This window comes from Solanum verrucosum, unplaced genomic scaffold, assembly GCF_900185275.1.
Source record: "Solanum verrucosum unplaced genomic scaffold, falcon-dt-bn FXZP01000287.1, whole genome shotgun sequence".
NCBI classification, from domain to species: Eukaryota; Viridiplantae; Streptophyta; class Magnoliopsida; order Solanales; family Solanaceae; genus Solanum; species Solanum verrucosum.
The window spans coordinates 411,213-481,078 of NW_026020292.1; the positions used below are offsets into that span (position 1 = coordinate 411,213).

Consider the following 69,866-nt stretch of genomic DNA (forward strand, 5'->3'; position numbering starts at 1 on the left):
CAAACAAAACTAGAGCACCCCATGAAGAGATACTCTATCAAATGAAAACCTTATCCAACAAATCTTTCAATTGTTCCTTTAATTCCTTAAGTTCCATCGGAGCCATTATATAAGGAAGAATAGAAATAGGATATGTATCTGGGAGAAGGTTAATACCGAAGTCTATTTCCCTTTCTGTAGGAATACCAGGTAGATTATCTAGGAACACTTCCGAATACTCACTAACAACGCCACAACAGAGACTAACTCAAGAGTAGGGGTTTCAGAATCCATATCCCTAACCCTAACTAAATGGTACATGCAACCCTTAGAAATCATCCTCCTAGCTTTAAGACAACATATAAATTGACTCTTAGGCATAAAATTACCCCCTTCCACTCTAGGATAGGCTCATTCGGAAATTGAAATCTGACTACACTATTCTATAATCAATAGAAGCATAACAAGAGTGCAACTAATCCATACCAAAGATAATATCAAAATCTAGAATATCAAACTCTACCAAATCAACAAGAGTAACTCTATGTGATAAGGAAATGGGACACTTTCTGTAGACCATCTTCGCCATATTAGAAGCACCACCAGGAGTAGAGAGAGCAAAAAGATCTAACAACACATCAGGAAGCACATCAAATCTCATAGCCACATATGGCGTCACAAAAGACAAGGTAGCATCGGGATCAAGTATAGCATAAACATTAAGTTGAAATACTTTCAACATACCGGTAAGCACATCGGGAGAACTCTCTTGTTCACCACGAGTCTGAAGTGTATAGAACCTATTTTGCTTGGGAGCACTAGTACTTGAACCACTTAGACCGAATGAAAGATAAGGTTGAGCCCTACGATGACTATCTCTCTCATTCTTAGCAACTGAAGGATAATTCCTTATCTTGTGGTCCATCTTACCACAACCAAAACAAGCATTGGAACTCGCTGGACATTTACCTTCATAATTTTTCCCACACTTAGCATAATTTGGCAATGAAGACCCACTACCACCTCCTTGAGGTTTAGGGTTAGACACCCTCTCTTTGTTGATCTTAGGAGCATTAGAGGAACCTTGCCCATAAAACCTTTATTGATACCTAGGACGACCATGTTCACTGGACCTAGCATGAGAGAAATTACCATCACCGATTCTAGACCTATTAGTCTCCCTAGACCTTTCCTTAAGTTTCTCTTCTTCAATCTGTTGGACATGAATCATAAGACGAGAAATATCCATGTCATGGACAAGCATAGCCGTACAACACTCTTTCACTAACGGTTCGGAGACACCTGAAATGAACTTGCTCATCCTTGCCCTAGAGTCGACAACTATTAAAGGAGCATATTTCGACAATTGGGTGAACCTCAAATCATATTCTTTCACACTCATGTTTCCTTGTCGAAGATTAATAAACTCAAGCACTTTTCCCTCACTTATCCAAAGAGGAAAGATCCTATCAAGAAAAAAGGACTTAAACCTTTCCCATTCTAGGGGACCCGCATCTACCGGTCTTGCTTCCTTCCATTGGTTAAGAAAATTTGAGCAACACCTTTAAGTTGATAATCGACCAATTTTGCCTTTTCCACCGGAGTCACTCCCATAATAGTCAAGACCTTGTAAACCTCATCAATGAACTCTTGAGAATCTTCCTCAACCTTAGAACCATAGAATTCTAGAGGATTCATCCTAGTGAAGTCCCTTACACTAGATGCCGTCGTACCCACATTTGGGTTCACGGGGACCACAACCTCCCTATTGGCTTGGGTCATCACAGCTTGAGACAACACTTGAAAAGCAGTCCTAAACTCCATATTAGTCACTTGATCGGCCAAAGGGTCAACCGGAGCTTGAGGATGAGCTTCTTGAACAATCTCTTCTCCCTCATTCCTTTTAGAAAAAGCTCTTCGAGTAGTCATAGCCTGTAGACCATCGAGTAAGGATTAACAGAGAGCCTTATAGAGTTAAACTCTATCGCATGACTTAGAGTAATGAAGAAGTGAAGTTTCCTAAACATCTTGTAGCCTCTCATTCGTAAATGTGGCACGCTTCACACTCATGAACAAAACACTACTAGATGTGGTTTTGAGACATCATATAACCTTTCTAAACCTTGTGCTCTGATTACCAGGTTTTTCATAACCCAGGGGTACACCCTAGATGTAACATGGCATAAAAGACCCTGAGAGGCCTCATATAAGCCACTTAGTTTTCATAGTCAAGATAATAGAAAATCGGTAAAATTTAAAACATTTTCAACAGCATCAAAGTTTTATAAAATGAAGCGGAAGTCTAATACACTTGTCTCAAAAATCATCTAATATAATAGAATCTTGGGACACAGCCCATACAACAATGTTCAAAACTTAAAATGAAAAGAACATAAAGAAATGGTGGCCAAATCCTCGACTCAACAATCTTCAATCTTGCCTCTACAATGGATCCTTGCCCCGAAGATAAGAGTCAGGAACGCTGGACCAAACATTTAGATAAAAAATGTAGGCAAGAGTATGTGTTAGTACAAGAATGTACTAAATATGATAGCTTGCATAAACATCAATATATATATATATATATATATATGTGTTAGACAATATAAGTCATTAGCATAATCAATGCACATAATAGATCATTTCAACCTATAAGGAATACTTCTTTAAGTAACCTCAATTCATACTTAGCCAAGACATGGGTAATCCTCCACTAGTCTTACTCATCATAGAACGCAAACTCAAGCAACCATCTAAGCTCATCCCCGATCATAACATATATAGCTTATGTTTTATAGACATGGGGAATCACCTCTTGCCTTCCTATAAAGGCTTATGGGTAGTCACTTCTTTCCTTAGATAATTGATCATGGGTAATCGCCTCTATGTCATCATCATATAACACATGTACTCGCCTCCATGTCATTTTATAAGGAATCATGGGTACTCACCTCCATGTCTTTCAATAAGGGATCACGGGTACTCGCCTCCATGTACAACATCATTATAGGAACGTGGGTAGTCACCTCTTGTTCAACTCTAGGGAATAAGGGTAGTCACCTCTTATTCTACTCTAAGGAATATGGGGAATCACCTCATATCCTTCTCATTTAGAGGTCATGGGTAATCTCCCCTAGTCTCATCAATTTCTTAGTCTTTTAGCTTAGATTCATTTTAGGTGAGCAATCATTTCAACCTAGAATCATTCAATGTTAGAAAGCCTTTCACATTCATACTTAAGCAATTCAAGTGGGAACTATCCCTTCCACAATAATTACATCAATAATCAACAATTCATAACATATGCTTCACTCTCAAAGCAATACTTATCATAATCATCATATATGTTTCACTCTCAAAACAATTCATCTCATAATCCTCACATATGCTTTTATCTCAAAGCAATTCATAATGTACCTTATTCATCCTATAAGAATACATCTAAATCTATAATTTCCCCTTTCATGGATCAAAACCCATTTACATCAATTTCACCTTAGAAACATATGTTAAGCATGGATACATTTAAATTCATCCTAAAAACATGTAATCCTATCAATTCATGCATAAACAATCATAATCCACTCAATTGGATCAATATTTACAAAGACCCACAACTTAGAAGAAAACCGTAACTCAAATTAGGGAATTTCTACTTTTCAATTGGGGGATCTTAGGGGTTCCATAAATTCAAGGATTCCATGGATGAAAAGCCATCATACCTTGATATCAAAGCCCACAATTGCTTGAGGAATGGAGACTTGACCTTGACCCTAGCTTCAACTCTTTCTTCTTCTTCAAGTTTTAGAGAGAGAAATATTTGAAAGGAAGAACTTTGGATTTCTTTTGGGTTTTAAGAATAATGACTTGAATGAGTGAGTTTTGGGTTTAAAATAACTTATATAGGGGTTCTAGGCTTGGGTAAAATGACATAGCTTTGATTTAATTAAAACTGAAAAAGACCCATAAGCCCTTCAACTTAAGAACTGACGCAGGCCTTCATGAGTAGTCAAGGGCCACACGACCTGTAGTGGTGCCCGTGGTCCTTGACCAGTAACCTAGCTTGCCACCCCTTAACCCTCTCTCACTTCACAACCCTCTTCACAACCCGTAGTGGACTTCACGAGCCGTCAAGTGGCTTGTGGGAGGGTCTTACTTTGGGCAGACTTTTTGGAGCTTACTGCCTAGCCATCACGGCCATCACCACGACCTGTGGTCCCCACCACGAGCCGTATTGGTGGTCGTGGGAGGTGACCTCCTTTTGGTATCTCATTGTGAGCTACCACGGGCAGCACCACGCCTCGTGGTGCCCTTCACGGCCCATATGGGTCCTCGTAAAGGTTGCCCAAGCCAATTTCTTTGGCTCATGACCTCTCATTTGGTCCCTTACTTAGACTACTAGTGTCCGAGGTGTTAAAGCTTTAAAGTGTCAACTCCAAATCTAAGCGGTGGATGATAAGATGAGAAACCAAGTCAAGTGTTAAGGATGGGATAATGTTGTTTTCCGAATGATTTTTAGAGGTACATCAATCCATTCATAATCTTGTGTATTCATCAAGTTCAACTATTACATCTTCTTGTTGATGGTTCTAATATCAGAATTGTGTCTATGACCTATGCTCATACACTTCAGAAAGATTCACATCTATGCTCAGTTTCCAGAATGAGGGGAAAAGACTTTAGTCCATTGACCACAATCTTACTCCATAAAGTTATGTATATTGGCCTCATGATATGAACCTATTCATAGAAGCATTCATGTATTATTGTATGTTCAGTCTCACAAATTCATGATTACTCTCAATGACTAGCAATATAATGTCATTCCATGCGTATTCTTATATCAGATATCTCGAATGAATTGTGCTTATGATCTTTCGCCCTAAAGTCCTTTTAGTAATCATTTTTAGTTTTGGAGAGTGGTATTGTTGATAGTAGTTGTGTGATGATGGAGCAGAGGATCGCTATTTCTTATTGTGATAGTGATGATTTTTTTATTCCATCTAAGGTTATGAATGTGGAGGAAGAAGGAGATAAAGTTTTACAATGAGTACTAATTCAGCTTCCTGGTGGTAATGAATGAAAGTTTAGTTGGTAGAGATGATGAGAGGATGAGAAGTTCTTAGAAAGTGGGTTAGTAGGAGTCTATGGAGTGGTTAAGGTTCTAAGCTTGAATTTGGTGTTGTTAACACGTGGACAATGTGTGATACATTGGGTGTTCCGTGATATGAGCTCAAGGTTAGTTGAATGTAGCAGTCTGGAGTAGTGTTCTTGGGATGAAATTTACTACAGAGGCATAAAACCCAAATCTTGTGATTTAGATCAAAATGATCACCCAATGTTAAGTACTTTGTGATTCTGAGTTAAACTTGAATATAGTAAGAGTAACCCCTTTCCATTCTCAGACCAGCCATCATTCGAGGATGAATGATCTCAAAGGGGAGATATTGTAACACCCCAAAAATTTCTAAGTTAAGAGCCGAACTATTATTCATTTACATGTAGGGTCATATCGGGTGATTCTTAAATTTCCCATATATGTAAAGGTGAATTCCTTAGTATGACAATGATTTTGGATATCAATTAAGGTCACTAACAACTCCTAGCACAAAGTTGAGTTGAAAGTTTCCTTACGGATTAAGTTTTGATGTAAGAGTTCACTTGGGTCAACTTCAAACGACCATATCTCCTAGAATATAAAGAGTTATGTGGACAATAACCTATCAAATTAAAGGTATTTAGATATTTTTTCAAACGCCACCAATTTTGCAACAATCCAATGTTTGATTAAAAAGTTATGACCATTTTAGTAACATCTATATTGCAGTGACGAATTAGCCGACGGGAAAACATTATAAAAGGTCATTTTTGTCTTTTTACCTCTAAGAAAACCCTAAAGAAATTTCTTGACTAATTAAAGACCCAAAAAATCAGATTTTCATCTCTTAATCCATCATTCTCTTCTCTCTCAAACCCTAAGACAAAATCCTAAGGAAAAGTCAAAGTAGAAGACTCAATTCAAGATTCTTTTTATCTTTTTCAAGATTCCTTCAATATTTTTCAAGATTCTTCTTCAATGTAAGTCCTTCTCCAAGAATTTCATTCTTTCCAACTTAAATTCCTCCATACAATTATGAATCACTAATGAAAATCATAATTCTTGGCCATAGAAATTTCAAGAATGTAATTCTAAGAACCTCAAGAAAAGTTTTCTTGATTTTTCTCCTTCAAGCTAGGGTTTCAAGGCTTCTAATAAAGTTCTTCTTCAAGATTATTCAAGAACCTTCTTCTTTAATGTATGTAAGGCTATCATAGTGTTGGACTAGTTCGTCCTCACATCCTACATGTTCTTTCAAATTAGTAAAGGAGTAATCTAGGATCCTATCCCTAGATTTGAGTATTCTTGAAATAAGTTGATTTTGAGTTCTCGAGTTCTTGTTCTTTTTGAAATTCTATTCCTAATTATTGAATTGTTATATGTTATGCATTAAGATTCTTGAGTTTATTCGTTCATGTATATATTTCAGCATGAACCCTATGAATTGAGTATTCTTGAGATGAGTAGTATCGTTGAGTTCTGAGTACCAAGTTTCCGTATTGCTATTAAGATCCTTGAGTTGAGTAGTTCATGTCTATATTTCAGCATGAACCCTATTTTGAGTTATAAATTTTGATAATCTTTTAAAGCAAACAATTGTGTTTTAAAATGAGTTTTTGAGAAAGTAAAGATGAGTTTTGAGAAAGAGTTTTTAAAACATGATTAGTATGACGATCGAGTTTAAGCAGTATGGTATCTGGATATACCATCAATGTTTATGCAGTATGACTTCCCGAGTGATCATGATTATATTACAATATGATTTTGATATGTTTTTTAGAAATATTTTTCAAGTATGAGGTGAGTAAGAGCATCAGGGGACTAAGTATTCCCAAAGGTATCCGTTTTTACGTTGATAAAAGAAAAATTTTGATTTCTAAATAAGTTATGAGTTCAAAAGATATTTCAAGAGCAGTTGCCGCTTTTAAGAGGGTAGTTTGAGCAATTATCTCAAACCATAGGAAGAGTTATGTTTTTAAACATATGAGCATGAGTATATATTATTGGGAGTAGTATATTGAGCACCGATATAGGGACGAGTTCAGACAACTCAAAGTCCTTATAAACCATGTATGCCAACATGGGTAAATGGTCATACTTTTTAGATGATTCCTTATTGCTTTTAACCATAGTTTAGTGGATCCACTTAGTTTGGGTGTCCTATATCCCGGCAAGGTATAGGACAGTTTTGGCAGCGTGGGCGAAACACTATATCATCATGTAGCTCATACTGATGGTTGTCGGTTAGAGAATCTCCCAATAGAGTTAAAGTGTATTTTTATATATCACTTATTATGTTGAGTTCAGAGATGAGAGTATTTTATAAAGTTTTAAATGATTTAACTCCTTTATTTCTTTACATTCAGTTGAGTATATATCTATATCTATAGTAGTCCTTTCATTAGTGTTTTTGTTATTCAGCTATATTACATATCGTACATTCAATGTACTGATGTCATTCGACCTGCATCTTTTAATGATGCAAATACAGGTTTTTAGAATCCTCAACAAGAGTTCGTTGAGATCTTTTTATCCGCTTTTGAGTAAGACCTCCTTGATTCTGGAGGACTCCCATTTTTATGAGTTGTTACTAGTAGTTCTCTTGAGGAGTCGTGGGTCTTGTCGTGACAGTCATCTTTGTATAGTAGAGGCTTCATAGATAGACAATTTTTGAGAGTCTTTCAGTTTTAAATATTTATTTAAAACTTATGTTTCATACTCAGTATATCCAGTTCAGTTTTGAGATTTAGTAAATTATTTTTAAACACTTCTTCCAATTTGATGCTTGTGTATGATTGAGTTAGTCTTCCACTTGTAGTTAATCAGGATGAGGGTTCGTTTGAGGGCCAACATTGATTCTTGAGTGCTGGTCACGTCCAAGGTGTAGGCTCGGGTCGTGACATAAATAGAGAGGCTTCACTCAAATGGGCACAACTTTTTACTCTGAGCTCAAAATTGGGCAAACTTGGTGGCATTGGAAGGAGGACTCAAATACCTTCGATTTGATAGCTCACGGGCCACCTAATTCTTTATGTGCTAAAAGATCTGGTCGTTTGAAGTTGACCCAGAACTAAAAATTGATGGGTGACTTGCATGACTTCTATTTAGTTGTTTTGAAGTTCGAGGTATTACAATACCAAAGTTGCAATAAAATATTTCAGACCCAAAAATTGGATCAAAATATGACCGTGGGGCTTGCACACGAAATTCAAAAATTGATTTCGTCACAAGATCTCAACTAGCTCAAGAAACATGTGCCCTAAAAAGGGGCACATTTCAAGCATCGATTGATCCCAAAATAGTCCCATCTATTTTAAGCTCAATAATGATCAAAATGGATTTTAAAAGAAGAAATCAATGGAGTGTACATAGTGTATGGAAGAATAATAACCCACAATATGTTCCCACACTATCCATAGTCAAAATCCAGCAACTCCCAGTTGATTTCTCCTTCAATTTTCTCTCCAATCTCCATAATAATGGAAATGCACTTTGGGAATATGCATGTTAAAACGTGAGGAACTGATATAATTGTAACAAAGTTCTTCATCGTAATTTATTAAATTTGAGTGGGTCCACTGACCTCACATTGCGATTACGATGGTCAATGGCCCGCAACCATGTTGATCAAGAAAGGTAGTCTTCACATTTGTGTGTCCTAGCTCACAGTCGTGCTGAGCAAAATTTGGGTGCTGGTCAACACCAGCTATATCAATTCATTTTGTAGTTGAGAAAAATGATTGAACAGGAGCTCGTGAATCGTTTGGAACCCCATGAATGCAAATGTACTATGCTACCCCACCAGATATGACATTTCATACTCAATGGAGTCGATGAAACAACCAACTAGGTTGTCTCAATAGAATGTTGACCCAAATCAACACTTACAAAAGCAATCAAATAAGCATAACACCAAACAACATAAAAACATCCCGATCACCTTAAAGTCTAAACCAAAGGTCATTCTAGCTCAAACTCGGCATTTAGAGCTAACCATGATGATGGAATTTTCATCTGAGCATATTTACCTAGAATGTTGACCAAAGTCAATCATTTTCCAAACTTTTAGAAACATCTCGCCTAGCAGTTCAAACTCATGCCGAAGGCCTCATGACCTGAACCAACCATGCCATTAGTCCTTAATTTATAGATTCTTGAAATTTAGCTTAGATTTACAAAGTTACATGGTCAAACCGTTCATTAAATTTAATGATCTTTTCAAAACTTTGACCGTAGCATATCAGCGAGCATTTAACATCCGATACCCATTTTACCCCTTTGTGATTTGTTAATTACAAGGATGTACATCTATATGTGATAAAATAATAAAGGTTGTAAAGGGTAAATTATTTTAAATTGTTTCCTTTACTTCAACTATATAATCCTTCTTTCTTCCTCCGAAACTGCACAAGAAGTCTATATTTTTCTTAGTTTCTTCCGCCTGGGTGCTTCTTTATTTTCACATTCGAGCAATTCTAATTAGTAAGTATTTTTCAGTTTCATCTTTAAAGTATAATTTACTTTGATGTGTAAGTATGATGTTCAATTATTTTCCTCTTGTAACTACGGATTCAGACATACGCGAGTTTCGTTGGTATAGTAATTTCATGGCTTAAATTCTTCAATCAATAAAATTACAATGTATTTATATATATAATTATTTCCTAGTTGATATGGTGCATATATATGACTTCTATTTTTTGTTTGACTAAGATTAAACTTACAGATTTTATGTATTTGCATCTTATATATTTTTTTCTATCTTGCAGTGATCTATGGCTGAACCAAAGGGTAAACTTTCTACCTATACAAGTGCTCAACAAGAAATGGATCTAAATCTCTCACCTGGTGGATCTTATAATTGTGAAAAGACTAATGAAATTTCAATGCCTCAACCGTTTTCACAAATTAGGGCATCAGCTGCCAACAATCCTGCCTTTAAGCGGGCTATAGAGATTATAAGATCCGATCTGCATAACAAATTAGAAGATACGTCTAAAATTTATGGTATGTTGTATATCCCCTTTTCTCCATTTGATGATGTTAAGTGATTTAGTTTGTCACATTGCTTTCATCTTGTTTACGCCTACTTATATTCTTTCCATTTTTTTTTAACTTTCCCTATATTTACTCTTCTTTTCTTAATCCCTTTAAACTTATTTTTTCAATGCTTTTATCTTGAACTTAGTTAATGTAATTTATTTTGTTAGAGGAAACGTGAAAAACAAAGAACAAGGAAGAATAACAATATTTAATGAGATTTAGATCAGAATGATCCTATTTCCACCGGAGAACAACTGCTTGTATATTAACAAAGAAAGGGAAGAGATCCCAAATACATCTAAGATAATTTCTCTTTTAATTTTCTACTCTTCTAATGTATTTCTCTATGGGTTTTTGGATGGACTTCTACAACGGAGAATGACCATCCTTTTATAGGTGGCCAAGCTTGAGCCCTAAGCAATAAAATAAAACAAATACAAATTTTGGCTTGCTCTCCAAGTTCAATTCCTAGTCAAGTAAATTGGAACATGAAATTTTATTCTACTGGGTTTGGCCCCACAAAGACCAAACAAACTCTTTTAATCTCCACCTTGGTTTGCGTTCTGAGCTTGCGTATGAACAACTCCGGCCAAAACTTCTAAGCTTACTGGGGAATCCCGTTGTAAGAAACAAGAAGAATCTAACCTTTGTTGAACACATTAGCTCCACCTAACAGTTGTTCTCCCAGAGTTACATCTATTGATGTATACTCCCGCCAAGTCCTTGCAGTGTGCAAACTTGGTAAGCTGGACTATCTTGGTCAACATGTGTGCAGCGTTATCATCTATGATAACCTTCTCGACCATGATAGTTCCCTCTTCAACGACATATCGAATGAAATGGAATTTGACGTCAATGTGTTTGGTGCGTTAATGAAATCTTTGATTTTTAAACAAATCAATAGAACTTTGAGTACTGTCACATCATAGAGATGATTCCAGTTGAACCAAACTCAATTCTTCCACCAAACCTTTTAACCAAATAGCTTCTTTCATTGCCTTCGTTGTAGACAAAGCGACAATCGATTGTAAATTTGATTTCCAACTAATGACAATGTCAACGAGAGTAAAGATATATCAAGTAGTGTACCTTCTTCGATCCCCTGCATAGTCAGAATCTACATAACCGAGAATTAAAATACCTTCACTTTTCCAAAAGGTTAGGTCAAGATCAGAAGCTCCTTTGAGATATCTCAATATCCACTTGGCAACTTCCCAATGCCTTTTCCTTGGATTTGCCATGTATCTTTTTACCACACTTACAGATTGAGCAATAATTGGATGTGTGCATACCATAGCATACATAATGCTATCAACTGCGCTAGCATAAGGAACCTTTGACATATGCTCCACCCCATCCATAGACTAAGGAATTTGTAACTCTAAAAGATTGAAATTAGAAACTAACAGTGTACTTACAGGCTTGCTCAAATGCATATTGAATCTCTCAAGAACCTATTCGATGTACCTCTTCTAAGAAAAATGTACAACACTGTCTTCTCTTGAAATATCTATTCCAACAAAAAATCTTTGCAGCTCCAAAATCCTTCATGTCAAATTCCTTGCTCAATAGCTTCTTCAAAATATTCATCTCTATCATGTTGTTAGCAGCAATAAGCATATCATCAACATACAACAATAATAAATCATAGAGTTACCAAACATCTTCTTGTGATGCATGCAACTATCAAATGCACACTTCAAGAACCATGTGTAGTCATGAATACATCAAACCTCTAGTACCACTATCTAGGGGATCGCTCAAACCATACAAGGAATTCTTCAGTTGGCATATATGATCTTCATTTCCCTCAGCTAGGAAACCTTCAGGATAGTCCATACAGATTGGCTCTTCTAGATCACCATGTAAAAAAGAAGTTTTGACATCAATGTTTTCAACATCCAAATCAAATTGTGCAACCAATTCTAGTAGCACGTGAATTGGACTATGTTTCACGAATGGAGAGAAGATCTCATTATAGTCAATTTCCTCCTTCTGAGCGAAACCTTTTGCAACAAATCTCGTCTTGAACCTATCATCTTCCACTTCTGAAATACCTTTTTTTTCTTTCTGTAGATCTATTTGCGTCAAACTGTCCTATTCCCCTTTGGCCTTTCAACTAAGACCCATGTCTCATTTTTGTGAAAAGACTCCATCTCTTCCATCATGTCTAGTCGTCATTGTGCAGCATCATTGCAAGAAGTTGCTTCAACATACGAAGAGGGATCGAGATCCTTAATCTCTTCTTCTACAACTTCGAATGCATATACAATCAAATTTGGTTGCTCTATAAGACGTTCCAATTTCCATATCGGTCTTTTTCTCTTCCAACGCAATTGTGTTTGGTTCATTGACAACAAGTCCTTCAAGATCTACATCTTTTGATTCATCAACTTCAATCTCTTGATCCATTTCCTTTGTAATAGCATGACCCAATTCCTCGAATCATGATAGCACCTACTATTACCCACCAGTAGATAAGTCAACCCATAACCCAGAACAACAAGTAATAAGTATAAGGGTAGAAACAAACATAATCAATACTTTAAGCAACATAACTAGATATAGGCGGAAGCAAACCAAAACTATATACATAAAAGATCCCTCCCAGAACCTTAAAGTTACAAGTTTAGAGTTGCTCTAACAAGAAAATACAAGTCCCAAAAGTTGACCAAAAGCAAATCTTGTCTCAAAATACAAAACACTAGCTATACAATATATAGAAGGAGACATTCAATTTAGAACACCAAGTACTGACTCTTGCCTCCGATCTACAAAGCTGCAAGCTCAAACAATCACCGATGATAGCTAGTACAAGGTTCTGCATCACAAAACAGATGTAAAGTATAACATGAGTACCAAAACAATGGGTACTCAGTAGGCATCATAGGCAGACCAAGGAAGAAAGCTTAAGATAATATGAAAAGATAGAATCTAGACACGAACAAAGGTCAAAGCGGAATTTAAAGAAAGCACATGACCGTACCAGAAGTAAAAATTAAGTACAACTAAACTAAACCTAACTGACCCCATAAGCCCAGAAGGTACTCTCATTCATTACATTAAGTAAAATCCGAACAGACCCCTATAAGCCTGACAGTTACACAAAATAGCTAAAGTACAAGAGTGAAGTAAGTGAATCAAGATACCAAAAGCATAACCCAAGTCTCGAACTCCAAGAAACAACCTCAAACCATAAGCACTAAATAAAGGGCAGTAGACTCCCACAATCACAACCCCAGCTAGCAAGAGTAAACTCGAGGGCCACCCAACTAGATAGTAACTCCTAGGGGAACTAGCCCAACTAGCAAAATTAACCCGGAGGCATCAATATGACTACCCGCCAAGCCAGACAGTAAGCTCTAAGGGGTACTAACCCAACTAGCAAGAGTAAACTAGGGGGCCTCAACAAGAACATCAAAGAATCGTGTATTGTCTACCATTAATATTGTTGTGGAATGACGCCCACTCACGATAAATCAATATAAGGCTACTAGCCTGAACCACTTCAATCTCAAGTCATCTAGTGAAACACAAAACCCTCCAATATCACAATGGGGCCGTAGAAATAGGGAGAGTAAATAGAACCTCGACAAAGATGAAACAATGCCTAAACTTAGGCTCATTCTATCAAGCTCAAGTCTTCTACACCAGTCTACGGGAAACTAGTTTGTTTGAAATGACGTCAGAGAAGAAATAAGGCCTAAAGGCAACAAGTATCGCAAGTCTAAGGCAAACACTAGTCTAATCCTAGACTAAGGTCAAATATGCTAATTACACAACAATAAACAAAATAAAGTCTCAACAAGACATAAAGATGATCACACAACCCCAACTAGCGTGGTTCAAATCTCGGAAATATTGAAACAAGCCTAATTAATTCAAATCACGATGAATTTACATATTCAAGATCAATCTATGCGTAGGAAAGTCGTAGCCTATATTTAGGCCGACTACGTGTACTCCAAAAAACTTTTCTAGAGGGTTTCCTTTCCAAACGGCCTCAGAACGCTACCATTTTATACATATAAAAATAGGATCACAATGTTAATAAGGTCATTTCAACACCAAAAATACATAACTGGAGACGAACCAATTTTGGAGTCAAAATGGGAATCATGGGACCCACACAAGAATTTACAAAGTCAATTCCGTAAAAAGGTCTAGCACAGTACCCATAACTTGTGTTCCAAAATAGAACATAATTCAGGGCTCAAAATAGCAAGAAAAGCCACATAGAAAAAAACTTCACATTTAAAGAACAACAAGGGACTACAACAGTCCATAAAACAATGATAATACATTCAACAAGCTTTCCCCGATGCTCCCCGATCACATGCAAACATAGCCCCAAGCTTTTTGATCAACCCGTACTTTAATTTGAATCACTCTATTTGAAGCTAAAATAAGCGAGGAATCACCATAAGAACTTTGAACAAAGAGCTTAAATTTGTCTAAGTCTTTAAAAGATTGGATGAGGGTCGTTTATGCAATTACTTACATCACTTAAGCAGCTAGCCAATAAGAGGCAGGCCTCTCTTCCATGCTACCTTGGTCGCTAAAGAGAGGCTTGCTTAAGCAGCACTAGGGTCGCGAAAGCGACGAGGCTTGGGCTGGCTAAGCTCGCTTATGGGAGCCCCTGTCGCTTAAGCGGAGCCATGACCGCTAAAGCAATTGCCGCCTAGATTGACTAGCTCGCTAAAGAAAATCCCTGGTCGCTTAAGTGGAGGTCTATTAAGTGAGACCAGGATTGCTAAAGTGACAACACCAACATCAGACTCCAGAAATTTTCAGCTAAGTCCCCTAGGCTCTGCCTCGGGGCTCAGGATTAGTTTGGAACCCCGTGCATGATAACAAGATATGCAACTCAATCAAATTTGACATTCTGAACTCAATGGACCAGTCTAAACTTCCATACGAGGTCATCTTGACTAAAAGTGGGCTCCACACCAAACTTTATTTTAAACCAAAATCCATAAGGGGCTTGGAATTAGCCCGAGAGCCTTGGGATCTACATGAAGGGTCATTTTAGACCAAAATAAACCACGCTAACATAATTCTAATCTGTGTATGTTTACCAAGGTCAAACTTAGGCCATAACTTGAAAGTTAAATTATCTAATTGCACAAACTCGTACCGAAAGCTTCGATAACCATGCCAACCATGTGACTAGCCTAAATGTCCCTTTAGGAGATGATGGAATCATTATAATTAGATTCTTCGGTCATCTTCCTGAATCTTTGATCCAAAACGACCGTTTAAGATTCAAAAGATCTAAAACATAAAAATTCACATAAAAACCAAACAAACGACTAGGTGAACTAACTATCATTCCTAGTATGTCATAAATTACTTGGGGTAGCTATAGGAACACTTCAAAAGTTGAACAGAAGTCATTAACACATAAATGACCTGGAGGGTCATTACAGGTAAGCTCCAGTTGTAGCTTCATCTACTCGTTGTTCTCGTTTCCTGATAACTCCACATAAAATTTATGAGGATTAAGTTTAGAGGATTCATTAAAGGTAAAATCTCTACTGAAAACAAATTTAAGTTAAGATAAACATCAAAGCTTGTACCCTTTTACTCCATCTGTATACCTTACGAATATGGCCTTCTTAGCCTTAGTTCAAGATTTCCTTCATTAACATGATAATAAGTTGGACACCCAAATATTCACAAGAATGAATAGTTAGAGGGTTCACCTGGACATACCTCATTAGGAGTCTTAAAGTCAATCATGAGGCTGGAGATTGGTTGACAATATAAGAAGCAATGTGAACTACTTTAGCCCAAAACACTTTGGATATTTTGTCTTGTAAAAGCATATAATGAGCCTTCTTAAGAAGAGCTCTATTCATCCTCTCGACAACTTCATTCTGTTGTGGTGTGTGCCTTAATGTCTTATGTCTTGCTATCCAGAACCTTGCAGAAACCATTGAACTCTTCACTATAAAACCCCAAGCCATTATTTGTGTAGCTCCAAGCTAATAATTTCTCTCATGTGCCATAATATTGACTTGTCATCATCAGATAATTGTACTATATATGCATTTACATAGCCAACAATTGTACTTCCTGCTAATGTGTAGAGGCCATCCTTCAGCTTGGCCTTCAGCATGACTAAAGACCATGTAGTCACTTTCAGAGTTCCTCCTTCACTCATGTACTTGTAGCCATGTTAATCCAGAATACCCATGGAGATTAAATTCTTCATCAGATTAGGAACATAATGGACTTTTGTAATAGTCCTCATGATTCCATCATCGCAGCGAACCCGAACTGAACAAATGCCAACTATTCTACAAGTTGCATTATTGACCATTACTACGGTTCCTCCACTAGTCTCATAGCTGATGAACCAATCTCTTCAGAATGTCATACGTAGAGTACAACCAGAATCTAACAACCATTTGTTTTCATAGACTCCACTATTGCATGATGATGTTAGCATATATTCATCATCAAAATCATGTACATGCCTTTTCTTTGGACTTTAACATAGGGCAATCTTGTTAAAAGTGCCATTCTTGTGACAACCCCAACACTCTGCATTCTTCTTGTTCACACAAGAATTTGATATGTACTTTGATTTTCTCGTTCTCTGTTGGCTAGTATGGCCTCACACAAAGAGTCCACTAGCTTCGTCACGTTTATCTCCTTCAAAATGCATCTGCACATCACAAGAGTTAAGTAATTGCCGCACTTGCTCAAGATTAATAGGATCTTTGCTATACATAATTGAATTTTCAATATCATGATATTTTAAAGTCAATGAAAATAGCAAAGCACATACAAGCGTCTCCTCATTCTTTTTAAATTTTGGCAGTCTGTAAGTCCATCACAAGTTTATTGAACACATCTATATGGTCTTGTAACAAAGTACATGAATCCATCTTAAGTGTGTGATGACGCCATTGTAATAACATCCTTGTTGTCACCGACCGGTCTTGGTAAATCCCTTCCAGCTTTTCCTAAAACTGTTTGGATGTCTCCTTGATACTTGTACTCACTTCACAAAGAATGTTAGGTGCAAGGGACAGTTGGATTACACTCAATGCATCTCCTTCAATATTCTCATTGTAGAAATTTGATGTGTCATTGGAATACTTTCAGTAAATAGTATGGATTAAACCTTCCCTCCACAGTAACACCATAATCCATGTATGGAAGTTGTTGGGCCCACTAAATCCATCAATTTAAAATTTCATGGAACTCATCCTTACTTTTCTTCCTCTTGTACCACAAAGTATTTGGAAATATAGAAAATCAAAGTACTTCTTTTATGATGTGGGAGTTGAGATTGTGTTGCAACCATAGAGCATAAACAGACAGAACCTTGGCTCTGATACTAATTGTTAACAGAAACGTGAAAAATAAAAAATAAAGGAAGAACAACAATGTTTAACGTGGTTCGGATCAGTATAATCTTACGTCCACCAAAGAACAATTGCTTGTATATTATTAAAGAAAGGGGAGAGATCCCAAATACATCTAAGAGAATTGCTCTCTTAATTCTCTACTCTTCTAATGTAATTTAATATTAGTTTCTGGATGAATTTTTACAATGGACAATGACCATCTTTTTATAGGTGGCCAAACTCTGGCTCCAAGCATAAAAAAAATGCAAAAATTGTTCTCCGCGTATTTCAGCTTGTTCTCCAAGTTCAATTCTAAGCCAAGTAAATTGTTACATGAAATTTTCTTCCATTTGATTTGATCCCACAAAGATCAGACAAATAGTACTTTTTTTTTCTAAAAAAATAGTACCTTTTCAATGTTTGATCTTTCTTTTAATCTTTTTCACTAAAAGACACGAGAGAAAAATTTAAGACTGAGGTAAGAAAGAAATTTGTCGAGCCATTAAAGATGAACAATCAACCTAGAATCATTTTTCATGTATTTATGACATCTTATAATAATGATAATTAATTTCAAATAGCTACTAACTTTATTTAATTTCTTTTTCAATTTTCTTGTTGTATGGGAGTCTACACCATACACTACTGCAAAAGGTAACTCAACAGTTGTTCCTTCAAAAACTATAGAGGAAAAAAAAACCAACTACTCTATCTTTTGTTCCTATCCCCTCAACCATGACTAAAAGTAAGGTAATTGTGCTTACATGCCCTTAAAATGTTATTTCAATTAACAAATCTCTCGTTCATTCTACATTATCAGAAAATGAGAAATCAGCTATCAAATTCAATACGGGAAAAGGCAAGTCAATTGTATTTCCAGAAAGTAATGGCGAAAAACCATTAAAGAAAGTTAAGAATTCTAATGTTGTCACATCAATGGATACGAGTGACCTGCTAAGGATTATGCCTTCTGTGACAACTTCTGGTGGAATCATTAATGGAAAAGTGACAGAAGGATTCCTTTTCAACTATGGAAAAGGAAAGCAAACTTCAATAGTTTGCATTTGCCATGGAAGGTTCTTCTCACCAGCTGAATTTGTGAAGCATGGCGGTGGAAAAGAGGTTGATAATCCGATGGAATTTATTAACATAGTTGATGATGCATCAATAGGCAATGCTTAATTTCTTATATGTTACAAATATTGTCAAATTGTTTAAATGCAACTTTGAACTTTAGTTTGTTGTTTTTCGTGTCATATGGTGGATAATTCTTCAGTTTTTCAAACTGAACTTGCAAATGTGGTTTGACATTGCAAGGTCTTATTATATATATATAAGCATCATTGATGCACAAGAATCTTTCTAATCTCTTATGCTTTTAGCAAATGTTGATACATAAAATAGGAAAATATAGAACCTTACTTCAATATATACATTAATTAGTTTAGCTTTGCATCCCTAACTTTCGGTAATGTATTTAAAGTATAATAACTTAGAAATGACGACCTCCTGAGTTTGATATTGTTTAAAAACAAAACATATTTAGTTATACTAAGCTCAAGAGGTCGATTTTTTTCAACGCAGTCAATTATTTCTTAAAAAGTTGGTAGGAGATCGGTTTTCTTTAATATAACAAATCTAGAAACAATTTTCCATTTCATTCTTGACTCCTATCTCTCTTCAAGTGATGGATTTACTTAGAGCATATGGTGAACGTGCCCTCATCCTATTAGACTTTAACAGTGAATCTTATATATAAAATTTTGGGAAGTTGGTTTTATATTGTGGTGTACACTCAAAGTGAAAAATTGATTCCTAATGCATTATATTCCCTCTGCTAATTTTTTTTCTCTCTCATTTTCTTTTTTTTTGTCTCCGATTTTATTTTTCATTTATCTTAGTTAGTCTCTCTCTCTCTCTCTCTCTCTCTCTTTTGGTTACATGGAGCTTTGAGTACTACCTTGGTGTTGCCCTCCTCTCCCCAACCTCAAGCTGTGGGAGAGATGTCTTCTAAGATCATCTCCTTCATGCTAATTCATCTTCTAAATTCCAAACCAAAACAATTTCAAATCCAGTTGAGTTGCTCCATGGCGAACCTAATATCAAATTTACTCTGGATGAGATTTCTAAATTCACAAGGGAGGAAGGATTACACCAGGAGATAGTTATCATATTCACCTATGGTCATCCTAATTTGAATGATATTCACACCTTAATACCCAAGCAACTTGGCATCAAAGGCAACTTTTTAGTTTGTTGGCTTTCCCATAGACACTTTTGAATCAGATTTGATCAATTTGATGACTCTGTAATAACACTTTCTACTCATGTACGTTATTTGTAATTTAGAAGTGAAGAAATTTTATATAGGGCGTTTCTATGACAATGGTTTAACCCTAAGGAAGAAACCTCTATAGCTTTGACATGGATTTCTTTCCCAGGCCTTCCACCTAATATGTTTGCAGGAAAAGTTTTATTATCCATTGCTTCAGCCGTTAGAAAACCTTTAGCAATTGATAAAGCGATACAGATTAGATCAAGACCTAGTACGACAAGAATGAAAGTTTTGGTTGATCTTCTAGATAAGCATTCAAAAATATTAAATTATTTTATTTGGATGAAAAAAAGTGGGGGAAAGTATTGGAACAATATTCAGAAGTCGTGTAAATATGATGCTCTTCCCTGTACTGTACGATTTGCAAATATCAAGGACATGAGGTGAGTTCTCATTGTCATAAACTTAAATTTGATGTTCAAGAAGGTCTTGTACAACCTTCTCTTGAGGCCAACAATGTTGAGCAACTGAAAGGGGATGCAATAGCTTTTTTGAATGCAAAGAGGGATGGAAACCAAATGGCTGAAGTATCATCCACAAAGGAATTAGCTTCAACTAATTTGAATGTCTTCAAGGTTATGGAAAATGCTACAGCTGAAGTTAATAATAATGCCACTAATTTGATCAATGAGTCGATTGTCGAATTGGGACAACAACTATCTCAAAACAGAGGTGTTACAAGTGAGAAATCCAACTTAGCTACTATTGTAACGTTAAAATAAGCGGCTGGTACATTCCTAGAGGTGAAAGAGACATCAATAGCTGATTCTGGCAGAAACTAATTAGTACAGGTGATGGTGAAGTGGCTGAAAGATTTGAGTTCTGTAAGGCCAATTTTTTGGGACGGGAAAATGTTGAACAGGTGGCAAACAACTAATAAATATAATGATTTGCACGCAGGAAATTGGACTCTGGTTGCATATAAAAATTCAGCTGGTCGTCATATACGTTCCTCTGCTAGTCAAAGTAATTCTCCAGAACGTGAAAACGGTGATATTGGAAACTTTCAGTTGCGTGTTGATCCTAAATTTACCAACTCAGAATGCTTCTGAACCATTGTTGATAACTAATAAAAGACAATTGGACCAATGTATGATGATGATTATGTCACGCCCCGAGCCTACACCCTGGACGTGGCCGACACTTGAGAACCATTGTTGATCCCCAAGAGAACTCTTAGCCTGGCTGACTACTTAGCGGAAGACTAACTCAAGAAAATTTAAGCTTTAAAACGGAATTTTAACTTTAAAAGTCTCAAAACTTCTAAAAACTCAAAATATCTCAAAATAGTCTACTTTAAACTGTCTGAGAATACTCTGAAAACAATAATAGTTTGTCAAATAGTTCAAAGGAAATACTGAAAGAAACTCAACACTAACTACCTATGAAGCCTGCATAGTTCAACATGGAGTCGGGACAAGACCCACGACACCTTAAAACTACTAAACTAAAAGACAAAAGTTAAGTCCTTTGGAATGCAAGGAAGGCTCACCAAAGCTAGCAAGAAGTGCAAAGTGATCTCAACAGAGCATTTGTTGATGATCCTGAACACTTGTATCTGCATCATGAAAAATTCCAGGTTGAATGAAATCAGTACATAGAATGTACGAGTATGTAATATAGTTGAGGAATATAAATAACTAAACGGAAGAAGTTGAAGCAAGATACTCAGCTAAATGTAAAGCATAAGTAGAGAAAAAGTCATTTAAAAGCTTTACAAATAAATATGCTACCTCAATTAATTGTACATATATAAATATGATAATGAAATACTCTCTACTTTATCTGGGAGATTCTCTAACCGACAACCATCGCTATAAGCATCGTGATGATATAGTGACTCGCGCGCGTTGCCAGAACTGTCCTATACCTTGCCGGGGTATAGAACATACTTATCTCATGGATCCATATAGTAGGTCTTCTCATATGCAGTGTGGAATCACCCGAATGTTGGTATGATCCTATCTCATGTTGGCTACGTGGTTTATGAGGAATGTGGGTTGTCTGAAGTCTTCCCCATATCGGTGCTCAATATTACTCCCAAATATATATATTGAGCATTCAATTATATATATATTACTTTATATTTGAGAGAAGTTCTCAAAAAGAACCTCTTTAATAGGTAATTGCTTTGTACTCAATATTTCTGAAAACTCGTAACTTTTCTAAAAATAATACTCCTCTATGTAAAATTGATACAATTAGGGAATCATATAGTTCCCTTCAAATCTTCTCAAAATTAGGCTTAAACTTTACTCTTGAACTTACTTTTAGCTTCTCAAATTTTATTTATGACAAAAGATGCTTCTTCAAAAGACTCTCAATCAAAACTCAGAAATTAGGGTTCATGTGGAACATAAACATGAACAACAACTTAAGGATATCAATATATGTCACGACCCAGGGGTACCCCATAGATGTAACATGGCGTATAGAACCCCGAAGGACTCCATACAAGCCACTTAGCTTTTATAACATAAGAAATAGAACAATAAGAGTAAAACAGTTCAAGTCCAAAACATTTTATAAAATGAAAAGCGGAAGTCTAGACACTTTCTCTCATCATAGCCATCTAATACAATAGAATGAAATTGGGCCTAGCCTATACATCATGTTCAAAAAGGAATTACACGAAAGAAACTAAAACAATAACTCCGTCCTCAAAGAGTGAGGACTCACCAAAGCTCGGGAAATCACGAACTCAACTACTAGCCATGAGACTCAAAAACCTATCTGTCGGACCCTACATTTGGGGAAAATGTAGGCAAGAATATGCGTTAGTACAAAACAATGTACCAAGTATGATAGTCATGCATAAAACATTTAAATCATGCAAAAAAGGACATTTCATCTCATGACATGCAATTGACCAAGTTAAACATCATATGAAAGAGTTATAAAACATATGTCATAAATCATGGTCAATGAAAGCTAACATCATCTTTAAAGCCTTTGAACACATATGAGATACTCTTTGAGTAACCTTAGTTCGTTATTAATGTGGGAAATTTGCCTTAACCGATGTAGAGACCATGTGAGCTATAATAACATGATCTCCCGGTGTCTCCTACACTGAAAAGGGTTGTTCAACTTGCCTAAGGTAGAACCATGAACTTCTAGCTTAGGTGGATCCACTAGCTAATCAACTTATGGGTTACATAGTTAAGGGATAAGGAGATTGCTACTATAAACCCGACCTCTACTAACGGGAGAGCTTCCATCTCATGAGACTTCTTCTAGGAACCCGGCCTCTAATAACAGGAGAGCTTCCATCTCATTGTCAATATCCACTCGGTGCTAAGCATAAATCCCACGGAATAGTATGTTCTTACTCATTTCCATTATCCATGGAAAGGCATATCATCTTGCTAATCCAAGCTAGTTCATTAGGATAGCTCTTATTGTTTGATTCAATTAAGTGAGAAAGCCTTTCAACCTAAGAATCTTTTCTATGTGAGAAAACCTTTCACATCATGCTAGTGTGTGTTTAAGAGAATGTCCTTTCACAACACAACATCATCATTGGTACTTTATTCTCAAAGCACCCTTAAAACATTTACATAATTCCATAATCATCTTTCAAGGTCAAAAACCCTCTTTCAATCATCAACATTTAGAAACAAGGGTTAGATATGGATTTTCCTCATAAATTCATTTAATTCTCTCATTACATGCTTAATTTCATAATAATCTTCCTTTAAGATCAAAATCCCACAACATATAGTTATAACTTGAAAACATAGGGATTACATGGGTTCATAGGGAAAAACATCATAAAACCATAGAAATTCATCATTCATGGTTAGAAGATCATAATCCAATCAATTAAATCAATAATGAAAAGAACCCATGCAAATTGAAGAAAACTCTAACTCAATTGGGGAATTCTACCTTTTGAAATAGAGGAATTTAGGAACTCCGTGGATGAAAGGAACCCATGGATGAAAACTATCATACCTTGAGTCCAAATTCTAGCCTTCAATGGAGAAACTAGAACCTTAGCTTGAAACCCTAGGTGAATCCTTCTTCTTCTTCAAGTGTCTAGAGAGAGAATATTTGGAAATGAGTTACTTTTCTTTTGGGAATTTGGAAGAATGAATTAAACGGGGTGAATTTGGGGATTAAAAGACTTATATAGGGGGTCCTAAACATAGACAAAATGACATAGTATAGGAACTAATTAATTAGGAAAAGACCCAACTTCCCCTTAACTTTACTGTCAGCTGTCACCCACGAAACCTCCACCGACGGACCGTGGATGGACATACGGTCCATCCTGCAAACTCGTGGTCCATGGTTAGAGACTTTTGCCTGGACCCACGGCTCCTGGACCATGGGGTGTGGACCCACTACAGTCCGTAGGTCCCACTGGGTCCATGGCCTGGACAAATTTTGGGTGGCCCTCTCCACTGAACCACCTACGGCTCGTTGCTCGACCCATGGCCTGTGGTTGGGTCCTTGTGGATGGAACCTGTAAGTTCCCAAAAATCTGGTTCACTTCCCTTTTCGGATACGGGATGTTATAATATATAATATATAACAACTCAAGATCAAGGATTCAGAACTCAGACTCAACAACAAAACTCATATCAAGAATCCTTGAAACTAAGGGTATAACTGTAGATTAACTTATATGGACTGAATTGAGATGTAGAGCATGAAGATAAACTAGTCCAACAATATTATTAGTCTTACATAACTAGAAGAATAAAGTTTTTGTCAAAACTAGAAGAACGCTTGAAAACCACAGTTTTCTCCTCTTGGATCCTTGCTCTAAAACTTGGAAGCGTTAATGAGAGTAATAGGGTCGATTAATACTATTTATAACCTTATTAAGGTGTAAAAATGTTGGGGTTTAGGCTTAGAAGGGGGTGGGAAAAAACTGAACTACCCCTCTGAAAAAGATTTTGGAAACCTTCCATGGGGAGATCTATGGTTCGTGGTTTAATCTACGGACCGTAGATACCATCCGTGAAATTCATATTTAATTTTAAGGCTCAGAATTTCGTTCTACATGTCCAAACGATAACCCGTAGAAGTTTCTATGGACCGTATATCCAATCTGTAGAATTCATATTGAATTTTAAGGCTCAAAAGTTCATTCTACGAGTCCAAACTATGGTTGTAGAAGTTTCTATGACCAGTAGGAATTGGACCCCAAAATTTAACTATTTGAAGTTTTTTCACGAGTTGACATTACAGGTAGTAGTTCAATCTAAGACCCATAGAAGGGATTCATTTTGCATGACTCACAAAACTCTATTGTGGTAGTGTCTAGATAGTAAAATGGTGATAATCTATTACTCTAAACTCGAAATGAAGCAAACTTGGTGTCGTTAGAAAGAGGACACATAGACCTTCAATTTGATAGGTTATGGGACACCTAATTCCATGTGTGCTGAGAGATATGGCCATTTCAATTTGACTTAAGTAGAATCTTTTATGAAAATCTAATCGGTAAGGAAGCTTTCAACTTAACTTTGTGCTAGGGGATTCTTGTGACCTTAATTAATATCGAAATCCATTCCCACACTAAATAATTGACCTTAACACCTTATAACAATTTAATGAATCGTCTGATATTATCTTGCACGCAAATGAAGAATAGTTTGGGCCTTAGCTTAGAAATTTTCAGGGTGTTACAGTATCTCCCCCTTGGAATCATTTGTCCTCGAATAAAGGCTGAACTGATCATGGAAGAGGTAGGAAAATTTTTAACAATCCAATTTATTGAAAAATACACATATAAACTCATGAACTCAAAACACTTGAGGAGGGACTGGATTGAATGAGTACTTTGGGAAGAGTTAATACGTAGACTGGAACTGAATTATAGGAAAAGAAAAGAGGGTATCTTGTTTTCATATCCTCTTCGGCTTCCCATGTAGTCTCTTCATTTGGTGTTTTTTGGTTATATTAATAAAGATTTATTTATAAGTGTTGTATTATATTACTCATTACATGCTCTTTACATATATGTTTCCATAGCATTTTAGTCATTCAAACATATTGTAACATCCGGCAATGTGAAATAATTGAAGAGGCTTAGAATTGGAAATTTTCATTTTTGGAAAGAATTTAAAGTTTTGGAAATTTTGGCTAAGTATGGAAAAGGTGAGTTTTTGGCCAACTTTGATCAGTTGTAACTTCTAGCTCATGATGAGTTAGAAGTATTTCCAGTTATGGTTGCATAGCACTCGGAACGATCTTTCCAACGCCACCGAGTTTGCTCAATTCCGAGTCCGTATGAGCGAGTTATGACCTTTGAAAGTTGGGCAGTTGACAAGGAAATCCGTCCGGGAATCATTAAGGGCATTTTGGTCTTTTCCCTAGCCTTTTATTTTGGTTTTATAAATGTGTTAGGCTGATCATTTTGATCAGTTTTACCATTTTAAAAGAAGTGAGAGGAGGGTTTTGAGAGAAGAAGAAGAGAAGAAGAAGAGAAGAAGAGAAGAAGAGGAGATCAAGCAAGGAGATCATCGTGGATTTTCGTCGGGGGTGATCCCTACCAAGGTATGTGAGCTTTTAGTGTTGGGTGATCCTTTCCCCCACATGCCAAACTCGTTTTATTTTCGAGAAAAGATGGATTGTGTTTGTTGAAGTTGTGAGTTGTTGTGGTTGAAGTTGTTAGAGTTGTTAAAGTTGTTAGTTGTTGAAATTATTGTTGGTATTGTTGTTGGTTGTGATGTTGAGATTCTTGATGATTTGGGACTTGTTTCCGGTTGGGGTTTTGAGTTGAAATCTATTGAATGTTGAGGGATTCCATGTTTCTAAGTGATTGGGGTTGGAACCCTTGAAGTTAGAGAGTTTAGAGTTGGAAGAATGAAGGAGAAAAGTCGGGCTTCTTACATGAAACAAGTCCGTGTCGCGGACTTGTTCCCTCTGTGAACAAAATCTGCTCCGCGTCGCGGACAGGACGCGGACTCCACTGTTTTCAGACTTTATTCTCAAAAATTTTCTTAAGTTTGGTTGTTCCAAATCATTCCTAAATCATTCCTAAACACCATGGGGTCCTTCCAAACACCAATCAAGTCCTTGAATCCATAATTCAACTCAAGTGAAGTTAGTTTCTGATTCAAGTGAAGTCAAGCTTAGAAATTAAGTAAGTCCAAGCAAGTCTTTAAAGCTTTTCAAGAGTCTTCATTGAACGTTTTAACTTCATTCTAAGGCTCAAGTTCCAAGTTAAGTATAGAGTTTCAAGTCAAGCAAAGAGTATAGAGTTTCAAGCTAAGTAAAGAGTTTCAAGTTTCAAGTTGAGTTAAGAGTTTCAAGTCAAGTCAAAGTAAAGAGTTCAAGTAAAGTAAGGAGTAAGGAGTCGAGTCCATTTCTCCAAAGTTATTAGGGAACTATGTACTTCCCAAAGAAGTTCTAAATGTTTTTACATTTAAGTAAGAAAGGAGCCATGTTCTCCAAAGAGCCTTCGGGCTAGTTTTTGAGTAATTATCTCATATCAGCAGGAATAAATATGTTTTAAAAACATAAGAGCCAGTACATTTTTGGGAGTAGTATCGAGCACCGAGTTGGGGGAGCGTTCAAAGAACCCACAGCCCCCATAGAACCATGTTAGCCACCATGGGTAGAAAAGGATCATACTTTTTAGATGAATCCTTTTCAGATTAGACTAGTGGATCCATTAGGCAGTTCAGGTCTTATACTTTTGGCCGGGTATAAGATGCTCTGGCAGCGTGAGGTCGATCGCTGTATCATCACTATAGCTCTTATGTAATGGTTTTCGGTTAGAGAAACTCCCACAGCAGTTATTGTATTTTCATACTCAGAGATTATTGTATTTTTATATACATCAGTTCATTGTATTTCTATATACATTTCAGGCTTATTGTATCTTTGTATACACACAGAGTTTATAACATGTTTTAAACAGTCTTTCTTTATATCGCACTTGTTTTAAATTGCCTTATATAGAAAGAATGTCAGTCAGGTTGAGTTGAGTTGAGCCAGGTAAGCTATTCAGTTTCTCCCAGGTTTCCTTCTAGCCGTTGTTGCTTAGCTTTCCAGCTTGCATACTCGTACATTCCATGTACTGATGCCAGTTGGCCTGCATCGTTTCATGATGCAGATCCAGGTATCCCAGATCAGCAGCCTGTGCGTCGTTGATCCAGCTGAGCACTCCAGAGTCAGTGGTGAGCCTCCTTGCTTTCCGGAGGACTCTATTACTTCGTGTTCTTAGTGTTGTCTTATTAGGATGTTGCGGGGTCTGTCCCAACATCCATCTCAGTAATTTAGAGGCTTCATAGATAGACAGATAGACAGTCAGTCAGCTAGTTTTGAGTCTCTTATCTATGTATATATGTAAATATTCTATTTTGAGATTCGAGTTGCCTTATGGCCATATTTTATAAGTTAAGTTGTGTTGTAATATTGCATCGCTTGAGTTAGGTTTCCGCTGAGTTAAGAAAGCCAGGCCAAGGGTTCGCTTGGGGCCAGAAATGGTTTCCGGGTGCCGGTCCCGCCCAGGGTGTAGGCTCGGGGCGTGACACATATCTATAAAAAATTCACACGGAACACACATGCAAAGCATGTGTCCATAAATTAGTATGCATATACATTCATGCATCTTGAATAACCAAACTATGAGATTGAAGAACTACTCGTACAATATACATATATAATGACTGATTATTCACTCCATGAACTTTTATAGATCTAACTCAGATGGAGAGTGTACTGTTAGTTTAAGTCAAGTGAAAACCAAAACCCTAGTAACATTGATGCAATCATATATTACTCTGTTTAGAAGCATTAATACAGATTATCAAACTAGTGATTAAATACGTAATAACTTGTATTAAATTCATCCTATAAGGAGAAAGGTCTAAGCAAACACATAAACTTAATATTTTATTACGATTAAATCTTAGTTATCATGGGACATAAAAATAATTTTCCTTTGTACCATTTTGTTTCAAATTTATACTAAAATTAGAAGAAAAAAATGCAACAAGAGTTCCATTTCATTCAATATATAATATCAAACACATACAATTATACATACCAGAAAATCACACATATAATAAAGGCAATCTTGCAATTAACCCTTAAACAATATATTTTACAGAAACTCTCGCCCATATAATGCAAAAACTCTTAGAACTAATCCCGGTCCAAGATGGTTTCAAGGATCAAGAACTGTGGCAGCTATCATTTTTTATAGCAAAAGATTCCAATAATTACTAGGAGAATTGCTCACTATTGCAGTTAGAGTTGTCAATAATTTTAAACATTTTTGAATTATCAGTTATAGTTACTTATAGTACTTTTTACGTAGTTTACCAATATATAAATTTCATTTCAAAAAAATTGAAGATTTCATGCGCAAATTCCCGACCAGACTTAAATTGTTTGATGCTCGAAAAATGAAAAGTGCCACATATATTGGGACAGGGGGAGTAACTAAATTTAAGAACTAGATATAACATTTAAATGTACACAAAAAAATATTACCAGTTTGAGAAAAACAATGCAACCAATTGCGAGTAGCAACAAGTGTTCGAATATTTTCGTGATAGATGCAACTTGTATACTTGGCGAGAACACATCCACCAATGTTGAATGATGATTTTGATGATACAATAGTAATAGGAATACTAAGTATGTCATGTTTGATAATACTAAATTTTAAAATTTTAAATTTTAAAGATTTTGTGTTTTGACTTTTGTTATTTTAATTAATACTATTTTATTTTTATTTTTAAATTTTTTTTATTGAAGCCCAAGGACCAACGGGCTTATCTGGACAGAGCTAAAAAACTCTTTTCTTCAATGGGCTCCAAAAATATTAGCCCCACTCTATTAAATCATCGGTTAGGTCAGGCCGGCTCAACAGGCCTAGCCCATATTGATGTATAGTATTCCACAACTCCTTTCTTTGATTTTTTTTTTACCAAAACCATTCATATATCAAATATAGAATCACTGAGCCAGAATGAATTGACGTGACACCCGCGATAGCGGCTTGCATGACACAAAAACTCAGAAATCTCACCAAAAATCCTCATTAGGCAAAACACCTTCATGCCTTGATATTTCAAACCAGCCCCTTAATGCCAAGTTCAATATCAAGAGTTCTACTCACCCAAATTCGATTTCGAATATATAGCCCTACGGACTCGTTAATGTCTTAGCTAATAGGAAAATCAACCCTTTCACCCAATCCAAGCTTGGATTTTCCTAGACCTTACCTTGCTTCTAGTCTGAAAATTTTAACTCACAACTCCAAAAGTTTCCTCGCGCAATTTTTTCAAGATTAATTCACTTGTAATGGCGGAATGGGCCCTTACAATAATGATAATGATAGTGATAATGATAATAATAATAAAAGAAATTTTTAAAAAATACCAAATAACTACTAACATTATTAAATTTAATTTTCAATTTTCTTCTAGTACTGGAGTCTACATTGTACGCCATTGAAGAAGGTAAATCAATAGTTGTTCCTCCAAATATTATTGGGAAGAGAAAGCAACTACTTCAATTTTTGTTCCTACCCCTTCAACCATGACTAAAATTAAGGAAATTGTGCTTATATAACCTTACAATGCTATTTCAATTAACAAATCTCTCGTTCATTCTAAATTATCACAAAATGGATAATCTGCCATCAAATCCAATCCGGAAAAGGGCAAGTCAATGTAATTCCATAAAGCAATGGAGAAAAGCTATTGAAAAAGTTAAGAATCCTCAAAATGTTGTCACATTGATGGATACTAGTGACCTACTAAGGACTAAGCCTTGTGTGACAACTTCTGGTATAATCATAAATGAAAAATTGACAGAAGGAATCCTTTATAGTTTTGGACAATAAACAAAAGTTTCAATAGTTTGCATTTGACATGGGAGGTTCTTTACGAGTTAATTTGTGAAGCATGGTAGTGGGAAATAAGTTGATAGCTCCTGTGAAATTTATTTAAAAAATTGATGTTGCGTATAAATAGGCAATGTTTAATTTCTTATCTTACAAATGTTGTCAAGTTGTTTGGGTGAAACTTTGTTTTTTTAAAAAAAAATTCCATGTCTATTTCCATTAAAGAGCATTCAAAAGGAGGGGGGCATGGACCTTACCTCACTGTAACAAAAGGAAGATTGTTAACAAGATGGCAATCTTCAAGGAAGAGTTTAGCCTATACAAAGTCTCTTCCTTAGTATCAGAAATAATTTAACTTACAAAAAAGTTAGCCCTTATCAAACGTCCTTCTAATACTAGGAAGTTGACATTTATCTAGTTGAAAGGGTCTCTTTAATTCTTTCGAAAGTTGTTGAAAAGAAGTAAAAGCTACCCATTCCACTTGAGGATGCCATTTTTGCCAGCAAATCAGCCATTTGGTTGGCTTCTCTGAAACAATGGCGTACTTGTGTTTCATCTATGTCCATGTTGAGCCTTATTTCCCTGATGATCTCTTTGAATTTTAGGTTGGAATTATTATCGTCTTTTATCATGTTAGCAATAACCATAGAGTCCATCTCCAAGTCCAGCCTGTTGATATTGTTTTGATTGCACCATTGAACGCCATATCTAACAGCTTCAGCTTCTGCTTGATTGTTACTTTCACAAAAAAATTGGAATTGAATAGGCCATTACAAGATCTCCAACTACATCTCTAATGATACCCCGAATTCCAGCTCTGTTATTGTTGTTTAAAAAACTACCATCACTATTGAGTTTGAATCTTCTCTCTGTAGGCTTTTTCCAGACAACGACCTTACAACTCACCACTGGTTTCATTCTTTCCACAGTTTGACAAATATGTAGCCATGTGTAGATATCATCAAACAGTTTGCATTTAGGGAAAGCTATACCAATAGTAGCTTTAATATTCCACAAAATTTGAGTCTCCATTCTTCTAGTATTGAACTTCTTCTTGTCTCCAAATTTACATGATGTCCAACTTTTCCAAATCTCCCAAAATATGCAAATAGGAACAATTTGGAGTAGAAGCTTGTGAACATTGTTGTGATGGTTTCTATTTCTCCATTTTTCCATGATTATATCTTCGGAGGGCTATGTTCATGTATGACTCCCAAAGGGCCTCCAAACAATCTCCATATGAAGTCAGCTGCACTCCCTTCAATGAAGACATGTTGCATGGTTTCATCCACTGGTGGATTGGAGAAGCAGTAGCATGTTGAGGTTATTTGTCCTCGTTGTCTTCGAAAATTTCTCACCACTTCATTGAATGGAAGCTTCTTGAAAAGAATTCTCCAAGTCAGAAATGATATTTTGAAAGGGATGCATTGGTGCCATACCTGATTGACTTCCATATTTTTTATTTTGATTTGTCTGACCAGGTTCCAAGTCGTGTAGTTGTCAAAGTTTCCATCCTATGTGAGTTTCCAGAAAGCATAATCATTTTCATCAGGTTGCCCAATATCTATGCTACTGATGTGTTGCACCATATTTTCAAGTAACATATTCCTGAGTCTTTGTAGATCCCACATGCCATCCACAATATAGTCTTTGACCTTAGTTCTTGGATTTATGATGTCATCTGGAAACATAGAAGCCAATGTAACACCCCAGAAATTTTTGAGCTAACACTCGAACCGTTCTTCGTAGTGAGTGAGATTTCACCAAGGAATTTAAAATTTTCCTAAGTGTTAAGGTCACTAGATGTAGCACCTTGAGTTCCAAGAAGAACTAAAGAGAGTTCATTCAAGTCATTCCTAAGCTCTTTTAAGTTTTGGGTCAACTTCAAACAACAATAACTCTCAGTACAGGATGAGTTAGGTGAGCCATAAGATATCAAATGGAAGGTCTTTGAATTATCTTTCCAACGCCACCGAGTTTGCTAAGTTTTGAGTTCAGATGAGTGAGATATACCCTTTAGAAGTCAGGCTGTCCAAATAAGGAAAGATGCCAGAAATTGGTAAGGGGTATTTTGGTCTTTTCCTTACCCAATCAGATTTAATTCATTTTAGTAAGGTTTTAGGGGTCTAATCTGATTAGGTTCAGTTTTATAATCCTAATATACGCCTAGGGTTTTATTTGAGAGTTCAAGAAGAGAAAAGAGGAGAAAAGAGGAAAGGATCAAGGCGTTCGTCGAGGTTCCTGAGTTTCGTTACGGATTTTCGTCATGGATTTGATCCCTAAGAGGTATGAAAGCTTCCATAGCGTTGGGTTTGTTCACCCACACGCCAATCATGTTAATTTCAGCGTTAAATTGGTTCTAGAAAGTTGAAGGTGTGATGTTCTAGAATTGGGTTCTTGAAATTGGCTTTCGTTCTTGAGTTTAGATGAGATTAATGAGTTCTTGAGGAAATCGTGTCGATTTTAGAGTTGTGTTTGATTAGATTCTTGTGTACATGTATTGGTATCTGAATCTAAAGAGAAATCGAGAAAAAGAATCGAATTTAGGCGATTTGGGGTTAGAAAACGAAGAAGGAAAAAGTCGAGCAAATTCTGGCACGCAAGTCCGCGTCGCGGACTTGCTCCCCCAGTGAAAAATTTTTCCCTTCACGTCGCGGAAAGGACGCGGACTTCACTGTTTCAAAAATTATTTCGTGACCAAAAATAAAAATGCATCTCCGCATCACGGACTTGCTTCCAAACAAGGATTTCTTGGTCGTTTCTCATGTTTAACCATCTATAAACACTCCTAAACATCACGATATCTTTCCTATAAAAAATCTTAACCTTGAATCCATAAATCAACTTCAATGTAAAGCTAAGAGTTAAGTTTTAAGAGTTCTTTCGAACATTTTGAGAAAGTACCTTAGAGACTTTTTGAGGAGTCTGCTACAATTTCTAATAAGTGAGTATGAGAATGAGGAGAATGTATTCATGAGTCTACTTTATCATCAGTAGATCATTCATATCATGAACCATAACTCTTGAATTCATAATTCACATTCAAGGGAGAATTAAGAGTAGAGTTCAAGAAAGCCTTTGAGTTCTATTGTGAATCCTTTGAGATCCATCATCGATTTGAGTTAAGTTATAAGGAAGTAAGTATGAGAATGAGAAGAGTCGTATACACGAGTTCCATATTGTCATGTAGACCTTCAAGTCAAATCGTTCGTGCCCATAAATTCCACATGAACTTCATAAATTGAGCATTTTTGAGAGGTGTAGTATCTTCAAGCTCGAAGTCTTGAGTATTGAGTTCCTAACCCATTTGAGATTATATTCCTAATCAAGGGACTATTACATGTTACCCATGAAGTCCTTGAGTTGAGTTGTTCATCCCCATAATTCCATATGAACCTTATAAGTCGAGCAGTCTTGAAATTAGAAGTATCTTTGAATCCTTAAGTTGAGTAGTTCATGTTCATAGTTCCCGCATGAACCCTCTGAGTTGAGCATTCTTTAAATGAGTAATATCATCGAAATACTTCAGTTCCAAGTGTTGAGTTCTATCTATGGTTATTGAAAACCTTGGATTGAGTCGTTCATGTCCATAATTCGGCATGAACCATATTTTAAGAAGTCTTTTACAAATGCTTTAAACTTGTTTTAAGACTTGAGCATTGAGTTGAGTAAGAGTAAAAGTGAAGTTTATTTTCTTCAAAAGATTATAAGGGAACTAAGTATTCCTAAAGAGTAAATGTTTTCACAAATAAACAAGAGAGGAAACGTCAATTTCCAACAGAGCCTTTGAACTAGTTTTTGAATACTAATCTCAAACCACAGAAAGAGTTATGTTTTTAAACATATGTGTTGAGTATATTTTGGAAGTAGTATTGAGTATCGATATGGGGACGAGTTCATAACAACTCAAGTCTCCATAAACCATGTACCCAACGTGGGTAAAAAGGGTGATACTTTTTAGATGATTTCTTAATTAATGTTATTTAGCATATATAGACTAGTTAATCCACTTAGTTGAGAGGTCTTATATCCTAGCAAAGTATAGGACAGTTCTGGTAGCGTGGGCGAGACGTTATATTATAACATAGTTCATAGTGATGTTTGTTGGTTAGAGAAACTCTCACTGAGTTATATTATGTTTTATTATATACAAATTGAGTTGTTATTTTATTCTTCAATACATTGAGTTGCTATCTACTGTTTTAAAAGCTTTCCATATAATGCATCTTTTATTATTGCTTTATTCTTGAGTATCTTGAGTTGAACCGTGTTTCATTAAGTCGAGTACCTATTTGTTGAGTTGAGCCCCATTTAACTGAATTGAGTACCTTATCCTTGAATACTTCTGAGTTGAGTAAGTTTGAGTAGTTTTGAGTATCTTATCCTTGAGTAGTGTTGAGTATCCTTGAGTATTTCTTGAGTTGAGTAAGTTTGAGAAGAGGTAAGTATGTTTCTTTGCTACTGGTTCAAGCTTATGCTTATGATTTAGATTTTCCCTTACATGCTTGTACATTCCATGTACTAAGACATTTGGCCTGCATCGTTTCATGATGCAGATACATGTATTCAGGGTCATCAATAGGAGCTTTTTTGATACCACATGGAGTTCGAGTTAGCTATGGTGAGCTTCCTTGCTTTCAGAGGATTTTATTTACATTTCAGTTATATCAGTTGTTAGGATGTCGTAGGTCTTGTCTCGACTTCCATGTTTGTCATTTAGAGGCTTCATAGATAGATATTAGAGTTTGAGAAGTCTATTTCATTTATTTTGTTAAATGTTTTAAAGACTGAGTTGCCTATTTTTGGCTAGTTGAATATTCTATTTATATTCAGAGTAAATCATTCGAGTTAAAGATTTGTAGTTGAGTTCAATTAATTTTATTCAGTTTTTTTAAGCTTGGTATGCTTGAGTTAGTCTTCCGCTTATAGTCAGCCAGGATGAGGGTTCGCTTAGGGACCAGTAATGGTTCTCGAGTGTCGGTCACGTCCAGGGTGTAGGCTCGGGTCGTGACAAACTTGGTATGAGAGCACAGAGTTCAAGTGTCCTAGGGTGTCTATGAAGCTGTGTCAGTAGGGTCTTGTTTACGATTCTGAGGGCCCCACTTCTATAAACGAGGGACTACAGACATTTAGGAAAATTTTCCCTTGTTTCATACTCTAAATCATGCAATAGAGCTATGTCATACAGACTTATTCTAACTCGTGCGTTTTCATATCCATTCGACTACCCCTCATACTAGAGGTGGCTAAAAAGCAAAGTCAGTCCTTTATCGATGAGTTTCTCTTAGAAAAAAATCTTCAGGAAGTCATGAGTTGCATAGGGGCTTAGGAGAAGCTTGTGAGTGAGTTAAGTATTGAGTTCGAGGAAATACACTCATATTCATATGAATCGTGCGTTTGAGCTAAAGGCGAGTTGTACTCTTTTCCTTAAGCCTTGTTTCAACTGAGGTCCTTATGAGGAGATATGTTTAGAGCTTGGGCAATATTTCCACCCCAAAAGGTAGCATGAGTTACGAGATCATGAGCAATATTAGTGAAAGAGCCAGAGTTAGAGGAAAATATGTAGAGATTTAGTTATCTAAGAAGGTGAGATGTGTTTTGAAGAGTTGTGTTACTATAGTCATGCACCTAGTAAGTTACTAATGAAGAGTTTTCCCTTATGGGTAGACTAAGAAGTGATGAGTTGTGAAGATTCCATCATGGGAGGTAGAGTGTGTTGTAGCTAGAAAGGAGTTGGTGATGACGTGTCACTGTGTAGGAAATGACCAAGTGTAAGTATTGAATAGAAGAGTAGGAGTATTCATGAGGTGATAGATCTGAGCTAGGCTTATGATTTTGAGGAAGAGCCCATAATATTCAAAGTGTTATAGAACTAATTAGGCATTGATGTATAGTGAATGAGTGAATAGTACTCAAGTTGTGAAGGGAAATGTGATAGTAATTGTAAGTATGAATACTAAGAGGTGAGGATTGCCTATTTGTCATAAGGTCCTAGTGGACCAGTGTTTCTGAATTTGTATCAAGTAGTTGTAAGTTAGTATAGTAAGCGAGCAATCATATTGATATTCGGGTTTACTCATAAATATTAAGCTTGAATTTGAGATGAGTGTCATGATCAAAAGAATGGAAACATGAGGGTGATGATGTTAGTCTTGAGATTTGATCTAGAAGACTTGACATAGAGTAGGTGAGGAATTGAGGTGATTAGCTGCAATAAATATGAGTCGTACAAGTGAGAGACCCTAACCTTTAGATAAGGGCAGTGAAGTGTGGCTAAGTCACAAGAGTAACAAGAGCATTAAGAGGTGTGTCGAGATAGTATGTTATCAGATGAAGTTCCAATTAAGTTATAATTTTCCATGTGTGCCTAGATAGCATAATTGAGTTGTCAATGTGGAATAGGTCCATAGCTTTCAAATGTTAGCTTTAGACCTTGGGGGGGGGGGGGGAAGGGGGATGATAGTATGACAAATCAAGTCAAGTGTTGAGAATTTCCTAAGGAGCTGGTTAGTAGGAGTCCATGGAGTTGTTAGAGTCCAAAGATTGAATGAGGTGTTGTTAAACATTAGGTGGTTCTTGATATGAGCCCAATGTGGTGGTAAAGAGTAATAGTCTTGGGATGAGATTCCTTATAGAGAGGTATAGAACTCGAACCTAAGGATTTGGGTTAAGCTTGAATATAGTAAAAGCATACCATTAGACTCAAACCATAGTAAGAGTAACCCCATTCCATACCCAGTCCATTCGTCATTTGAGGATGAATGATCCCAAAGGGGAGATATTGTAACACCCCAGATTTTTTTTTAGCTAAGACTCGAACCGTTCTTCGTAGTGAGTGAGATTTCACCAAGGAATTTAAATTTTTTCTATGTGTTACGGTCACTAGATGTAGCACCTTGAGTTCTAAGAAGAACTAAAGAGAGTTCATTCAAGTCAATCCTAAGTTCTTCTAAGTTTTGGGTCAACTTCAAACGACCATAACATAACTCTCAGTAGAGGATGATTTAGGTGAGCAATAAGATATCAAATGAAAGGTCTTTGAATTATCTTTCCAACGCCACCGAGTTTGCTAAGTTTAGAGTTTGGATGAGTGATATATGCCCTTTAGAAGTCAGGTTGTCCAAATAAAGAAAGTTACCCGAAAATAGTATGGGGTATTTTGATATTTTCCTTACCCAATCAGATTTAATTCATTTTAGTAAGGTTTTAGGGGTCTAATCTGATTAGGTTCAGTTTTATAATCCTAATATACACCTAGGGTTTTATTTGAGAGTTCAAGAAGAGAAAAGAGGAGAAAAGAGGAAAGGATCAGGGCGTTCATCGAGGTTCCTGAGTTTCGTTAGGGATTTTCGTTACGGATTTTCGTCATGGATTTGATCCCTAAGAGGTATGAAAGCTTCCATAGAGTTGGGTTTGTTCACCCACACGCCAATCATGTTAATGTTAGCGTTAAATTCGTTCTAGAAAGTTGAAGGTGTGATGTTCTTGAATTGTGTTCTTGAAATTGGCTTTCATTCTTGAGTTTAGAAGAGATTTATGAGTTCTTGAGGAAATCGTGTTGATTTTAGAGTTGTGTTTGATTAGATTCTTGTATACATGTATTGGGTATCTGAATCTAAAGAGAAATCGAGAAAAAGAATCGAATTTAGGCGATTTGGGGTTAGAAAATGAAGAAGGAAAAAGTCGAGCAGATTCTGGCATGCAAGTCTGCGTCGCGGACTTGCTCCCCCAGTGAACAAATTTTCCCTTCGCGTCGCGGAAAGGATGCGGACTCCACTGTTTCAAAAATTATTTCATGACCAAAAATAAAAATTCATCTCCGCGTCGCGGACTTGCTTTCAGACAGTGATTTATTGGTCATTTCTCATGTTTAACTATCTAAAAACACTCCTAAACATCACGATATCTTGCCTATCACAAATCATAACCTTGAATCCATAAATAAACTTCAAGGTAAAGCTAAGAGTTAAGTTTTGAGATTTCTTTCAAACATTCTGAGAAAGTCCCTTAGAGTTTTTTTTATGAGTCTTCTACAATATTTAATAACTTGTTTCAAGACTCAAGCAAGTGAGTATGAGAATGACAAAAATGTATTCATGAGTCTACTTTATCATCACTAGATCCTTCATATCATGAACCATAACTTTTGAATTCATAATTCACATTCAAGGGAGAATTAAAAGTAGAGTTCAAGAAAGCCTTTGAGTTCAATTGTGAATCCTTTGAGATCCATCATCGATTTGAGTTAAGTTTTGAGGAAGTAAGTATGAGAATGAGAAGATTCGTATACACGAGTTTCATATTGTCATGTAGACAAGTCGAGTCATTCATGCCCATAAATTCCGCATAAACTTCATAAATTGAACATCTTTGAGAGGAGTAGTATCTTCAAGTTCAAAGTCTTGAGTATTGAGTTCCTAACTCATTTGAGATTATATTCCTAATCATGGGACTATTAAATGTTACCCATGAAGTCCTTGAGTTGAGTTGTTTATGCCCATAATTCCATATGATCCATATAGGTCGAGCAGTCTTGATATGAGAAGTATCTTTCAGTCCTTGAGTTGAGCAGTTCATGTTCATAATTTCGCATGAACCCTCTGAGTTGATCATTCTTGAAATGAGTAGTATCATTGAAGTCCTTGAGTTACAAGTATTAAGTTTTATCTTTGGTTATTGAAAACCTTGCATTGAGTCGTTCATGTCAATAATTTGGCATGAACCATATTTTAAGACTTGAGCATTGAGTTGAGTAAGAGTAGAAGTGAAGTTCATTTTCTTCAAAAGATTATATTGGAACTAAGTATTCCCAACGAGTAAATGTTTTCACATTTAAATAAGAGAGGAAACACCGATTTCCAAGAAAGCCTTTGAGCTAGTTTTTGAGTAACAATCTCAAACCACAGAAAAAGTTATGTTTTTAAACATTTGAGATGAGTATATTTTGGGAGTAGTATTGAGCACCGATATGGGGACGAGTTCATAATAACTCAAGTCTCCATAAACCATGTTGCCAACGTGGGTAAAAAGAGTCATACTTTTTAGATGATTCTTTAATGCTATTTAGCATAGACTAGTGGATCCACTTAGTTGAGAGGTCTTATATCCTGGCAAAGTATAGGACAGTTCTGGCAGCGTGGACGAGACGTTGTACTATCACATAGCTCATAGTGATGGTTGTCGGTTAGAGAAACCCTACAGAGTTATATTATGTTTTATTATATACAAATTGAGTTGTTATTGTATTCTTCAATACATTGAGTTGCTATCTACTGTTTTAAAAGCTTTCCATATATTGCATCTTTTATAGTTGCTTTATTTTTCAGTATCTTGAGTTGAGTATCTTGAGTTGAATTGTGTTTCATTGAGTCGAGTACCTATTTGTTGAGTTGAGCCCCATTTCACTGAGTTGGGTACCTTATCCTTGAATACTTCTGAGTTGAGTAAGTTTGAGTAGTTTTGAGTATCTTATCCTTAAGTAGTTTTGAGTATCTTTGAGTATTCCTTGAGTTGAGTAAGTTTGAGAAGAGGTAAATATGTTTCTTTGCTACTGGTTCAAGCTTATGCTTATGATTTAGATTTCCCCTTACATGCTCGTACATTCCATGTACTGAGTCATTTGGCCTGCATCGTTTCATGATGTAGATACAGGTTTTCAGGGTCATCAACAGGAGCTTTATTGATACCACGTGGAGTTCGAGTTAGCTATGGTGAGCATCTTTGCTTCTGGAGGATTCATTTACCTTTCAGTTACATCAGTTGTTAGGATGTCGTGGGTCTTGTCCCGACTTCCATGTTTGTCATTTAGAGGCTTCGTAGATAGACAGTAGAGTTTGAGAAGTTTGTTTCATTTATTTTGTTAAATGTTTTAAAGACCGAGTTGCCTATTTTTTGCTAGTTGAATATTCTATTTATATTCAGAGTAAATCATTTCAGTTAAAGATTTGTAATTGAGTTTAATGAATTTTATTCAGTTTTTTTAAGTTTTGTATGCTTGAGTTAGTCTTCCGCTTGTAGTCAGCCAGGATGAGGGTTTGCTTGGGGCCAGCAATGGTTCTCGAGTGCCTACCACATCCAGGGTGTAGGCTCAGGTCGTGACAACCAAGGCCCCTTTTTCAGTCCAATTATCCCACCAAATACTGCATTCACCCTCATTACTTCTCCAAATGATGTTGGGTTCTGCTTTCTCTCTTACATTCACAAGAAGTTTCCAAGCTTGAGAATTCCTAGAACACCATTTCTTGGCAATAGTACGGGTTCTAATATAATATTTGGAGTTCATAAAATTTTCCCAAAGTGACGGTTGAGTTCTATATCTCCACCATCTTTTAATTCTTAGTGTATTGGATATGTCATGCATATTCCAAATACCAATTCCTTCCTCTTCTTTAGGGTAGCATAGTTTATCCCAAGATCTCCAATGGTATTTGAATCCATCACCCTTGCTACCCCAAAAGAATCTGGCAAAGTGTTTCTGGATAAGATTTATGGTTCCCTTAGGAGGGTCTATGGCAGTGAGAGTGTAAGTAGGAGGAGCTTGTAAAACACTTTTAATCAGTACTAATTTTCCCTCATAGGTTAGCATTTTGCCCTACCATCCATTCAGCCTCTTCACAATTTTGGTGAGCATGTCATCAAAGTAGCAAATCCTCTTCTTTCATATATATATGGGGCAACCCTAATATGTGAATGGAAAAGGTTTCTCCATGAAATGTGTACATTTCCTCAATTTGTTGATCCTGTAAGCACATGTTTTGATGTTAGTCAGGAAAAAACTTTTATCAGGATTCACTTTTACCCCAGAGGACTTCTCATATAACTTTATTTGTTTCATAATCATTTTGACAGACTTACTATTGCCACTACTGAAAATGATAATATCATCTGCATAGACTTGATGGTTTATGAGAGGTCTTTTATTGCTCGTACTGAAAAGAGTGAAGCTATCATTGGTAAGTAGGTTATTCAAACCCCTTGAAAGAACTTCAGAAGCCAGAATAAATAAAGATGGAGATAAGGGATCACCTTGATTAAGTCCTTGACATGATGAGAAGAAGCCATTTCTGGATCCATTAATAAGTACAGAGTACTAGACATTCGATATAAGATTGCTAACAAGGCTAATCCAATTATTAGAAAAACCAATTTTTTAAGAACATTTTTCAAAAATTCCCATGAAAGTCTATCATATGCTTTAGCCATGTCTAATTTCAAGACAACATTACCACCACTATTTATCTTGGAAATGTTATGAATTATTTCATGTGCAAGCATGACATTCTCAGTGATGAGCCGACCAGATACAAAATCACTTTGATCTTCAGAGATAAGTCTAGGAAGAAGAGGATTAAGCCTTTTAGAATTGATTTTATTAGTGAAGTTACTAAGACTAACAGGTCTTAAGTCAGAAAAAGAAGCAGGATTGTCAACCTTAGGAATTTAAGCCAGACAAGTGTGAGTATAAAATTTTGTGAGACTTCTACCTTTGAAGAATTCCATGATGAAATCAATGATATCATGCTTCATAACAGTCCAACAAACCTGAAAGAATTTGCCATTATATCCATTAGGGCCAGCTGCACTTGTTAGGCTCATACTGAATATGGCTTCCTTGATTTCCTCTTCATCAGGCATCCTGTCCAATAATTCATTATCTTCTGCATTGATCAACAAAGGAATGCAGTTCATTTAGGACTGATCTGTGGTAGGTTGATCCAGATTGAACATGCTTTTGAAATGTTTGATAGCAGCCTTTATAATTCTTTCCTCTCCTTGGATCCAATTGCCTTGACGGTTTTTGATTCTGTGAATACTCAACTTATTCCTTCTGATCCTCAAGATACTGTGAAAGAACTTGCTATTGCAGTCACCCTCTTTAAACCATTTGATGTGAGCTTTCTGTCTGTAGATTGAATCTTGCATGTTGATCCATTTGATGTACTCAACGTGTCCTTTGTTGAGATCTTCCCTGCTTTGTCCAGTATTGTGTAGAAGGTCTAGTTCCTCCAACTCTTAGATTTTATGCTCGCAGATCCTTACCTGATCATGAACATCACCAATGGATTCTCTAGACCACTGACTTAGTTTTTTACTGAGAGTTTTAAGTTTACACTGTAGCTTCCACATAGCATTTCCAGTTATATCCATGTTCCATGATTCCTGGACAATCTAGGAACTCCTTATGATCTGTCCAAAAATTATGGAACCTGAAATATCTAATGTAATCTTTTAAATCAGAATGACACTTCATATGAAGAGGTATGTGGTCAGATCCAGTTCTGATCAAATGTTTGATAGTATTAGTAGGGAATCTTTGATTCCATTGGTCATTGATCAGCACTCTATCAAGTCTCTTCCATATTCTTTTGTTAGGACTTCTCTTGTTACACCAAGTAAACTTGGGCCCTGTGAACCCATCATCAGTCATCCCACAAGCTTCCATAGTGCTAATGAAGTCAAAACATCTCTGAGCCGTACGTATTCTACCACCTTGTTTCTCCTCTGAATCCATTGAAGTCACCTCCAATACACCATGGTCCATTTATGGTGTTGCTAATACTCTCAAGGCAATCCCATATATCTCTCCTATCCTCTAGAGTGCATTTAGCATAAACAAATGTAATGACAGTATCAGATATGCCCTTATTTGTGTATTGTATGGTCAAGTGTTGTTCTTCATTGGCTAATACCTTGATGTCATCTAGGTGGCTGCCATTGGTATTAGCCAAACAATGTTGAAATCCCAAAATAAAATTGCATCCTTCATTCTTGTTCATGTTGACAAAAGGCTCCATAATTGCTACAAAAGCCACCTTGTTAATTTTGACAAGTAGTTTGAGTCTGTGAATGGACTTCTTAGACCTTACCGCTCTAATATTCCAAAATATAGCACTAATCATGGATTACAAATGAAGGGTTGGTTTGTTTTGATCTTTTCCTCTAATAGAAGATTTAGATCTTTCATTGGTTTTCCTTTCCTTGCTTCTATGGCATTTTCTTCCTCTTTTCTGTTCATTGTCTTCCTTGTTGTTTATGCTCTCTCATTTTCATCATTTTGCTGAGTAGTTTGTGAGTCTCCACTATCATTATACTTCTCTTCTGTGCCAGAGAAATTGTCAGTAGCTATTTCATTCTGTGCGTGATCATTACCACCATCGGGATCAGGGGTTCAGTAGATTTGTTGACAATTTTGTTCATTCCAATATCCACAACTAATTGGATACCCTTCATATTTTTTAATTTTGTGGCCAAATTGGTAGAAGTGTCAGCACTGTTCACCTCATATATGTTTTACCTTTACTTTGATGTTGCTCTGTAGTATCTTCCTGTTCTTTGTTTGAAGATTGGAGTGTATCTGTTACCTTATCTTCAAGATTGCATCCTGCCATTTGTGCATTATCCCTTCCCTCAACATTGATGTCCTTCTTTCCAACAATTTTCACTACATTATTAGTATCATCATGTTGATTTTTGTCACCATTAATAGTGTTCCTTTGTAGTTCACTATTTTTTTCTTTTCTTCTGTTCATGTATGACATAGCAGGTTTGAAGGTTACCTTATCCTTCTTTCTTGGCATCTTCTTCTTAGTCCTTTTCTTTTTTTTGCTTGTTACTGTTGGCATTTATTCTCTTCATGACAGAAGGGACATTCTCCGAGTTGTTATTGCCTTCCATAGTAGCCTTACTCTGACTAGAATCAACATGTTCGTTTTCGTGTTTTTGGTTGTCATGTTGATCATCACTTTTTTCATATTTTTGGCTGCCATGTTAATCATCACTTTTTTCGTGCTTTTGGCTGTCACGTTGATCATCATTTTTTTCAACAATCTTGTTGTTATCCTCAGCTTGCTCATCACCATTTCGATTGTCCTTTTCAGCCTTGTCTTTTTCAGTCGCTCTTATACTTTCCAAAACCCTGCAGTTCAGCTTATTATGCCCCAATTTCTTACAATGTATGCAATATTTTGGTATTTTCTCTTACTCAATTTTCTGGGCATATCCTTTGAGCAGAGAGTTTTCATCTTCAATTCCAACCCAAATGCTATCGGGGAGTTTCTTTAATAGATTAACTTCCACTCTAACTTTTGCCATACTTGGTCTAGTTCGACTATTAGTAGTCGTGTCTAGAATTAAGGGGTACCTATTTGGCTCACAATTTGTTTGACTGCCAGTTATGTATATGATAAGGAATTGAGGGAAGTAAGACCCATACCGGAGCAATAGGCAAATCTTCATCGGGTTTAAAGTAAGCTGACCATTTCTGAAGCCACATTAGCATTCCTTCAATTTCTATCACTCTCTTGAACCATACTATGTTGAAATCATCTTCATTGGTGAAATCGAGAAATACATTTTAGTTGTCATAGACTCCAATTTTTGCTGAAAAGTTTTTTGAATCTGGACCTTATCTTCTCAATTTGGGGTCTTGGTTTAAGGAATTTTCCGACAATCGTGAGTCGGCATTCCGCTGCCATGACACCATAGTAGTCTGTCGCCTTGAAGATAACCGTCGGCATCCCACTTGGGTGGATTGTTTTGCTATCACTGTTTCTCTAATTTGTCTAACTCCAAAGCTCTGTGTTTTGGATGAGGCCGCAATTATGTTAGCATAAGATGGTGGATTGGGATTTTTAGAGTTGATCAGAGGGAATTGTTCTAGGTTTTGAAGGAGGTTGGGTTCTCCATCCGACGGAGGAAATGTTACCGTTGTATTCTTAAGAGCTGAATGTACCGAGAGAGAATTTTGTTTAGGTGAAACTTTATATTTTAATTTGATGTTTTTCGTTTCTCATTAGTAAAGCAAAACAACATATTCTTAAAATGACTTGGCAATGTATCACACAATGCATTAGATCATATACAATGTACAAAATCGGTAGAGAATTCTCCAGTTTTTCAAACTATGTACGTATCTATTAAGATCTATAGGCAAGAATGCAGCAACCCTAGGCAATGAAGAATCAGTGTGAAGTTATGTACCGAGTATGAAAGACAATAAAATAACTGAGCATGAATCATCATCGGAAAGTAATTAGGTAAAGGAGTGAAGAACAAACTGAGTGTAATGACCTACTCTTGAATCTAGCAAGCAAACACTAATCAAACAACAACCTACCCGGCCCCTCATAAGCTCGGCAGATATATACCCCTATTGTTAATACTATATCCTCATAGACCCCGAAGGCAATCATTAAGCGTTGATATCCCCTTAGGCATAACATAAAGGCATTTCTTCTGTCAACACATGAATAACTTAACATGGAAATTATTATGACATTCATATCATATAAAAAAATCGATATCCTTTAATATATAACTTGCATGAAAGTTGAAACATAAAAAATGCATGCATACATTTACATTAAAAACATCTTGTCACCTTACCTTTTACATTAACCTATTTTAAACAACTGTTATTGCTCGAACGCAAGCTAACATACTCAATCTAGAGAACACAATTTATTTTTTATATGTTATTATTTATTCAATTTCAACAAAACCGAACATACTAAAACATTGATTGCAAGTCATATAAGTTGCATACTTTCATTTGTACCATAAATCATATTCATTGATAGAGTACTTATCAAGTTATATGGAGTCATTAGTGATAATATTCGAACTCATTCTTCATCCATTTCCCTATTTATCATTCAACCCATTGATTAATTTATATTTCTAACTCATAAACTGATTACAAACTCTCATGTCACTGTCATAACGTAAAGTTATTATGGCCATTTTACCACTTAAACACACTTCTAACTCACACCATATTTATGTTATAGTTTCAGTCCCCTCTAGATCATCTTGTTTGTTGATTCAGTTATTAAGGATATTTAAATAATATAGTTAATTTATATTAACTCCTAAAAGTTAGGCTTTATAAAAAAAATCCCAAAAAAGCTTTTCTACAATAATATTTTCCTTTTATTAAATTGTTTTTATCATAATCGATCAAACTACTATGCACCTGAAACGGTTTATCTAAACACTAAATGGTAAATGAAAAAAAAAATCTTGTCTTAAATTTTATAAGTTCGATATCGACTCATTGTTTAGTTCATCTTGACGAATTTAAACTTAATCAAAGTATAGCCTAAATAGGTTACAAGCCCCCTTCATTTACTGATATGTTAAATAGTATTCTCATGTTTATTCAACTCAACCCTCATTTGAATCTTCTACCTAAAACAAAGTAAATTAGAATAAGAATATATGATATAAAGAGTAGCACAAAAACATCATTTTCTAGATCAATGAATACCCACACCATTCTAGTAATTTTACATGTTTATAATGTTAATTAAGTCTCAATTGTGTCATAGTACAAGTCCTCTTCATTAAATGTAGATTGTATTAACTTAAATAATCTTGGACCATTTTTTATATAAGCCATTCTATTAAATGTATACATTTTTTAAATTCTACTTAAATTTACAAAATAACATGGTCAAACAATGCATTAAATTTGAGGATAGATTTTCATAGCTTCGAGCGTAGCTCATAAAAAAAAAGCATTTAATATTTCATACCGATTGTACCCCTTTGTGACTTGTTAATTACAAGGTTGTATATGTAGAGGTTGATAAAATAATAAAGATTGCAAGGGTAAATAAGTTATTATTTCCTTTACTTCTACTATATAATCCTTACTTCATCCTTTGAAACTACACGAGATGTACATTTTTCTTAGTTTCTTCCGCCTGGTTCTTCTGTATTTTGTGAGTACAACTTAATTTAGACATATGATGTGTTTTATTAGTGAACTAATTCCATGTTTCAAGTTCAATCAATAAACTTAACATGTCTATATATAACTATTTTCTAGGTTGATATGGTGCATATATATATATAATCAATCTCTCTTATATATTTTTTCCTAAATTTAAACATATAATTTTTTTTGTATTTGCATCTTATGTATTTGTTTTTCTTTCTTGCAGTGATCTATGGCTACACCAAAGGGTAAAACTTCTACCTATAGAAGTGATGAACAAGAAATTGATCTCAATCTCACACTTGGTGGCCTTTATAATACTGAAAATCCTAACGAAATTTCAGTGCCTCAACCTTTTTCACAAATTATAGCATCAGTTACCAACAATCCTGCATTTCAGCGGGCTATTGAGATTATAAGATCTGAGATGAATAACAACTCAAAAGATATGCCTGAACGCCACTAAACGGCGCTATTTAACGCTTGGGTTCGCCCAATACAAGAACTACAGCCCAACCTAGCTTAAGGCTAAAGCCGTGGACTACACCCCCGTGAGAGCCCTCTATTTGACTAACATACTCCCTTTTGATCTCCCCCATACCTTCATATCAAAGCTGGGAATGATTGACTTTCGGATTCAAATAATAGCGCATAATGGCAGTACTCCTTCCCATTTCTTCTGGTGTATATCCATTTTTCTACATTTTGTTGGTCTTACCTGATTTTAGGTTGTTGCACTTTTTTCATCTTGCTTATGCCTTCTTGTGCTCTTTCCATTTTTTTTAATTCCTACCTTCCGCTTTTTAGGGGTAGAAGGCAAAAAGAAAACGTAGAGGAGGGATAGAAGACTGAATTTAGCTGACAACCCTAGTCAACGAGCTTAAAAACTTTCTCCTTTCTCCGATTGTGTTTTATTGGTCGTCAACCACCAACTAAATCTATACATTTTCACTACTCGTACATGCTTGACCTACTTAAACTGTATTGAGGAAAGTGTTTTGTTTCAATCAATCAAGAATGTCTTCCCTGTGTTCTACATATTTATTTACTCTATAGGTCTTAATCCCTTTAAATTTCTTTTTTTTATTCTCTTGTAGTACTGGAGTCTACACCGTACACCCCTGAGAAAGGTAACTCAATAGTTGTTCCTCCGAAAATTACAGAGAAGAGAAAAGCAACTAGTCCAACTTTTGTTGGAGAATCTGCTATCAAATTCAATGCGGAAAAGGGTAAGTCGATTCTCTTACCAGAAAGCCATGGAGAAAAGCCATCAAAGAAAGTTAAGAATTCTGATGAAGTATTGGATAAGGGTAAGTCAATTGTATTACCAGAAAGCAATGGAGAAAAGGTGTTAAAGAAAGTTAAGAATTCTGATGAAGTATTGGATAAGGATAAGTCAATTGAATTACCAGAAAGCAATGGAGAAATGCCGTTAAAGAAAGTTAAGAATTTTGATGAAGTACTGCTGGATAAGAGTAAGTCAATTGTATTACCAGAAAGCAATGGAGAAAAGCAGTTAAAGAAAGTTAAGAATTCTGATGAAGTATTGGATAAGGGTAAGTCAATTGTATTACCAGAAAGCAATGGAGAAAAGGCGTTAAATAAAGTTAAGAATTCTGATGAAGTATTGGATAAGGGTAAGTCAATTGTATTACCAGAAAGCAATGGAGAAAAGGCGTTAAAGAAAGTTAAGAATTTTGATGAAGTATTGGATAAGGGTAAGTCAATTGTATTACCAGAAAAAAATGGAGAAAAGGCGTTAAAGAAAGTTAAGAATTCTGATGAAGTATTAGATAAGGGTAAGTCAATTGTATTATCAAAAAGCAATGGAGAAAAGCCATTAAAGAAAGTTAAGAATTCTGATAATATTGTCACTTTGATGAATGCTAGTGAACTACTAAGGTTATGCCTTGTGTGACAACTTCTGGTGGTATCATAAATGAAAAACTGACAGAAGGGATTCTCTATAGTGTTGGACAAGAAAAGCAAATTTCAATACTTTGCATTTGCCATGGGATGTTCTTCACGGCAGCTGAATTTGTGAAGCATGGTGGTGGGAAAGAGGTTGATAATCCCATGAAGTTTATTAAAGTAGTTGATGATGCATAAATAGGCAATGTATAATGTCTTATCTTACAAAATGTTGTCAAATTGTTCAAATGCAACCTTAAACTTTAGTTTGATGTTTTTCGTTTGACATGAAGTCTTAATTAATTGTCCATTATATATTTTCATTCGTGAGGCTGAGGCATTAGTTTGAACTGATATACTGAGTATGAAAGGAAATAAAATAACTCAGCGGATATCATAATCTGAAAGGAATCAGGTAAGGGAGTCAAGAACAAGTTGAGCGTAGTGACAAACTCCTAAATCTAGAAAACAAACACTAATCAAACAACAACCTACCTAGGTCCTTATAAGCTTGACAGGTTCAAACAACAACAAATACTACCTACTTGATCTCCCATAAGCTCGGTAGATGCAATTCAACATATATACCCATATTGCTAATACTATATCCCCATAAGCAATCATTACGTCTTAATAACCCTTAGGCACTACATTTATCGCCCCGAAGGCAATCACTATGCCCTGATAGCCCCTTTGGCATAATAATCATAAAGGCATTTCTTCTGTCAACACATGGATAACTTAACATGAAAATCATTATAACATTCATATCATATAAAAAGATCGATAGTATTTAATATACAACTTGTATGAAACGTGGAAAATGCATGAATACATTTACATTAAAAACATCTTGCTATATAATGGAGATTCGTGGTTTTAAGAAAAGATTTGATAAAGGTACATCTCTCCTTACCTTTTCTATCAACTTGTTTTAAACAACTGTTATTGCTCGAACACAAGCTGACATACTCAATCTACATAACACAACTAATTTTTCTATGTTAGTATACATTCAATCTCAACAAACCCTAACAGACTAAAACATTGATTGCAAGTCATATAAGTTGCATCGCCCCCATTTATACCATAAATCATATCCATTGATTTGATATATATGGTACATATCAAGTTATTGGAGTCATTAGGGATAATACCAAACTCATATTTAATCCATTTCTATATTTATCAGCTTTTGCATGAACTTTCAACCCATTGATTAATATATATTTTTAACTCATAAATTGACTATAAAAGCTAGTGTCGCCATCATAATTGAAGATAGAATTGAGAATTTCTATTATTGAAAGAATCGTGAAAATCTCCTCCTTGACTCTTTGATTTCTTGGGTGGTTTCCAGAAAATATCGATATATCCTAAGGGTTCAATGTTAGGTAAGCATTAGTGCATTACACAATTAAAATCTACCCAAAACATCTTTTAATGCATACCTTAGAAGTTACTTTATGTTCATTGTTGATCATCTTTTTTAATGCTCTCAACTAACTCCTAAAATTCGTCTATGTTTTCTCTCCACAATATGAAGTTGAAATCATAGACATGAGATCGGGGTATTGCACTCGGAATGCGGGATCCATCACACGTCCCCTTTTCCTTTGCCTGAAAAGACTCACACGATGTGAAGCCATTGGTAGAGGAAGTTAGTTTTCCCAAGAAACCTTCTCCTCATAAGTATCACAATGGAAAGAGTTTCCTATAACTATGCTTGGCTTACTAAAGCACATTCTCTCAATGAGCTTGTTGGGTCTAATAAGAATAAATGAGAACGAGAGGGAATATGAAGTGTTCCCATTTGCTTTGGTGAAAATCATTTCTACTTCATTGATGGTGGAAAGAGAAGTTCAAGTATTTTAATAAGGAAAAACACTTTTACTTGTTAAAAGGGTTCAAAAGAGGGACCCTTTTGTGTTGTCGTCGTCGTCACTCACTCGACTCAGCTTGACTTTGGAAAATGATCGATCGAGAAATTGTTTTTGGAAAATTTTTCTTTATTTATTAAATTAATTATTTAACTATAATTATAAAATTATTGATTAAATTGGTGAAATGTACAACACGAACTGGATCCGCGCGACCCGATTTAGATTTTTCCAAGATTTTATTTAAATTTCTCATCGTTTCTCAAATGACTGTTCTGGAAGGTTGCAAACTTTCAAATACAGTGCTTCCATGACTATAAATACATTCCATTCCTCATATTTTTCCTTACGGATTTTTTGAACTTCTTCTTCTTCTACACAAATAAATTCTAGTGTTCTTTACTACCGTTGAGTGGTTCACTGACACCATAGTTTTAGGTACTGATACACTGGTGAGTAAGATCATTTTTTCATGAGAGAATATATTTCATTATCCTGGGTACTTAAGGGCTTAAGGGGAATAATTTTGTCACACCCCGAGCCTACACCATGTACGTGGCTGGCACTCAAAGACCATTGCTGACCCCCAAGCGAACCCTTGGCCTGGCTCTCTTAACTCAGCGGAATAACTCAATGCAATGCAAGGTTTTAAAACAACCTGACTGAAATAAAATCTGGCCAAAAAGGCATCTCGAGTCTCAAAATAGAACATTTACATATATACATAGATGAGAGACTCCAAACCAACTGACTAACTGTCTATGAAGCCTCTAAAATACTGAGATGGATGTTGGGACAGATCCCGCAACACCCTAATAAAACAAAACTGAGAGAACAACATAATCGAGTCCTCCGGAAAACAAAGAGGCTCACCACTGACTCTGATGTACTCAACTGGATCAACGACGAACCGGATGCTGGCCCTGGGTACTTGTGTCTGCATCATAATAAGATACAGGCCAACTGGCATCAGTACATTGAATGTATGAGTATGCGAGCTGGAAAGCTAAACCACAACTTAAACTTGGAAGGAGTACAAAGGACTCTTACCTTGGCTCTGTTCAACTCATGAATAACTGAACTCAATATATAAAGCAATTCGACACATGCAATATATAAAGCTTGTAAAATAGTGTAAATAACTTAGCTTGTTAAAGGTAAAACAATAACAACTCAACTTTACTTATATAAAAGTAATATAACTTTAGTGGGAGACTCTTTCAACTGACAATCACCACATGAGATCTAGTGGTGATACAATGTTTTACCTCACGTTGCCCAAGGACCATCCTATACCTTGCCGTGATATAGGAAGCTAACTTTACTAAGTGGATCCACTAGCTTAATCTTACGGGTTCATCTAAAAAGTATGACTCGTTAACTCCCATGTTGGCGCATGGTTCTTATGGAGAGTTGAGTTTATATGAACTCGTGTCCCCAATTCGGTGCTCAAGACTACTCCCAAAAATACTTAGCTCATAAGTGTTTTAAACACATATTTCTTTATTTGAGATAATTACTCAAAACATTGCCCGAAGGCTCACTTGGAAACAATGTTCCTTTTTCTTGAAAGCTAGCCCAAAGGTGCTTTTGGAATCATAGTTCCTTTCTTACTCAAATGTAAAAAAAAACATTTGGAAACTTCTTTGGGAATACATAGTTCCTTAATAACTTTTGAGAAATGAACTCAACTTTAAACTCTTGACTTAACTTGCAACTTGACTTAACTTGAAACTTGACTTAACTTGAAACTTGAGCCTTAAAATGAAGTTAAAACATTCAACAAAGACTCTTGGAAAGCTTTAAAGACTTGCTTTGACTCCCTTCTTGAACTTCTAGACTCAACTCTTAACTTCCCTTGACTTGGAAACTTACTCTCCTTGAATTGGAATCATGGATTCAAGGTATTTGCTCACGTGTTATGGACGAGTTCTTGACGTTTAAACGTACCTTGGGGTATGGGAAATAACAAGGGAACATAGGTACAACACCTAGGAACATGTACGAGAAAGTGGGGAAGGAATGGGAAAACTTGGCACTCTTGGCGCTCTGAGAGGCGCGGAGCGCCAGACCTCAAACTTCAGAGAGGTCTGGTTGGGGCTCTGGTAGGGGCGGCGCCCCAGGGGCCAGTCCCTCTTGGGGCGCGCTGGCTGGCGCGACGCCCCAGCCCTTTTCCCCGAAAACTTGACTTTTCTCCTCCTTTTCTCCAACTCTAAACCTTCCAATATTCAAAGCTTCAACCCCCAAGCACTTAGGATCATCAAAACACTTAACATACACTAGTTTCAACTCAAAACACCCCCGGAAATATACACCAAACCAACAAGAACTACAACACAACACAACTACAACTTCAATAATTCCAACCAACCACTTCAATCAAACATAAACAATATTTTCTCGAAATTAAACGATCTTGGCGTGTGGGGGAAAGAACAAACCCAACACTATGAACTCACATACCTAAAAGGGATCACCCCCGACGATATCCACTACGATCTTTTAACGAAATCTTGCTTCTTCTTCTCCTTTCTCTCTTTTCTCTCAAGTACCGTAAACCTTACTCTTTTTAAAAAGGGAAAAACTTATCACAATTAAGTCTTACACCTTAATATATATCCAAAGACAAGGCTAGGGAAAAGACCAAAATACCCTTACAAATTTCCGGACAGATTTCCTGCCAACTGCCCAACTTTCAAAGGGCATAACTCGCTCATACGAACTCGGAAACGAGCAAACTCTATAGCGTTGGAAAGATCATTCCATGGACTTTGCAAACATGATTGGAACCACACCTAGATCATCCTGAGATAGGAGCTATAACTGTTCAAAGTTGGCCAAAAATTAATTATTTTCCATAGCCAAATTTCCAGATTTTGAAATTTCACATTTTTTTCCAAAAATGACCATTTCCAATTTCAAGCTTTTTTTTCAAAGTTATTTCAAATTGTCAGATGTTACAATATCTCCCTCTTGGAAACATTCGTCCTCGAATGAGGTTACTCATACTAGGCTAAGGGTGAACATCAATTCCAACACCCATCAAGCAATTCATGCAAACAACAACAAGCAACAACATGCTCACTAAAATTTAAAGAGCACTAAGAAGGAAATTAGTACCTTGGTCTACATTTCCTCCGGACTCAAAGAGATATGGGTATCTCTTCTTCATGTCCTCTTCGGCTTCCCAAGTGGCTTCTTCAACAATTTGGTTCTTCCAAAGGACCTTAACTGAGGCTACATCTTTCGTTCTCAACCTACGGACTTGCCGATCTAAAATCTGAACAGGAATCTCCGATCCTCATACGATAAGCTATCATTGATCCAAACACTTTCAGTCGGCAGGATCACCTATGCATTTCTTCAACATGGAGATATGAAATACCGGATGAACCAATGCTAGTTCCTGCGGCAACTCCAACTCATATGCAATATTGCCAATTCTCTTGGCTATGCGGTAAGGTCCAATATACCGGGGACTAAGTTTCTCCTTCTTACCAAACCTCATAACCCCTTTCATGGTGAAACTTTCAAATATACCCAATCATCTATTTCAAACTCTAACGCCCTTCTCCTAGCATCAGTGTAGGATTTCTGGCGACTCTGTGCCGTTTTCAATCTCTCTTGAATCACTTTCACCTTCTCTATAGCTTGGTGAACTAAATATGGTCCTATTAACCCTGCTTCACCCACTTCAAACCATCCAATAGGAGATCTACATCGTCTCCCATAAAGAGCTTCGTATGGAGCCATTTGGATGCTGGAATGATAATTGTTATTGTAGGCAAACTCAATGAGAGGTAGGTGATCATCCCAATTACCTTTGAAATCGATCACACAAGCCCTCAACATATCCTCTAAAGTCTGAATAGTACGCTCGGCTTGCCCATTAGTCTGAGGATGAAAGGCAGTACTCAAGTTCACATTGGAACCCAAGCCTTTCTGAAAAGATTTCCAGAACTGTGCAGTGAACTGTGCACCTCTATCTGAAATAATGGAGACTGGGACTCCATGAAGTCTCACCACCTCTTGAATATATAACTTGGCATAATCTTCTGCTGAGTTGGTAGTCTTTACCGATAGAAAATGGGCTGATTTTGTCATTCTGTCGACAATCACCCAAATAGAATCATGCTGTCTGCGAGACCTTGGCAACCCTGTGATGAAATCCTTATTGATCATCTCCCACTTCCATTCCGGAAGTTCTATCCTCTAAGCTAAACCAACAGGCCTTTGGTGCTCAACCTTCACTTGTTGGGAATTTGGACTTTTAGCAACAAACTCTGCAATGCCCTTCTTCATGCCATCCCACCAATAAACTTCTCTCAAGTCACGATACATTTTCGTGGAGCCTGGATGAATGGAATATCTGGAGCTGTGAGCTTCATCCATCACCCTCTCTTGAAGTCCATCTACCATAGGTACACACAATCTACCTTGAAATCTCTGTCACGACCCGGGATCACCCCCTAGTCGTAACCGGCGTACTCGACCTCGAAGAGGTCTAATACAAGCCTCTTAGCATTCATTCATCGCATAGACACTAAAACCATAAGGAATTAAAAACTTTCTTTACCAAGAAAACATTTCATTAAAAAAAACAATAGCAAGCGGAAGACTTTCTAGACTTTATACATGATGTCTCAAAACCATCTAATACTTTAGAGTACAAAATTCGGAACTAATCCCATACACAACTTAAACAATACTAAAAAGACATAAAAGAACATATGGGGTATTGTCCTCGAATATATGAGGACTCACCAAGTCTTCATCTTCAACACTTAGAAACCTATCAAATAGCCATGACATGTCACCATCTCCAAATCCCTACACTTTAGTCAAAAAGGGAAAGAAAGGGGTTAGCACAATTAAGTACTAAGTATGGAAGCCATGCAAAAACATGCTAAAAGGGACGTTTATTGGAGAAACATGCTTTTATGCCATTTGGTAAAACTTCATGAAAAAAATACAAGTATAAGAGTCACAATATCCAACCATAACCAACATACAAGTCATTAACCACTTTAGCACATACTCCACACATAACCCATTCCTTCACCTTAAACCATCCACCTCAAGTAACCCTTGGACAACACTTTGTGCAATGTATGGATAGCGTCCCATACCACCATCCACACTAAAGCATCATCCTAAGGCCACCAAATGTGAACTTACCATTTATCATGCTTCATATCACAAGCCATCATGCACAACTAGTACCAATGTACAACACATGAACATAATTGACAAGTAAGCCTTTTCATCATTTCTTGACCTCTATCTCAAGTTACCCAAAGCCACACTTAAGTGAAACATGAAGTGACCGCCCATACAATCTCTTCATATACACCTAAGTGTTCCTAAGGGTTACCATAGATAAGGAAATTTACCATTACAATATAACATACTAAGTCAATGTTCACATATAAAACCATAGCCAACCGTATACATACTCAACATATATTCATATACAACCCATGCTTAACTTTAAAGGAACACATTCCATTTCATTACCATAGGACCTCTACCTAATATAACCTTAAGACACACTTGAGTAAGACAAGAAGTGACCGCCCATACAACCTCTTCAAGCACACTTAAGTGTTCCTCAAGATTACCTTAGATAAGGACATTTCCTTTACAACATAACATCAATAGACCAACATTCTTTAAGAAACCATTTTGGAGACATTCAAGCACATAAGGGGACTTTCACATAATAGTCGTTAGACTTAGGGAACTCACTTTAGTATCTTCAAAGCCTAATCGTGCCATATGTAGATAGCATCCCATACTACTACCTACACGTTGTAGAACCTATCCAATAACTAGAGTGCGCATCCCACATGATGGGAATAGGCATAACCGACATAGACCATACTAGTTAGGTATGGAATCCGGAGTCTATCCTACTCCGTAGAGGTTGTTCTACTTGCCAAAGGTAGAACTAGTAAGCAACTCATGTAGGCACATGGTTTAGGGGATGTCCAAGGAAGTTCATTGTGCCTAATCTCATACTCAACTAGGCCACCTTCCTAACCACATCCACTCGGTGCTAGCCTTGTTTCCCATAGAGTATTCAATCACATATGCACTTAGAGAAGGTTCCTTTTCTAGTTCAACCAACTCATAGTACCTCTTCCCAAGAAAGGCCCCATTTCTTAGTCATGGCCAATCAAGGTTCATAAGGATAGCTCATTAAATCCCTCTGGAAGGGTGCCTTAGGCCTACCGATTTTTCATTAGGGGTGCCTTAAGCCTGCCGGTCCAAGGTTCATCATTTCACACATGAGAAGGGCTACCACCATTAGGTCTACCGATTTCATGGTTTTACATTTACTTAGGAAAGCTAGATTTATGAAAGGGCACCATTTCTTAGTTTTGCCGATTCAAGTCTTGGCCTAGAATTCCTCTTTTAGCATTTATAAAAAGGTCACCATTTCTTAGTTCTGCCCATTTCACACATTCATGCATTCAAGACTTTAAGTAACAAGGAGGGACACTTTAGCCTACCAACCAAGTCACAACATTTTCATTTAAGGATACTTCATAATCCAACATCATATAAACATCATGAGAAATCATACTTTAACTCACAATGCTATCCACTTTACATAGGATCATCACAAGATCACATAAAACTCATTCACATCATACCTTCACATATAGCTTCATATAAAACTCATTCACATCATACCTTCACAGATAGGTTCACATAAAACTCATTCACATCATACCTTCACATATAACTTCACATAAAACTTTACATATAGCTTCATATAAGACTTTACATATAGCCTCATTCATATATAATAATATAACAATACAATAACACTCATATAATGCCCTTCATGGCCTCAATTCACAATAATACAATATTCCAACATTATGCAACAACTTCCCCATTGCCTTCATGGCTACAATTCACAATAATACCACACAAGAACAAGATATAACACTTCCACCAAAGGTGGATTCAATCTACCAACAACAATTAATTCAATAAAGAGAGTTCAAGCTTTCTTACCATAATTCAAAGCCATAGCCAAAATCACCAAAAATCCAAGCAATCACCAATACTTCACTCATAAGGCTTACCACCCTTAATTCACCCATTATCAACAATTAATCATGAATAAACATTAAAAAACACAAGAGATATCAATACAATTCACTTTACACATAATTCCATCAACTTTGAATTTATAGAAATAGACCCACTTCATAAACACAGTTTGGGGTTTTGTAGAATACAAAGATTCATGGAGTTTTTCATCTTAAAACATCAAATAAACATCAATAATATCATAACTTATCATTTGAAATCGTTTCATTCAAGAACCCATGAGTTTTAGTAGAAATTAGGCTTTTTCACAAACTTTGGAAAAGTTGAAAACCATTTGAAATTGGCTCTAGGGTGATAGCTTGCCCTAGATAAAGAACTCTCATACCTTTACTAAGATTCCCCAACAAATTTGATGAAGAAAATGTCTTGCATCCACAACCCTAGCTCCCACTTCTTCTTCTTCTTCTCTTCTTTCTCTCAAGAACCCTAACTCTTACTCTTTTAAAATGGAACAAAAAATGATCCACAATCAGCCTAACACAACAATATAACCTCAAAAGAAATGATTTGTGAAAAGACCAAAATGCCCTTAAATTTCCAAACTGACTCCCTGCCAACTGCCCAACTTTCAAAGGGCATAACTCGCTCATACGAACTCGGAATCGAGCAAACTCGGTGGCGTTGGAAAGATTGTTCCAAGGTCTTTCCAAACATAACTGGAACTACTCCTGGATCATCCTGAGCTAGGAGTTATAACTTCTCAAAGTTGGCCAAAAACTCACTGATTTCCACACTTGGCCGAATTTCTAGATTCTGAATTTTTTTCCAAAAATGACTACTTCCAATTTCAAGCTTCTTCATATTCATTTTAAATTGTCGGATGTTACAATCTCAAAGCACCATCTCCCCCTTGTTCAAAAGCCAATACTCTTTGCTTTCGAACATTTGCCTTCAACTCAAGCAAAATGGGATCTTGGTCTTGTTTCTCTTTCACTTCTGACACTAGAGATGACTCGGTCCTGCTCGTCACTTCTACTTCCCCTTCAGCGGAGTCTATAAGGCTGACTCCCAGGCGTGCCAGTCTGTGCACATCTTTTGCTAACTCTCTCTTCTCTTCTTTAATATGGGTGATGCTACCCATAGACAACCTGCTTAAAGAATCAGCAACAACATTAGCCTTACTTGGGTGATAAAGAATACTCAGGTGATAATCCTTAAGTAATTCTAACCACCTCCTCTGTCTGAGATTGAGCTCTTTCTGAGTAAGCACATATTGAAGGCTCTTACGATTAGTGAATATGTCAACATGCACACCATACAAGTAATGACGCCATATCTTCAAAGCGAACACTACAACCGCCAACTCTAAGTCATAGGTTGGGTAGTTCTTCTCATGAACCTTCAACTGTCTGGAGGCATAAGTTATAACCTTGCCATTTTGCATTAAGACACAACCCAAACCAACTCTAGATGCATCACAATACACCACAAAACCTTGAGTACCTTTTGGTAACGTCAAGACTGGAGTTGTAATCAACCTTTTTTTTTCAATTCCTGAAAGCTTTTCTCACAAGCTTCAGACCATTGAAACTTCATTGTCTTCTGAGTCAACTTTGTCAAAGGAGATGCAATAGACGAGAACCCTTCAACAAACCTTCTATAATAGCCAGCTAATCCCAAGAAACTCCTAATTTCTGTAGGAGATGTGGGTCTAGGCCAATTCTGCACTGCTTCAGTTTTCCGAGTATCAACTTTAATACTATCACCGGACACAATGTGGCCTAGGAACACCACGGACTTAAGCCAAAACTCACATTTAGAGAACTTGGCATACAACTTCTTAACTTTCAAAGTCTGAAGGACTAGTCTGAGATGACTGGCATGATCTTCTTCATTCCTTGAATAGATGAGTATGTCATCAATGAAAACGATAACAAACACATCTAAATAAGGTTTGAAGACTCTATTCATGAGATTCATGAAAGCTGCCGGTGCATTAGTCAAACCAAAGGACGTGACCAAAAACTCAAAATGACCATATCTGGTTCTGAATGCTGTCTTTGGAATATCACATTCCCTTACTCTTAACTGGTGATAGCCTGACCTGAGGTCAATCTTCGAAAAACAAGTGGCACCCTGTAGCTGATCGAAAAGATCATCAATTCTCGGAAGAGGGTATTTATTCTTGATGGTAACACTATTCAATTGGCGGTACTCTATACACATCCTAAGGGAACCATCTTTCTTTCTCACAAACAAGACCGGAGCACCTCAAGGTGAGACACTCAGTCGAATGAAACCCTTTTCTAGGAGATCTTTTAACTGCTCCTTCAACTCTTTCAACTCTGCTGGTGCCATTCGATATGGCGGAATAGAGATAGGACGAGTATCTGGAATGAGATCTATGCCGAACTCTATCTCTCTCTCAGGAGGGATTCCGGGTAGATCATCAGGAAACACCTCTGGAAACTCTCCTACTATAGGAACTGACTGCAAAAGAGGTATCTCAATACTAGAGTCAATAACTCGGACTAAGTGATAGATACAACCCTTTGAGACTAACTTTCTCACCTTAAGGTACGAAATAAAACGACCCTTAGGCACTGCTGAACTGCTACTCCATTCTATGACTAACTCATTCGGAAACTGAAACTTGACTGCTCGAGTTCTACAATCTATCGATACATAACAAGCATGAAGCCAATCCATACCTAGAATGACATCGAAATCTACCATGTCTAACTTAACCAAATCAACCATGGTGCTCTTGTGATTGATGGAAACAGGACAATCACAATAAACTCTTTCTGCTAGTAAAGACTCCCCAACAGGTGTAAAAACACAAAAGGGTTCACAAAGTCTTTCAGGAAGAACATCAAACTTATTTGCAACATAGGGAGTTACAAAAGATAAACTTGCTCCTGGGTCTAGCAAAGCATATACATCAAAAGCAAAGACTTTGATCATACCAGTGACAACATTCGGAGAGATCTCTTGCTCATGGCGACTAGTAATTGCATAGAGGCGATTTTCTCCTCCACCGGTACTAGAAGTAGCTCCTCTAGGTGTCATCATGTCTGGTGGGACAACTGAAGAGGATTGGGCCCTACTGCCCAGATTTCCACTAACTTGCTTGCTCTTTGGGCACTCCTTCATGAAGTGACCCTCTTGTCCACACTTAAAGCAACCCGTCTGGCCTTGACCACACTTCCCTGGATGGACTCTACCACACCTAGGACATGCAAGAACCTGGTTACTTCCTGGTGCCACACTGTTCTGAGACTGTGCAGGTCCAGCTCTGAAATTATGTGACCTCTGTCCAGTGTATTCACTCTTATTTCTGGGTACAGGTGCAATAGCAGAAGATGGAACAGGTCCCCTTTGCCTTTTTTGAAAGGACGGACGGTTCGCATTACCTTTCTGCTGTGCGGACTCATTACTAGTCTTAGCTCTCTTATTTCTGAACTCTTCTCTGTCCCTCAGCTTTTCCTCCTCAACTTGCTGCACATAGACCATCAACCTTGATATGTCCTTGTCCCCGATAAGCATTGCAGCCCTACCTTCTTTACTCAATAATCGAGAAAATCTTGCAACGAACAAACTTATTATACTCCTTATGTCCGCAACCATCTCCGGAGCATAACGGAAGAGTTGTGTGAACTTCAGACTATACTCATTAACACTCAAAGACTCCTGCTTAAGTGTGAGGAACTCACGTACCTTGGCCTCTTTCAATTCTTGAGGAAAGAAACGCCCCAAGAAAGCTTCCTTAAAACAGGCCCAACTCGCAGGTGGTGCATCCTCAACTCTGCCCCCTTTCCATTGGTCGAACCAAGTTCTAGCAACATCTTTCAATTGATACGCAGCTAGTTCAACCCGCTCAGTATCTGCCACGAGCATCACATCAAAAATCTTCTTCAACTCCTCAATAAAATTCTCTGGATCCTCAGTAGTGCTTGAACCCATGAAACTCGGAGGATTCATCCCCAAGAACTCACGAATCCTAAAAGTGTCAGCTCCTCCCTGTCGAACTCCCCTTTGCTGACCAATCTGAGTAGTTACAGCTTGACTCAGAATTCTAACTGCCTCTCTGAACTCGGCATTAGAAACTTCCCCTTGCGGTTGCACTCCCGGGGAATAAGGTAACTCTTGCACATCAACATAACGTCTAGGAAGACGCCCTCTGCCAACTCTTCGTGGAGGCATGACTATCTGAAACATGCGTAAGCACGGAATAGACAGAAACTTTTTAGAGATCAACTCTAACGCACGAGATGACTGTGAAAGAAATGACAAATCTTCCTAAATGTTGTAGCCTCCTAATTATAGAAGTGGCGCCCTTCACACCGATAACTAGGACTCTATAGACACGGCTTCATAGACTCCCTAGGACTCTTGAACTTGCTCTGATACCAAGTTTGTCACGCCCCGAGCCTACACCATGTACGTGGCTGGCACTCAAAGACCATTGCTGGCCCCCAAGCGAACCCTTGGCCTGGCTCTCTTAACTCAGCGGAATAACTCAATACAATACAACGTTTTAAAACAACCTGACTGAAATAAAATTTGGCCAAAAAGGCATCTCGAGTCTCAAAATAGAACATTTACATATATACATATATGAGAGACTCCAAACCAACTGACTAACTGTCTATGAAGCCTCTAAAATACTGAGATGGATGTTGGGACAGATCCCGCAACACCCTAATAAAACAAAACTAAGAGAACAACATAATCAAGTCCTCCGGAACACAAAGAGGCTCACCACTGACTCTGATGTACTCAACTGGATCAACGGCGAACCGGATGCTGGCCCTGGGTACCTGTGTCTACATCATAATAAGATACAGGCCAACTGGCATCAGTACATTGAATGTACGAGTATGCGAGCTGGAAAGCTAAACCACAACTTAAACTTGGAAGGAGTACAAAGGACTCTTACCTTGGCTCTGTTCAACTCATGAATAACTGAACTCAATATATAAAGCAATTCGATGCATGCAATATATAAAGCTTGTAAAATAGTGTAAATGACTTAGCTTGTTAAAGGTAAAACAATAACAACTCAACTTTACTTATATAAAAGTAATATAACTTTATTGGGAGACTCTTTCAACCGACAATCACCACTATGAGCCCTAGTGGTGATACAATGTTTTACCTCACGTTGCCCAAGGACCATCCTATACCTTGTCGTGATATAGGAAGCTAACTTTACTAAGTGGATCCACTAGCTTAATCTTACGGGTTCATCTAAAAAGTATGACCCGTTAACTCTCATGTTGGCGCATGGTTCTTATGGAGAGTTGAGTTTATATGAACTCGTGTCCCCAATTCGGTGCTCAAGACTACTCCCAAAAATACTTAGCTCATAAGTGTTTTAAACACATCTTTCTTTATTTGAGATAATTACTCAAAACTTTGCCCGAAGGCTCACTTGGAAACAATGTTCCTTTTTCTTGAAAGCTAGCCCAAAGGTGCTTTTGGAATCATAGTTCCTTTCTTACTCAAATGTAAAAAAAAACATTTGGAAACTTCTTTGGGAATACATAGTTCCTTAATAACTTTTGAGAAATGAACTCAACTTTAAACTCTTGACTTAACTTGCAACTTGACTTAACTTGAAACTTGACTTAACTTGAAACTTGAGCCTTAAAATGAAGTTAAAATATTCAACAAAGACTCTTGGAAAGCTTTAAAGACTTGCTTTGACTCCCTTCTTCAACTTCTAGACTCAACTCTTAACTTCCCTTGACTTGGAAACTTACTCTCCTTGAATTGGAATCATGGATTCAAGGTATTTGCTCACGTGTTATGGACGAGTTCTTGACGTTTAAACGTACCTTGGGGTATGGGAAACAACAAGGGAACATAGGTACAACACCTAGGAACATGTATGAGAAAGTGGGGAAGGAATGGGAAAACTTGGCACTCTTGGCGCTCTGAGAGGCGCGGAGCGCCAGACCTCAAACTTCAGAGAGGTCTGGTTGGGGCTCTGGTAGGGGCGGCGCCCCAGGGGCCAGTCCCTCTTGGGGCGCGCTGGCTGGCGCGACGCCTCAGCCCTTTTCCTCGAAAACTTGACTTTTCTCCTCCTTTTCTCTAACTCTAAACCTTCCAATATCAAAGCTTCAACCCCCAAACACTTAGGATCATCAAAACACTTAACATACACTAGTTTCAACTCAAAACACCCCCGGAAACATACACCAAACCAACAAGAACTACAACACAACACAACTACAACTTCAATAATTCCAACCAACCACTTCAATCAAACATAAACAATCTTTTCTCGAAACTAAACGATCTTGGCGTGTGGGGGAAAGAACAAACCCAACACTATGAACTCACATACCTAAAAGGGATCACCCCCGACGATATCCACGACGATCTTTTGACGAAATCTTGCTTCTTCTTCTCCTTTCTCTCCTTTCTCTCAAGAACCCTAAACCTTACTCTTTTTACAAAGGGAAAAACTGATCACAATTAAGTCTTACACCGTAATATATATCCAAAGACAAGGCTAGGGAAAAGACCAAAATACCCTTACAAATTTCCGGACAGATTTCCTGCCAATTGCCCAACTTTCAAAGGGCATAACTCGCTCATACGAACTCGGAAACGAGCAAACTCTATGGCGTTGGAAAGATCATTCCATGGAATTTGCAAACATGACTGGAACCACACCTAGATCATCCTGATCTAGGAGCTATAACTGTTCAAAGTTGGCCAAAAATTCATTATTTTCCATACTTAACCAAATTTCCACATTTTGAAATTTCACATTTTTTTCCAAAAATGACCATTTCCAATTTCAAGCTTTTTTTTTCAAAGTTATTTCAAATTGTCGGATGTTACAAATTTACTTAAGGAAATATTGTGCATTCATTGTGCTCGATTTTTTTCGAGAAAAATATTTTTTTGATTCTTTTCTGTTTATTGGTTTTAAATTTCTAGTTTTGAAAATATTCTTTAAACTTTGTTGTTTCATATGAAGTTCTTCAAAGTTGTTCTTCTAAATATTTTCATAATACATATTAGATAAAGTTACAACTCGAACCCTTGAGTCATGATGGCACTTACCATAACCCGCCAGTAGGTAAGTCAATCCATATCTCGTAATGACAAGTAACATGCATATTGGGTAGAAACAACAATCATAAGATAAAACTGAAACAATTTAATGAAAAGCAGCGGAAAGTAAGAGCGACACCAATATATACAACCAAAAGAGAACATCTAATCTCCAAACCTAGAAGCCACAGGTACAGAGCTACTAAAAGAATAATAATCCCAAAAGTGGACCAAAAATACAGACTTGTCTTAAGTATAAAAGACTAGTCAAAAATATAAAGGGAAAGATATAGACGGATCCAAGACGCCATAAGCTCACCCTTGGTCTCTGAATTTTCGCAGCAGGCTCAAAATCAATGTTGGCGACTAGTGCTCGGACCTGCATCACGAAAATAGATGCAGAGTGTAGTATGAGTACCGAAATAATAGGTACCCAAAAAGTATCATAGGCTGACTGAGTTTGGAAAGTAAAGACAATAATGAAAAGCGAGAAATAATGATATCTAGAGGACAAAGTGGAATGCTAACGGTAGACTAATTGTAGTGCACACAAGTCTAGGAATGAACGGAAATGGAAGGCAAGTAACTAGCTATAACCTAATTGGACGCCCATAAGCACTGAAGATACACTCACGTGTAAGTTAAAGTAATAACCTGAATGGATCCGCATAAGCCTGATGGTTACACAAAAGAGCTACAACTATTTATGAATGAGAACTAGTGAATCCAGAATAAGGGAATGCACAACCCGGACCTCGAATCACGGCTAGAACACCCAAAGAACACAATAGAACCATGCCACCAAGTCTTACTCGACCGGAAGTAATGTGCTCGGAACTCGGACTATGGTTAAAGATAATATGTCCAGACCTTGAATTTGCGGCTAAGAGAATGGTATGCCCAGACCTTGAATCCGCAGCTATAATAACAATGTAAGAAAGGATCCCATAACAAGAATCAACATCATAAGGCCACCGTGTATGGAAAACCACCCTAAGGTTGCCAACGAATCACTCCAAGCTCAAACCAAATCAAATCCTGAGTCATTGACCAAGAAAGGCATGGATATAAGGTCACAAGAGTTGAGTTACCGCCTAGATAAGGCCCATATGTAACATCCGGTAAGTTGAAATAACTATGAATAGGCTTAAAAATCGGAAATTGTCATTTTTGGAATAAAATGATTCAAAATTCTGGAAATATGGTTAAGTGTGGGAAATCTGTGAGTTTTGTCCAACTTTGAGCAGTCATAATTCCTAGATCAGGATGAGTTAGGAGTAGTTCCAGTTATGATTGTGAAGCTTGTGGAATGATCTTTCCAACGCCACCGAGTTTTCTCGATTCCGAATTCGTATGAACGAGTTATGCCCTTTGAAAGTTGGGCAGTTGGCAGGAAATCCATCCGGAAATTTTAAGGGAATGTTGGTCTTTTCCCTAGCTATTTCTTTTGGGGTTATATTGTGTGTTAGGCTGATTTTTGGATCATTTTTGTCCCATTTTAAAGAGTGAGAGCTAGGGCTTGAGAGTGAAGAGGAGAAGAAGAGAAGCAAAAGGAGATCAAGCAAGTTTCCGTCAAGGATCGTCGTGGTTATCGTCGGGGGTGATCCCTACTAGGTATGTGAGTTCTTAGTGTTGGGTTGATCCTTTCCCCCACACACCAAACTCATTTTCATTATTGAGAAAAGATTGGGTATGTTGTTGAAGTTATTGGGTTGTGTTGTTGATATTGTTGATTGTGTTGTTGAAGTTCTTTGTAACATCCGACAATTTGAAATAACTATGAAGAGGCTTAGAATTGGAAATTTTCATTTTTGGAAAGAATTCAAAAATCTGGAAAATTTGGCAAAGTATGGAAAATAATGAATTTTTGGCCAAATTTGAACAGTTATAACTCTTAGCTCGGGATGATCTAGGTGTAGTTCCAGTTATGGTTGCAAATTTCGTGGATTGGTCTTTCCAACGTCATCTAGTTTGCTCGTTTCTGAGTTCGTATGAGCGAGTTATGCCCTTTGAAAGTTGGGCAGTTGGCAGGGTCCGTCCGGAAATTTTAAGGGTATTTTGGTCTTTTCCCTAGCCTTGTCTTTGGATATATATTAAGGTGTAAGACTGATTTTTTATCAGTTTTTCCCTTTTTAAAAAGAGTAAGAGTTAGGGTTCTTGAGAGAAAAGGAGAGAAAGGAGATGAAAAAGCAAACTTCGTAAAGATAGTCGTGTTTTTCTTCAGGGGTGATCCCTATTAAGGTATGTGAGTTCATAGTGTTGGGTTGGTTCTTTCCCCCACACGCCAAGCTTGTTTAATTTCGAGAAAAGATTGATTATGTTTGAGTGAAGTTGTTGGTTGGAATTGTTGAAGTTGTAATTGTGTTGTGTTGTAGTTCTTGTTGGTCTGGTGTATGTTTCCGGTGGTGTTTTTGAGTTAAATCTAGTGTATATTAAGGGTTTTGATGATTCTAAGTGTTTGGGGGATAAAGCTTTGAAGTTTAGAAGGTTTAGAGTTGGAGAAAAGGAGGAGAAAAGTTGAGTTTTCAGGGAAAAGGGTTGGGGCGTCGCGCCAGCCAGCGCGCCCCAAGAGGGACTCTGAGGTCCAGCCCTTGGGGCGCCGCCCCTACCAGACCCCTCTGAAATTTGAGGTCTGGCGCTCCGCGCCTCTCAGAGCGCCAAGTCTTCCCATTCCTCCCCCACTTTCTCATGCATGTTCCTAGGTATTCTACCTATGTTCCCTAGTTGTTTCCAACACTTCAAGGTACGTTTAAACATCAAGAACTCGTCCAAAACACATGATCAAACACCTTGAATCCATGATTCCAATTCAGGGAGAGTTAGTTTCCTAGTCAAGTGAAGTTAAGAGTTGAGTTTAGAAGTTAAAGAAGTGAGTCAAGGTAAGTCTTTAAAGTTGTTCAAGAGTCTTTGTTGAATGTTTTAACTTCATTTTAAGGCGCAATTTTCAAGTCAAGTAAAAAGTAAAAGTCAAGAGTTTCAAGTTGAGTAAAGAGTTTAAAGTTGAGTTCATTTCTCAAAAGTTATTAGGGAACTATGTATTCCCAAAGAAGTTTCTAAATGTTTTTACACTTGAGTAAGAAAGGAACTATGATTCCAAAAGAGCCTTTGGGCTAGTTTTCAAGAAAAAGGAACATCGATTCCAAGTGAGCCTTCGGGAAAAGTTTTTAGTAATTATCTCAAATAAAGAAAGATGTGTTTAAAACACTTATGAGCTAAGTATTTTTGGGAGTAGTCCTGAGCACCGAATTGGGGACACGAGTTCATATTAACTCAACTCTCCATAAGAACCATAGCCCAACATGGGAGTTAACGGGTCATACTTTTTAGATGAATCCGTAAGATTAAGCTAGTGGATCCACTTAGTAAAGTTAGCTTCCTATATCACAGCAAGGTATAGGATGGTCCTTGGGCAACGTGAGGTAAAACGTTGTATCACCACTAGGGCTCATAGTGGTGATTGTCGGTTAAAGAATCTCCCACTAAAGTTATATTACTTTTATATAAGTATAGTTGAGCTGTTATTGTTTTATCTTTAACAAGCTAAGTTGTTTACACTATTTTACAAGTTTTATAAATTGCATGTGTCTTATTGCTTTATATATTGAGTTCAGTTATTCATGAGTTGAACAGAGCCAAGGTAAGAGTTCCTTTGTACTCCTTCCAAGCTTAGGTTGTGGTTTAGTTTTCCAGCTCGCATACTTGTACATTCAATGTACTGATGCCAGTTGGCCTGCATCTTATGACGATGCAGACACATGTACCCAGGGTCAGCTTTCAGTACGCCGTTGATCCAGCTGAGCACTTCAGAGTCAGTGGTGAGCCTCTTTGTATTCCGGAGGACTTGATTATGTTGTTCTTTTAGTTTTGTTTTATTAAGATGTTGCGGGGTCTGTCCCAACATCCATCTCAGTATTATCTGGCTTCATAGACAGTCAGTCAGTTGGTTTTGAGTCTCTCATCTATGTATATATGTAAATATTCTATTTCGGGACTCGAGTTGCCTTTTTGGCCAGATTTTATCAGTTAGGTTGTTTTATAACCTTGCATTGCATTGAGTTGTTGTCGAGTTAAGTTTCCGCTGAGTTAAGAAAGCCAGGCCAAGGGTTCGCTTGGGGGCCAGAAATGGTCTTCGAGTGCCGGCCACGTCCAGGGTGTAGGCTCGGGGCGTGACATTCTTGTTGGTTGTGGGACATGATTTGGTTGTGTGTTTGAGTTGAATTTCTTTTATGTTGAGGAATTTTTTTTATCCTTAGTGTTTGGGGTTGAGTCCATTGAAGTTAGGGTGGTTTAGAGTTGGGAAAAAGAAGGAGAAAAGTCGGATTTTTTGGGCAAGGGGCTGGTGCGTCGCGCCTTCCAGCGCGCCCCAAAAGGGACTCTGAAGTCTAGCCTTTGGGGCGGCACGCCTAGCAGAGCACCAGCAGGTCCCTTCTGAGCTTCAAGGGCTGGCGCTCCGCGCCTTGCAGAGCGCCAAGGACGCCAAGTTCCCCCATTCTTTACACACTTTCTCACGCATGTTCCTTGGTATTGTACCTATGTTCTATTGTTCTTTTCAACACTCTAAGGTACATTTAGACA

The 69,866-nt window shown here is 36.9% G+C and overlaps 1 protein-coding gene and 1 pseudogene across 1 annotated transcript; both read left to right on the forward strand.

Moving 5' to 3' along the window:
• Window positions 1-9,852: 9,852 nt before the first annotated feature.
• LOC125834541 (ninja-family protein Os03g0419100-like) lies at window positions 9,853-18,663 on the forward strand. The gene is made up of 2 exons (XM_049513670.1): window positions 9,853-10,084; window positions 18,302-18,663. Exons 1-2 carry the CDS (start codon window positions 9,853-9,855, stop codon window positions 18,661-18,663), a joined length of 594 nt encoding a protein of 197 aa, XP_049369627.1.
• Window positions 18,664-47,590: 28,927 nt separating this feature from the next.
• On the forward strand, window positions 47,591-49,482 carry LOC125834489 (ninja-family protein AFP2-like; annotated as a pseudogene).
• Window positions 49,483-69,866: the final 20,384 nt, after the last annotated feature.

Coding starts and splice junctions, on each gene's coding strand:
- LOC125834541 (XM_049513670.1), top strand. CDS start 9,853: ATGGCTGAACCAAAGGGTAAACTTTCTACCTATACAAGTGCTCAACAA. Junction 10,085..18,301: donor AGATACGTCTAAAATTTATG/GTATGTTGTATA, acceptor CTACATTATCAG/AAAATGAGAAATCAGCTATC.